Source organism: Rutidosis leptorrhynchoides, chromosome 1 (assembly GCF_046630445.1).
Source record: "Rutidosis leptorrhynchoides isolate AG116_Rl617_1_P2 chromosome 1, CSIRO_AGI_Rlap_v1, whole genome shotgun sequence".
Classification (NCBI taxonomy): domain Eukaryota; kingdom Viridiplantae; phylum Streptophyta; class Magnoliopsida; order Asterales; family Asteraceae; genus Rutidosis; species Rutidosis leptorrhynchoides.
The window spans coordinates 664,267,136-664,339,224 of record NC_092333.1 but is presented as its reverse complement, the minus strand read 5'-3'; the positions used below and the strand labels follow the sequence as shown (position 1 = coordinate 664,339,224).

At 33.9% G+C, this 72,089-nt stretch overlaps 1 protein-coding gene and 5 non-coding genes across 6 annotated transcripts; 5 read left to right on the top strand and 1 right to left on the bottom strand.

Moving 5' to 3' along the window:
* The first annotated feature begins 31,937 nt into the window (after positions 1-31,937).
* On the top strand, positions 31,938-32,009 carry TRNAH-GUG (transfer RNA histidin (anticodon GUG)). The gene has a single exon. It is a non-coding gene; the product is annotated as a tRNA-His (tRNA).
* Positions 32,010-32,357: 348 nt separating this feature from the next.
* LOC139887461 (small nucleolar RNA U31b) lies at positions 32,358-32,446 on the top strand. Its single transcript, XR_011773293.1, has one exon. It is a non-coding gene; the product is annotated as a small nucleolar RNA U31b (small nucleolar RNA).
* A 213-nt stretch (positions 32,447-32,659) lies between these two features.
* LOC139887428 (small nucleolar RNA Z195/SNORD33/SNORD32 family) lies at positions 32,660-32,744 on the top strand. The gene has a single exon (XR_011773260.1). It is a non-coding gene; the product is annotated as a small nucleolar RNA Z195/SNORD33/SNORD32 family (small nucleolar RNA).
* Positions 32,745-33,044: 300 nt separating this feature from the next.
* Positions 33,045-33,136, top strand: LOC139887437 (small nucleolar RNA Z221/R21b). The gene has a single exon (XR_011773269.1). It is a non-coding gene; the product is annotated as a small nucleolar RNA Z221/R21b (small nucleolar RNA).
* Positions 33,137-34,920: 1,784 nt separating this feature from the next.
* On the top strand, positions 34,921-35,012 carry LOC139887438 (small nucleolar RNA Z221/R21b). The gene has a single exon (XR_011773270.1). It is a non-coding gene; the product is annotated as a small nucleolar RNA Z221/R21b (small nucleolar RNA).
* Positions 35,013-45,363: 10,351 nt separating this feature from the next.
* On the bottom strand, positions 45,364-47,638 carry LOC139885889 (photosystem II 10 kDa polypeptide, chloroplastic-like). The gene is made up of 5 exons (XM_071869644.1): positions 47,432-47,638; positions 47,289-47,347; positions 46,510-46,565; positions 46,354-46,406; positions 45,364-45,587 (listed from the first exon to the last, which is right to left on the bottom strand). The coding sequence occupies exons 1-5, from the start codon at positions 47,583-47,585 to the stop codon at positions 45,493-45,495; spliced, it is 417 nt and encodes a 138-aa protein (XP_071725745.1). The 5' UTR covers positions 47,586-47,638; the 3' UTR covers positions 45,364-45,492.
* Between the last annotated feature and the right edge of the window lie 24,451 nt (positions 47,639-72,089).

Below are 72,089 nucleotides of genomic sequence, written 5' to 3'. Positions count from 1 at the left end.
TGTATATTAGCTACTAAGTATGAACTTAACGGGTAGGTACTACCCGAATTTAAACTTATAAAATGCTAATATGAAGAAAAAGCTTTTATAAATGAGTTCATATTATGCTACGAAATACTATTAACTACTCTTAATATTCTGTATGATTAACTTGTTCCATTTAACTATTTTGAAGGAAATGGCACCGACTACTCGACACACCGTGAATATGAATGAAGAGGAATTCCGTACTTTTCTAGCTTCAAACATAGCCGTAGTACAGGCTGCGCTACATACCAACAATAACCTTGGATCGAGCAGTACAGGAAATCGTGTAGGATCCACCTACAAAGAATTCACTGCCTGCAAACCTTTGGAATTTGATGGAACTGAAGGACCGATCGGATTAAAACGGTGGACCGAGAAGGTCGAATCGGTGTTTGCCATAAGTAAGTGTACTGAAGAGGACAAAGTGAAGTACGCTACGCATACCTTCACAGGTTCTGCGTTAACATGGTGGAATACCTATCTAGAGCAAGTGGGACAAGACGATGCGTACGCACTACCGTGGTCAGCATTCAAGCACTTGATGAACGAGAAGTACCGTCCCAGAACCGAGGTCAATAAGCTCAAGACAGAACTTAGAGGGTTACGAACCCAAGGATTTGATATTACCACGTACGAAAGACGATTCACAGAATTGTGCCTATTGTGTCCGGGAGCATTCGAAGATGAGGAAGAGAAGATCGACGCATTTGTGAAAGGATTACCGGAAAGAATCCAAAAAGATATAAGTTCACACGAGCCCGCCTCTATACAAAAGGCATGTAGAATGGCTCACAAACTAGTGATCCAGATTGAAGAAAGAATTAAAGAACAGACTGCTGAAGAGGCCAATGTGAAGCAAGTCAAAAGAAAGTGGGAAGAAAACGGTGATAAGAATCACCAATACAACAACAACAGCAATTACAACAATAATCGCAACAATTATCCCAACAATCGCAACATCAATCGCAACTACAACAAATGGCCCAACAACAACAACAACAACAACAACAACAACAACAACAACAACAACTACAACAATCATCCCAACAACAATAATAACCGCAACAACAACAACAATCAGAAGCAGCTATGCCAAAGGTGTGAAAAGTATCACTCGGGATTCTGCACCAAATTTTGCAACAAGTGTAAAAGAAATGGTCATAGCGCGGCGAAGTGTGAGGTCTACAGACCAGGGGTTAATAGAACGAAAGGAACAAATGGTGTCGGAACGAGTAATGGCGGAGCAAGTAGTGTCGGAGCAAGTTATGCCAATGTAGTTTGTTATAAATGTGGAAAACCGGGCCACATTATTAGAAATTGCCCGAACCAGGAGAACACGAATGGACAAGGCCGCGGAAGAGTTTTCAATATTAATGCGGCAGAGGCACAGGAAGACCCGAAGCTTGTTACGGGTACGTTTCATATTGACAATAAATCTGCTTACGTTTTATTTGATTCGGGTGCGGATAGAAGCTATATGAGTAGAGATTTTTGTGCTAAATTAAGTTGTCCATTAACACCTTTGGATAGTAAATTTTTACTCGAATTAGCAAATGGTAAATTAATTTCAGCAGATAATATATGTCGGAATCGAGAAATTAAACTGGTTAGCGAAACATTTAAGATTGATTTGATACCAGTAGAGTTAGGGAGTTTTGATGTGATAATCGGTATGGACTGGTTGAAAGAAGTGAAAGCAGAGATCGTTTGTTACAAAAATGCAATTCGCATTATACGAGAAAAAGGAAAACCCTTAATGGTGTACGGAGAAAAGGGCAACACGAAATTACATCTTATTAGTAATTTGAAGGCACAAAAACTAATAAGAAAAGGTTGATATGCTGTTCTAGCACACGTCGAGAAAGTACAAACTGAAGAAAAGAGCATCAATGATGTTCCCATTGCAAAAGAATTTCCCGATGTATTTCCGAAAGAATTACCGGGATTACCCCCACATCGATCCGTTGAATTTCAAATAGATCTTGTACCAGGAGCTGCACCAATAGCTCGTGCTCCTTACAGACTCGCACCCAGTGAGATGAAAGAACTGCAAAGCCAATTACAAGAACTTTTAGAGCGTGGTTTCATTCGACCAAGCACATCACCGTGGGGAGCTCCTGTTTTGTTTGTCAAGAAGAAAGATGGTACATTCAGGTTGTGTATCGACTACCGAGAGTTGAACAAACTTACCATCAAGAACCGCTACCCACTACCGAGAATCGACGACTTATTTGATCAACTACAAGGCTCGTCTGTTTATTCAAAGATTGACTTACGTTCCGGGTATCATCAAATGCGGGTGAAAGAAGATGATATTCCAAAAACTGCTTTTAGGACGCGTTATGGTCATTACGAGTTTTATGGTTATGCCGTTTGGATTGATTAACGCACCAGCTGTGTTCATGGACCTTATGAACCGAGTGTGTGGACCATACCTTGACAAGTTTGTCATTGTTTTCATTGATGACATACTTATTTACTCAAAGAATGACCAAGAACACGGTGAACATTTGAGAAAGGTGTTAGAAGTATTGAGGAAGGAAGAATTGTACGCTAAGTTTTCAAAGTGTGCATTTTGGTTGGAAGAAGTTCAATTCCTCGGTCACATAGTGAACAAAGAAGGTATTAAGGTGGATCCGGCAAAGATAGAAACTGTTGAAAAGTGGAAAACCCCGAAAACTCCGAAACACATATGCCAGTTTTTAGGACTAGTTGGTTACTACAGAAGGTTCATCCAAGACTTTTCCAGAATAGCAAAACCCTTGACTGCATTAACGCATAAAGGGAAGAAATTTGAATGGAATGATGAATAAGAGAAAGCGTTTCAGTTATTGAAGAAAAAGCTAACTACGGCACCTATATTGTCATTGCCTGAAGGGAATGATGATTTTGTGATTTATTTTGACGCATCAAAGCAAGGTCTCGGTTGTGTATTAATGCAACGAACGAAGGTGATTGCTTATGCGTCTAGACAATTGAAGATTCACGAACAAAATTATACGACGCATGATTTGGAATTAGGCGCGGTTGTTTTTGCATTAAAGACTTGGAGGCACTACTTATATGGGGTCAAAAGTATTATATATACCGACCACAAAAGTCTTCAACACATATTTAATCAGAAACAACTGAATATGAGGCAGCGTAGGTGGATTGAATTGTTGAATGATTACGACTTTGAGATTCGTTACCACCCGGGGAAGGCAAATGTGGTAGCCGATGCCTTGAGCAGGAAGGACAGAGAACCCATTCGAGTAAAATCTATGAATATAATGATTCATAATAACCTTACTACTCAAATAAAGGAGGCGCAACAAGGAGTTTTAAAAGAAGGAAATTTAAAGGATGAAATACCCAAAGGATCGGAGAAGCATCTTAATATTCGGGAAGACGGAACCCGGTATAGGGCTGAAAGGATTTGGGTACCAAAATTTGGAGATATGAGAGAAATGGTACTTAGAGAAGCTCATAAAACCAGATACTCAATACATCCTGGAACGGGGAAGATGTACAAGGATCTCAAGAAACATTTTTGGTGGCCGGGTATGAAAGCCGATGTTGCTAAATACGTAGGAGAATGTTTGACGTGTTCTAAGGTCAAAGCTGAGCATCAGAAACCATCAGGTCTACTTCAACAACCCGAAATCCCGGAATGGAAATGGGAAAACATTACCATGGATTTCATCACTAAATTGCCAAGGACTGCAAGTGGTTTTGATACTATTTGGGTAATAGTTGATCGTCTCACCAAATCAGCACACTTCCTACCAATAAGAGAAGATGACAAGATGGAGAAGTTAGCACAACTGTATTTGAAGGAAGTCGTCTCCAGACATGGAATACCAATCTCTATTATCTCTGATAGGGATGGCAGATTTATTTCAAGATTCTGGCAGACATTACAGCAAGCATTAGGAACTCGTCTAGACATGAGTACTGCCTATCATCCACAAACTGATGGGCAGAGCGAAAGGACGATACAAACGCTTGAAGACATGCTACGAGCATGTGTTATTGATTTCGGAAACAGTTGGGATCGACATCTACCGTTAGCAGAATTTTCCTACAACAACAGCTACCATTCAAGCATTGAGATGGCGCCGTTTGAAGCACTTTATGGTAGAAAGTGCAGGTCTCCGATTTGTTGGAGTGAAGTGGGGGATAGACAGATTACGGGTCTGGAGATTATACAAGAAACTACCGAGAAGATCATCCAAATTCAACAACGGTTGAAAACCGCCCAAAGTCGACAAAAGAGCTACGCTGACATTAAAAGAAAAGATATAGAATTTGAAATTGGAGAGATGGTCATGCTTAAAGTTGCACCTTGGAAAGGCGTTGTTCGATTTGGTAAACGAGGGAAATTAAATCCAAGGTATATTGGACCATTCAAGATTATTGATCGTGTCGGACCAGTAGCTTACCGACTTGAGTTACCTCAACAACTCGCGGCTGTATATAACACTTTCCACGTCTCGAATTTGAAGAAATGTTTTGCTAAAGAAGATCTCACTATTCCGTTAGATGAAATCCAAATCAACAAAAAACTCCAATTCATCAAAGAACCCGTCGAAATAATGGATCGTGAGGTTAAAAGACTTAAGCAAAATAAGATACCAATTGTTAAGGTTCGATGGAATGCTCGTAGAGGACCCGAGTTCACCTGGGAGCATGAAGATCAGATGAAGAAGAAATACCCGCATCTATTTCCAGAAGATTCGTCAACACCTTCAACAGCTTAAAATTTCGGGACGAAATTTATTTAACGGGTAGGTACTGTAGTGACCCGAACTTTTCCATGTTTATATATATTAATTGAGATTGATATTTACATGATTAAATGTTTCCAACATTTTAAGAAATCAAACTTGTTAAGACTTGATTAATTGAAATATGTTTCATATAGACAATTGACCACCCAAGTTGACCGGCGATTCACGAACGTTAAAACTTGTAAAAACGACATGACGATATATATATGGATATACATATGATTAACATGAGATTATGATAAGTAAGTATCTCCATAAGTATATTAACAATGAGTTATATACATATAAACAAGACTAGTAACTTAAGGATTTCGAAACGAGACATATATGTAACGATTATCGTTGTAACGACATTTAAATGTATATATATCATATTAAGATATATTAATATATAATAATATCATGATAATATAATAATTTAACATCTCATTAGATATATTAAATAATGGGTTAACAACATTAATTGAGATCGTTAACCTAAAGGTTTCAAAACAACACTTACATGTAACGACTAACGATGACTTAACGACTCAGTTAAAATGTATATACATGTAGTGTTTTAATATGTATTTATACACTTTTTAAAGACTTCAATACACTTATCAAAATACTTCTACTAAACAAAAATGCTTACAATTACATCCTCGTTCAGTTTCATCAACAATTCTACTCGTATGCACCCGTATTCGTACTCGTACAATACACAGCTTTTAGATGTATGTACTATTAGTATATACACTCCAATGATCAGCTCTTAGCAGCCCATGTGAGTCACCTAACACATGTGGGAACCATCATTTGGCAACTAGCATGAAATATCTCATAAAATTACAAAAATATGAGTAATCATTCATGACTTATTTACATGAAAACAAAATTACATATCCTTTATATCTAATCCATACACCAACGACCAAAAACACCTACAAACACTTTCATTCTTCAATTTTCTTCATCTAATTGATCTCTCTCAAGTTCTATCTTCAAGTTCTAAGTGTTCTTCATATATTCTACAAGTTCTAGTTACAAAAAAATCAAGAATACTTTCAAGTTTGCTAGCTCACTTCCAATCTTGTAAGGTGATCATCCAACCTCAAGAAATCTTTGTTTCTTACAGTAGGTTATCATTCTAATACAAGGTAATAATCATATTCAAACTTTGGTTCAATTTCTATAACTATAACAATCTTATTTCAAGTGATGATCTTACTTGAACTTGTTTTCGTGTCATGATTCTGCTTCAAGAACTTCGAGCCATCCAAGGATCCGTTGAAGCTAGATCCATTTTTATCTCTTCCAGTAGGTTTACCTACTAAACTTGAGGTAGTAATGATGTTCATAACATCAGTCAATTCATATATATAAAACTATCTTATTCGAAGGTTTAAACTCGTAATCACTAGAACATAGTTTAGTTAATTCTAAACTCGTTCGCAAATAAAAGTTAATCCTTCTAACTTGACTTTTAAAATTAACTAAATACATGTTCTATATCTATATGATATGCTAACTTAATGATTTAAAACCTGGAAACACGAAAAACACCGTAAAACCGGATTTACGCCGTCGTAGTAACACCGCGGGCTGTTTTGGGTTAGTTAATTAAAAACTATGATAAACTTTGATTTAAAAGTTGTTATTATGAGAAAATGATTTTTATTATGAACATGAAACTATATCCAAAAATTATGGTTAAACTCAAAGTGGAAGTATGTTTTCTAAAATGGTCATCTAGACGTCGTTCTTTCGACTGAAATGACTACCTTTACAAAAACGACTTGTAACTTATTTTTCCGACTATAAACCTATACTTTTTCTGTTTAGATTCATAAAATAGAGTTCAATATGAAACCATAGCAATTTGATTCACTCAAAACGGATTTAAAATGAAGAAGTTATGGGTAAAACAAGATTGGATAATTTTTCTCATTTTAGCTACGTGAAAATTGGTAACAAATCTATTCCAACCATAACTTAATCAACTTGTATTGTATATTATGTAATCTTGAGATACCATAGACACGTATACAATGTTTCGACCTATCATGTCGACACATCTATATATATTTCGGAACAACCATAGACACTCTATATGTGAATGTTGGAGTTAGCTATACAGGGTTGAGGTTGATTCCAAAATATATATAGTTTGAGTTGTGATTAATACTGAGATACGTATACACTGGGTCGTGGATTGATTCAAGATAATATTTATCGATTTATTTCTGTACATCTAACTGTGGACAACTAGTTGTAGGTTACTAACGAGGACAGCTGACTTAATAAACTTAAAACATCAAAATATATTAAAAGTGTTGTAAATATATTTTGAACATACTTTGATATATATGTATATATTGTTATAGGTTCGTGAATCAACCAGAGGCCAAGTCTTACTTCCCGACGAAGTAAAAAAACCTGTAAAAGTGAGTTATAGTCCCACTTTTAAAATCTAATATTTTTGGGATGAGAATACATGCAGGTTTTATAAATGATTTAAAAAATAGACACAAGTACGTGAAACTACATTCTATGGTTGAATTATCGAAATCGAATATGCCCCTTTTTATTATGTCTGGTAATCTAAGAATTAGGGAACAGACACCCTAATTGACGCGAATCCTAAAGATAGATCTATTGGGCCTAACAAACCCCATCCAAAGTACCGGATGCTTTAGTACTTCGAAATTTATATCATATCCGAAGGGTGTCCCGGAATGATGGGGATATTCTTATATATGTATCTTGTTAATGTCGGTTACCAGGTGTTCACCATATGAATGATTTTTATCTCTATGTATGGGATGTGTATTGAAATATGAAATCTTGTGGTCTATTATTATGATTTGATATATATAGGTTAAACCTATAACTCACCAACATTTTTGTTGACGTTTTAAGCATGTTTATTCTCAGGTGATTATTAAGAGCTTTCGCTGTCGCATACTTAAATAAGGACGAGATTTGGAGTACATGCTTGTATGATATTGTGTAAAAACTGCATTCAAGAAACTTATTTTGTTGTAACATATTTGTATTGTAAACCATTATGTAATGGTCGTGTGTAAACAGGATATTTTAGATTATCATTATTTGATAATCTACGTAAAGCTTTTTAAACCTTTATTTATGAAATAAAGGTTATGGTTTGTTTTAAAAATGAATGCAGTCTTTGAAAAACGTCTCATATAGAGGTCAAAACCTCGCAACGAAATCAATTAATATGGAACGTTTTTAATCAATAAGAACGGGACATTTCACATCATCCGCTTCTTGCAACCACAAAACAATCACCAATCAAGTATGTGCTGAACTTACTGCTAGTCTTTGTAAAAATGCAGCATATAGCACAATGCTCACCTGTAGCAATTCAACCAAAGGTACCATATGATTCACACAAATAAATGGGGGTGTACTCCATGTACTAAAAACCCCACTTCCAATTAACTAAATTATTCAAATTATAATTATCCAAAATATTATCTAGTTATTACACACCAAACTTGAAAAGAAATTGTTTTTGAAATAAACCAACATCAACCAAACCTGTCACACATCAGGAAAAATTACGTCATCTTCAGAAAAATCCCCAAAATGAGTTACTTGGGCCAGCTCCACCTTCGCTTTGATTTCCCGTGTCGTCGTCCTGAAATATTGAGGGGTTGTACCCCTGATAAGTTCCTTGAGCAGGGACGACCGCAGTGTCTTCAGTAGGCGGGTTAGGAGGAGGAGGATAAGGCGCAGGATATGGATCACCCATTCGAACCCAAGGATCGTATGCAGGCCAAGGAGAGGGGGTATAGTTAGCGGGATCTGCAGCGTATGACACTGTCTGTTCATGTATCCAATTAAGCTGATTTTGCTGCCCCGCTTGAGTATACCATGTTCGATCATTCCCAACATCAATGTAATGTTGCATCTCCCTGTTACCTGCATCATAGTGATCAATTACCTTTTGGGTGTTTTGATCACTATGGAGTCGCATATCTGAAAACTGGTGCGCCATGTAAGCCTCCCAATCATTTTCCGGACCCGAACTACTTCCAACATTCGGCTGTGGATCTGGTTGCTGTTGGGGTTGTTCTAGTTGCCTGTTCACGGGATCCTCATACCTAGTTAGAAGGCCGTTCGACCCCCTCATCAAAATGTTTGCCCTTATATAACTCACTCTATCAAAGGCAATCATATGTTTCTCCTCTAACCCACTTATGTTGATTCGAAAATGTTCGGCAATCCTGGTTAAAAAATGGCCGCCCATGATTGGTGTAATCTTTTTCCTTTCTTCGAGGAGGAAAGTGAGAATCATTCGTGGAATATGAACATGGGAGTGATCCATTATCGCGTGAATGCACCATATATCCAAGTTGGTGAGTTTTTCACTACTGTCTTTTCGACAGTTTATGGTACTTGAAATGAATCGTTGGACGCATCGGTGCTCGTAGGTACGTAGCTTGCTACAAGTCTGCTTGCTTGTACTATATGCTGTATTGCTCATGTCCACCCATGCTGCTGAATGATTAAAAGAAGAAACATAGTATATACATTGATTAAAGTAATTTTGCATCAGTTGATGTGGCAACCCTTCATAAATATCCAACGCCTTCACAAATTACATCAGCGTTAATGTCCTGTCTTGCCCTCCAAGACGAAATCTCATAAATGTACCCGATGTCGGTGATGTGTAATCAACCCTAAGTGAACCAACGAATTCTTTGACTAAAAGTGGATACACTCTTTCTTGCATTCTGAACAGGTTTTCCCAAGCATATATTCGATGGCCGTGATACGTTACTCGGAAAAGGTTGAGAAAATTTTGATATTCGCCGGCTTCCTCTAATGGTGTCCAATCAATATATTTCCCCGGATATACGTCTTTGTGTAGAAGTGCCTTCATCCGTTCATGGTATTCCGAATGCCTCAAAACTGCATTGATCCATGGATCCGGAGTGGTTAATCCATGGACATTTAACTGCCGGTTGTCAATATCCATTTCTTCCTCTTCAGCAGCATGTTCTTCTTCACTTGTATCCTCATCTACAATTGCTGGGGCTTTTTGCTTCTTTGATTTTGGGTTTGATGATGATGCTCTAGTCTACAAAAACACAACAAAACCAAACAAACAAAATAACAAACCAAGTTGATTAGCGTTAAAGAATTTCAAAACATCGTTCATATTGTACCTAGCGAAAACCATGTGGATATGTTAAGTTCCAATTAAATCTCAATGTTTATGTTAACCAATATCTTAACATGGTATGAACTATTTTCACTCTTAACAAACATGAACTAGTATGCCAATTGATTCAAATCACTTTACAAGTATAATCATACATAGCATGCTTCATTTCACCAAACACTTGCAATGTCATAACATATGGAACCATAGGCATTCATCAAAAAGCATGTTAAACAATATTCAATCAATGGTTTTCATACATTTAGAACATTAAATTCATCTCAAGTCAACAACTTCATCAAAATGCTTAAGCATATAATCCTTAACTTATATAATAATTACTTTCAAATCGAAATAACACCAAGTTAAGGTTCACATGTGTTTACCATAAGTAATGATTTACATAACTTCAACTTAGAACATTTACTAGTTAACAAAAGTTAAAATCCCTAATTCAAGAACCCTAAAATTCAATAATTTGTGTAATCGTGTAATTTAACAAAGGTTCATGCGATTTTGTTAATGTATACTAGTAATCAAACTTCAGAATATCTCAATTGAATAAATTAATGGCCAAAATTCCGAAACCCCAAAATTCATGAAGAACCCTAATTTCCAAAGTAAAGATTGAAGCAAATAATCATGAAATTAGAGCATGAATAAGGATTAGTAGCAACAATTTAAGCATATAATGACCAAAACATGAACATTCAAACATCCTCACACTAAGAACAAGCTATATCTGATTTTTAGATTGAAGAACACAAGAATCATGAAGTGTTTAGGATTAATCTTACCTTTCTCATGTTGGTATTCGGATTTGATGCTCAAAGATGGGATTAATCGGTTCAATTAGTGAGTAGAGATTGAAATTTTGAGAGAGAATGAGATGGGATTCGGAGTACTAGGTGAAAAAATGAGAAAAAATGATAAACTCCCGTATTTGTGCAAAAAAAATTAGGCAGAATCCAACATACAGACACAGATGCGGCGCATCTGCAGCAGATGCGGCGCATCTGGCTCAGATGCGGCGCATCTGAAAATTCACGGGATTTTTCTTGTCTGCAGATGCGGCGCATCCATCACAGATGCGGCGCATCTGCCCCTGTTGCACCAGCTTTTGACGTTTTTTCGCGTTTTAAACATTTCGGAAGGTCCCTAAACAACTTGGTTCGTATAATAACTTAGAAATCACTCAAAACACTCAAATTTATTAAAATACGTACACGAGTGAGACTATATACATGTTGTGAAGTTTAACGAGTCGTTCACGCGACTCCGTCCCAAGCTAATTAGCGTTGGGGAATAGGGTGATGTCATCTCGAACCGTGGTGTCCACTCCATCGAAATAGAGTTTCAAGCAATGACCATTCACCTTGAAGGTATTTCGGTTTCCAAACAACTCAACATATCCCGATGGGAATGCTTGTTTCACCAAATAAGGTCCCGTCCATCGGGACTTCAACTTTCTGGGAGAAAATTTAAACCGTGAGTTAAAAACCAAAACCTTATCACCGGTTTTAAACTCTTTCACTTCTTTCAATCGGGCATCATGCCACCTTTTCGTTTTCTCCTTATACGAGCTCGAATTCTCGTACGCTTCTAACCTCAACTCTTCCAATTCATGCAATTGCATGAATCGGTTTTCACCAGCCTTTTCCATGTCTAAATTACAAAGTTTTAATGCCCAGTACGCTCTATGTTCCACTTCAACCAGAAGATGGCATGCTTTACTGTATACAAGTCTAAATGGTGTGGTACCGATTGGTGTTTTAAAAGCAGTCCTAAAGGCCCACAACGCATCGTCTAACTTACGTTGCCAAATCTTAGGGTTGTTATCAACCGTCTTCTAAAGTATGCGTTTCAAGGCACGATTTATGTTCTCCACTTGACCACTCGTTTGCGGGTGGTACGGAGTAGAGAAACGATGAGTTACGCCATACTTCTTCAACACCTTTTCAAGAAGGTTGTTGGCAAAATGAGTTCCTCGATCGGATATGAGCGCTTTTGGGATTCCAAAGCGCGAGAAGAGATTTTTCAAGAAGTTCACCACCACCCTAGCATCATTCGTAGGTAAAGCTTTTGCTTCAGCCCACTTAGATACATAGTCAATGGCTACTAGGATGTATTTGCACTTATGGGAACTTGGAAATGATCCCATGAAATCGATTCCCCAAATATCAAAGATTTCACAAACTTGGATGCCGGTTTGAGGCATCTCATCCTTTTTCGTGATGTTACCCGTTCGTTGGCATGCATTGCAAGTCCGAACAAAATTATGGGCATCTTTAAAGATCGTGGGCCAATAAAAGCCCGAGTCAAGGATTTTTCTTGCGGTGTGGTTTGGTCCGAAATGACCGCCGGTGGGCCCTTGATGGCAATGCTCGAGAATTTGTTGAGCCTCTTTTCCGTACACACAACGGCGAATCATTTGATCTGCACCAACACGGAATAGGTCGGGATGTTCCCAGAAATAGGACTTCAAATCCGCAAAGAATTTCTTCTTTTGTTGATAAGAAAGTCCTTTTTGAAGAATGCTTGAAGCAAGATAGTTTGCAAAATGGGCAAACCATGGGATTTCAGATTCCTTGTCAACCCTCATTAGAGATTCATCAGGAAATGTGTCCTTGATGATTGTATCATCAAGTTGTTCTAATTCGGGGTTTTCAAGTCAGGATAAATGATCGGCGGCTAGATTCTCAGCTCCTTTCTTATCACGTATCTCAATGTCAAATTCTTGAAGTAGAAGAACCCAACGTATGAGACGATGTTTTGCATCTAGTTTCGAGAATAAGTACCTAAGAGCCGAATGATCCGTGTAAACAATGGTTTTGGACCACACCAAATATGACCAAAATTTATCAAACGCATCAACAACCGCTAGGAGCTCTTTTTCCTTGGTGGTGTAATTAATTTGAGCTCCCGTTAGCGTTTTGCTCGCATAATAAATTGGACGAAAATGATTATCGGGTCGTTGTCCTAAGACAGCTCCTAAGGCATAGTCGCTCGCGTCACACATTAACTCAAAAGGCATACTCCAATCTGGAGACACAATAATGGGAGCTTGTGTGAGTTTTGACTTTAGAATGGAGAATGCATTCTCACAATTGGAATCGAAGTCAAATGGAGCATCCTTTTCAAGAAGTTTGGTCATTGGACGGGCAATTTTAGAGAAATCTTTGATAAATCGCCTATAAAATCCCGCGTGACCAAGAAAGCTTCTAATTGCCTTGACATTCGTCGGTATAGGTAGCTTAGAGATAACTTCAATTTTAGCTTTATCTACCTCTATTCCTGCACGAGATATTTTGTGACCAAGTACAATGCCCTCCTTCACCATGAAGTGGCATTTTTCCCAATTTAGGACCAAATTTGCTTTCTCACATCGGATAAGCATACGTTCAAGGTTAAAAAGACACGATTCAAAGGAGTCTCCAAACACGGAAAAGTCATCCATGAAGACTTCCATACAATCCTCTACCATATCATCAAAAATTGCCATCATGCACCTTTGAAAGGTTCCGGGTGCATTGCATAAACCAAATGGCATGCGGCGATAGGCAAAGGTCCCAAAAGGACAAGTGAATGTGGTCTTTTCTTGGTCGTTGAGATCAATTGGAATTTGGAAGTAACCGGAGAAACCATCTAGAAAGCAATAGTATTCTTTCCCCACTAATCGTTCAATCATTTGATCAATAAAAGGTAACGGGAAATGATCTTTTCTAGTGGCATCATTGAGAAGCCTGTAATCAATACAGACTCTCCAGCAGGTAACCGTTCTAGTTGGAACGAGTTCGTCTTTTTCATTTACAATAACGGTTGTACCCCCCTTTTTGGGTACTACTTGTACTGGACTAACCCAAGGACTATCGGAGATGGGGTAGATAAACCCGGCGTCAAGAAGCTTGACTACCTCCTTTTTAACAACCTCTTTCATGTTGGGATTTAGCCTGCATTGTATTTGTACTACTGGTTTGAAGTCATTTTCAAGGAGAATTTTATGTGTACAATAAGACAGGTTTATCCCTGGAATGTCGGTCGTTTTCCAGGCTATAGCCTTTTTATGGGTTTTCAAAACAGAGATTAACCTTTTCTTCTCGTTACTGGAAAGATGTGAAGCAATAATTACTGGCAATTGAGATGTACCTTCGAGGTAAGCATACTCCAAGTGTTTGGGTAGCTCCTTAAGCTCTAGTACGGGTGGTTCTTCCAAGGAATTCTTTATTCGGAATCTATCTTTATTTCCGATATCTTCAAATGATTCTTCTTCCTTAGGAAATTCTTCTTTCATGGTCTCATCATCCGTGACCACTTTCATCAACTCATCAAAATCCTCATCAATATTGAAATATTCACTTTCACTCACCGGGGCAAACCCCGAGGTATTAATTTCAAGTAGCTCCTGTAATTCATTCTCAACACAAAAGTTTATAACATCAATTTGAAAACAAGAGTCATCGGTGGAAGTGGGTCTTTTCATGGCTTTGTCAATATTACAAACTATTCTCTCGTCTCCCACACCTAGACTTAATTGTTCTTTTTGGACATTAATGATAGCATCTGCAGTGTTAAGGAAAGGACGTCCTAAAATGATAGGAACTTTTGTGTCCTCTTGCATTTCTAGAATAACAAAGTCGACGGGAAAGATAAGTGAGCCAACTTTTACAAGAATATCCTCAGCTATACCTATGGGAGTATCAAATGATTGGTTTGCTAATCGAATACCCATCCGGGTTGGTTTCAAATCTCCTAAGTCAAGTTTCAAATATAACGAGTAAGGCATTAGGTTAACACTTGCACCTAGGTCGGCTAGCGCATCATACACTACCGAATCACCCATCATACATGGTATGATAAAACTACCCGGATCTCCCAATTTTTGAGGTACATTTTGCTTTTTCAAGATGGTCGAACACTCCTCATGGAGGAATGTGGCAGATACTTCTTGGTATTTTCCTTTCGAGGATATGAGATCTTTCAAAAACTTCCCGTAATGGGGCATACCCTTAAGAACCTCCGCGAGTGGCATGTTAATGCTGATTTGCTTGATCATATCCGCAAATTTCTGATATTGGCTCGCGAGTTTGTCTTTCTTCAACGCTTTTGGGTATGGAATAGGTGCCTTGTACACCTTCACTGGTGGTTCTTCACTTTTCTTCGATATGACCTCCGGTGGATCACCTTTCTCTTGCTCTTTTTCAACATGCTCATCTACATCAACAGGCACCTACAAAACAGAAGGAGACAAGGGAACTTCAGGGGACTTAAGGGTCTCCGGGTTAGTAGTTAAACCGCTTCTAGTGGTTATAGCATTTACATGCTCATTCCTTGTTTGATTGTTACTAGGATTCACTTGAGTATTTGAGGAGAGAGCACCAGGTGGTCTCTCTGCTAGTAACTGTGAGATCCTTCCAATATCCTTTTCTAAGTTTTGAATCGTAGCTTGTTGATTGCGAATTTACTGAGTTTGAATTTCTGCATTTTGTTCGTGTTTAACCATAAAATCTCTCAACGGATCTTCTAAACTGGATTTCTTCTCAGGTTGTGGTTGTATAAGTGCTTGTGGTTGTGCTTGTGGTTGATTGTGTTGGAAATTATTTTGGTAATTTCGTGGGGGTTGATTACGATTGTTTAGATGATTGTAACCCGGTGGTGTATTTCTTTGATTTTGATTCTGGAAATTTTGGTTATTTTGGTAACCTGCATTTCCTCCGTGGTAGTTATTGTTTGAACTTGAAGGTCCTCCTATTTGATAACTGTTGACAGGAGGATATTTCCGGTTATTTGCTTCAACCGCCGGAAAGTCGTCAAAATTTATCTCACCTTTTCGCATGTAACCTAGGAAATTTGCTTGCTCTTCCATTGTCGTTTGGTCGTAATCTCGCGTGAGATGGGGACCTTGGCATAACTCGCACCCTACCCTGATAGCGTGCATTTCTTTGGTTACCTTCTCGATTTGCCTTGCTTGATTTGCCAATTGAACTTTTAATGCAGCGATTTCATCGTTGCTTTCGACATTAGCAACTGTTGACGATCTAGAGAATTCCATCTCCTGATGCCAATTATGAGAATGGGCTGCTATATCGGCAATTATCGTGTGAGCGTCTTCGGGCTTTTTTTCATGATTGATCCTCCTGCTGCAACATCTATATCCTTCCGGGTAGCCACATTGACTCCTTTATAGAAAATTTGGATGTTTTGGAATGTATTCAACCCGTGTTGAGGACATACCCTAAGCATTTTATTAAATCGGGTCCAAGCTTCATAAAGAGTCTCGTTAGACTTTTGCTTGAAGTGATTTATGTCACTTTGCAATTTTGCTGCTTTCGAAGCGGGGAAGAATTCTGACAAAAATTTGTCCATCATATCATTCCAGTTTTCAATATAACCTTCCGGTAATGAGTCTAGCCAATCTCTTGCATCATCCTTTAGGGACCATGGAAAGATATTTAGACATGCAACTTCATCGGAGACATCTTTGATTTTGAAAAGCTTGCAAATGCTTACAAACTTACGAAGATGCTCGTTAGCATCTTCATTTAGGGCCCCACCGAATTGGCATGTATTAGTCACCATGTGGAGAAATTGCCCCTTTATTTCAAAACCATCAGTCATCGTAGGTTGAACAATTGCGTGGCCTTGTCCTGTCCTTGTTGCCTTCATCAGAGCATCCATCGTTTGATTTGTAGCAGTCATCTCTTCCTCTTCTTTAATGACTGGCTCGATGATTGGTTGAACAATTGGTTCAGAGTTAGAATCTAACGAAAGTGACTCTAAACCTTGAGCAAGAGATTCTACTTCTTGAGCTCTTAAGCGTTCGTGAATTTCTCTTTCAGGTTCAGGATATGAAGGAATTAAATTAGAGTTGGAAGAACGTAGATTCATGCACTAATACCTATCCTGCAATCACAACACCACAAACAAACCAATTGCAAAAATACAAGCTTACAATAAAAAGTAACTTTTCTAGGGATTGAATTCCTATAAAAGGATCGAATAATTCAAAGTTTATTAAAATCTTTTAACAAAACCGGTCCCCGGCAGCGGCGCCAAAAAGTTGATGTGTCAAGACCTAACCTTTAAAATGTAGACAATATGCTTAATAATTAACACATAATACAGGCAACTAAAACCCGATCATGTAGTAACTAGCAAGTAAATTGACCAGTTCGATCCACAGGGAGAAGTTTGTTTAAATGATTTTACTACGATTAATTATTCTAAAAAGGGGGTTTGTATTTGAAGTTGTATTTTTGTTTAACAAAACAGTAAATAAAAATAATAATTAACAAGAATGAGAATGCGGTGTTTACTTCTTTGCTTGACAAATGACAGGGATTGTTCTTTTATAATTAAAACCGTTATGCGATAGTTACAATAGAGTAGTTTATATCAATTTCACAATATCTATAAACTTAAGAACTATGTTTAATCAACAAGATTCTTTCTTGGTTAAATTCACATAAAACCTAGTTTACTAAGATCACTCTAAGTAAACTACATGATTGTAAAACCTAAATATCATCCAATTACCATCCTATATTCACATATAGGTGTGTAGATCACTAGGTGTTGAAGTACAAATTATAGCCTTTGATAAATTCACATAAATCAAGTCATAACTCGTATAATTGAACTAGAATATAAAGATAGTTACAACAATGGATTTCTTGAAAGAACATGGTGATTTAGATTGATTAACTAACTAGATTCAACCCGGTTAAACTCACGTGAAACCTTAATTACAACAATCACTTGAGGTAATTTCATAACTATGTTGCTTTGGAACTTATTCAATTACCGAATTAAACACATAACAAAATCACTTAAGTGTATGTATCTAATCGTCTAGATTACTAGATGTATTGAAGTATAGATTGTTTTCCTAGTTAACTCACATTAATAGGTTGCAATCTATATAATTGAAGTAATGATCTAAACATGCATAACAATGGTTCTTACGGTTGAACTAGATAATTAAATCAATCAAACATATGTATAACTAGCATAACATCAAAGTATAGAACAATCCCAAGCCATAAATCTTACATTGAAGCAAACACACAAGGCTTTTAGCCTAACATAATCATAGTAGAACTAATGAAATAGTAAATACAAGTTGAATTCATGTTAAAAAGATATAGAACAATAGTACCAATTGCGATAAACGATCCTAGCTTAATATTGATGTTGAAAGAGTGGAGATTAACTTGCAGCCTTCCTTGGACCTTGAAAATCATCTTAAAACTGGGGGAGAACGTAGTAGTGAAGGTCTCTCAAGTAAGTAACCATTTGCTTCATTAAATAGCCTTAAAAGTTAGGTATTTTGGCCAGAAAGTGACCAGATGCGCCGCATCTCTTTGGGATGCGCCGCATCTCTTTACGTTTAGTAGATTTCAGCTCGATTCTGCACTCAGGACTGTCGGCAGGGGGTTAGATACGCCGCATCTGGGACAGATGCCCCGCATCTGGCTTGGATGCGCCGCATCTATCTCAGATGCGCCGCATCTATTGCTATTTTGGCCCAGAAGTCTTCATGCTCCGCATCTGAAACTGTCGGGAGTTATTTGGTGCAAAGATGCACCACATCTAAGAGAGATGCACCGCATTTGGACCTGTTTTAGTGGTTTCGGGCTGTTTTACCATTCGATCTTTGTTTTAACTCTATTTTCGCTGTTGGTCTTCATTTATTCATTCACAATGGACTTTTTACAAATGTACATGAATTACAATACATACGTATAACAATTACATACAAATGGAACAACATTGGATTGAAATAACGACAATAAACATGTATAATTTTGGCATTATTAGGGATATTCTATATGCATCCTGTTAGTTCAGTTATCAAGCGTTCACCATATGAATGATTTTTATCTCTATGCAGTTTGCGAAATGCCTGATATGAGATGATGTTTATGAGAAATGAAATGAAAATCTTGTGGTCTATTAAAATAATGGAAATGATTGTTTATGATAAACTAATGAACTCACCAACCTTTTGGTTGACACTTGAAAGCATGTTTATTCTCAGATATGAAAGAAATCTTCCGCTGTACATTTGCTCATATTAGAGATATTACTTGGAGTCATTCATGTCATATTTCAAAAGACGTTGCATTCGAGTCATCGAGTTCATCAAGATTATTATTAAGTCAATTATAGTTGGATATATTATGAAATGGTATGCATGCCGTCAACTTTCGATGTAATGAAAGTTTGTCTTTTAAAAAACGAATGCAATGTTTGTAAAATGTATCATATAGAGGTCAAGTACCTCGCGATGTAACCAAATGTAATGTATTCGTCCAGATGAATTAGGACGGGTCCTTTCATTTTGAGTGAGATGGTGTAGTGAGTTTTGTATCATAATCTACTCAATTTAAAGGGAAAAAGATGAACCTTCATTTAATCTTTCATTCCCTTTTGGAGTAATTGAATCTTTTGAGAATTTTGATCATATTCAAGTATGCTAATTTGTGAATGATACTTTGAAACCAGATCCAATTAGTTTTGAGAGTTTCAATGTGTATTTATTTTTCCATGAGAGAGAAAAAGAGACACATACACGGTCGATGCTACGGTCGACCGTGTAGTTGACCGTATGAGAACTGTTAGAAGCATAAATTAACTAACTTAAATTAAACAGATTCTAACCAATAAATATTCAAATAGTCACACATTCAATTATTACAAACAAGTTATTCAACCAACATTTTAACCTCTCTCACTTTCTTCACCTTCCAATTCTCACATCACTACTACTTCGACATGAAAACGCCTTTTTCGCTTTCTTTAGTAGCCGGGTGATCTTGGATTGATACTTCTTTATCTTAGCTTGATTTAAGTAGATTCGTTCAGCTTTTGAATCACGATCCAAGCCATAAAAAGGATCATTAGCTTCATCCGGAAACTGTTCTTCATCACTACCGGATATATCTTCCAAGTTGATTTGAGAGTCGGTCATGGTTTCATAAACCCTTTCAATCTCATCAGAGTCATCTTCATCATCCCACCCCATCAATGTTAATGTATGATGATTAAATATTTGATAGGTTGGATTTGTGCGAATGTCATCTGTTGCCTTTAATTTGACAAATAACTTCGCAAGATGCATTCCATAAGGAAGAGCTCTTGTTGAGTCCTTTGGTACATTGCTCATTCGTAGGGCCATAAAGTATGCCATGTTTACTGGAATTTGCATTTCTAGGTACCAAAGAAGAGCCATCTGAACAGCATGAATATGTGAGCGATTTCCCATTCTACAGTACACATTGTAGTCGATCACTGTGTTCCATATTCGGAACTTCTTTCGCAGGTGTTTGCTCAACACTCCTTGATTGAGAATTTCTCCTCTTGGAGCATTGTCTTCACACAGTGTTCGAATAGCATCATCTTTATTGATGAAATCAGGAAGATAGGTCAGACTGTGTCCTGTGTTGAAGAACCTTTCTCCATTTGCTGGAACATCTAGAAGTTTTCCAAAATCTTGCAGTGTTACTGTAGTTCTTGAAGCTTTTAGCCTAAAGGTAACTGAACCGTTGGTATAGACGAAGCTAGAGTAAAAGTCTCGAACGAGTGATGGATAAATTGGTCCATCTAGATCAAGAAATACATTCCAGTTTAAATCTAAGAAAGCTGCCACCATTTCAGGAAAATCTTTTGCTTCAATTCTCCTTCCTTCTGCTATTGTTCGATCTTTCACTCTTTCTCTGTTAAGTGTTGATTGGTGTGGGTGAAAGTTAGATGAGCTTTCTCCTCGATTTGCCATTTTCTGCACATTGACACTTTTAATTAATTCAAAGTGCATAATTCAATTGTAGACAACAAGTTTTGCAAACTTTAATTATCATTAATACTTAGACGTTTTGATGTTAATGTTCTTCACATTTTCACTCTTCATTAGTGTCAATGAGTTTGCAACTAGATTAAGATTTTCACAAAGTTCATATGTGTTCTAGACTTTTGAAATCATCATCAACACATGTTTTGACATTTAACATTATTACACTCAATTAGCAACAATGTCATTTATATCATATGAACAATGCTACTATGAAAATCTAACCTAGATGTATAATGAACCCTAGAATTATCCAAAGCTAAATCAATGCATACAATAATCATTACTACAATCGTTTCTAAATTGTTCTTCAAGAACAATTTCAATTGTTTGCATCAATTTAGGTTTTGATTCATTCTAGTTAGGGTTTCTTCATAACCCTAATTCATCATACAAATACAATTGAATGTTAGGAAAGCAAGGATTAATCATACCGAAAGTAGGAATTGAAATTGAGGGAATGAGCGTTCTTCTCCGTGAGGTCGATCTCCTCAGCCGTGTGTATGTGTGTGTGTTTTGAAGTGGGTTAAAAGAAATAAAAGTGAGGGTTTAATTTAATTTAAAATAGAATCAGACCACACACGGTCGAAGCACGGTCAACCGTGGTGTTAGCCGTGTAGATATTTTTCCACGCACAAGACAGGAGTCTGCGGTCGAGTATACGGTCAGCCGTGGTGCTGCCGTGGATCCTTCTGATCACTAGTTTCTTCACTTCTTCTTTCTTCGAACGCGTTTTGACGATTCTTAGGTTCTATAGAATACTTGAGGACAAGTTTTCTTTTCCTAACATTGAATGATTACATCATCCTGATGTTTAATCATCAATGACACGTAATATACTATATCTATATGTATATTTATATTCAATCACACATAGTATACACACAACGCATCAATCTAGTATTTAGCATGCAATACATGTTTTCACATAAACACACAATCCTAAGGCAATTAAGCTTCCTACACTTGATCTTTTAAAATCATTTTTCAAAAACAATTTTCATTTGTAAGAAAAACCTTTCATTTATACAAAGTCTTGTGACAAGGTTATTTTTATTAGCATTTTGATCATTGATTTTGATTGATTTTAAGATTACTCAATCCTTGACTTATCCCTACCATGGAATTGCTAGCTTGATCCATTTTTCCCATGTTTTCAATTTTTCTAATAATAGACAATGGACTTTGATTACAAGATTTGTGTTTGCTAGAGTCGTGACATACATTCATTTTATGTTTACCTCTTGATGAATCACAAATAGTTATCCTTTCAAGTTTTCTTTTCAAAGAGTTATTTTCATCAATTAAAACTTTGACAAAGTTGTATATATATATATATATATATATATATATATATATATATATATATATATATATATATATATATATATATATATATATATTACTTTGTCACGACTACTATCATACACAAATTTAATGGACTTGTAATCATCTAGCAATTCTTCATAATTAGAAAGATAGAGTATATGTACCTCATTGCAATCCATGCTTGAGACATCATCTTATTTGAATGGAGATTCAACCTCTTCTTTACTTTGACCATCTTGATCCACATCATTCCAAGAACTCATGAGGCAAAAGTCTTCATCTTCATTCAACCCTTTTGCTTGAAAATCACCAACCTTTTTTAAACCCTTCTCTATTCCTCTACCCTTTAAACTCCTAAAGTTTAAATCTTCTTGAGAACATAGTGAGTCCCAACATTCTTTTGCACTTTCACATGAGATTATCTTTAATCTTTCTTCACTAGTAAGAATTCCATGAAGTAGTAAAATTGCATCAAATTGTTTCAAAACATCATTATTTTGAAAAGTTGACTTCACTAGTCTTGAACTAGCTTGTGGTACAAAGTCTCCTACTTTGATTATTCTCCACAAGTAGTAATCCTTAGATTTAAGATAAGACTCAAATCCTGATTTCCACACATCAATATTCATCTTATCAAAGATTGGTGCTTCTTTCACCAATTCTTCCAAATATCCCATAGTTTGAGTTGATCCGAGAATCGTTGACTTAAGTTTTTGCACAAAACAAATTTTGACGCTTTCGTGATCGTTTGTAGCACAATAATTTGAGCAACCTCTTTGATACCAATTGTAAGTAACTAGAGGGGTGGTGAATAGTTACTTTATACGTTTTTACCAATTTTTCGATTGATAGCCAAATTTGATTTTACTTTGATCAACCAACTCAACTCAAACTTGATGTGTGTAGTGTATATGTTTAAATGATAAATGAAGTAATGTAAAGAACATAGACACAAGGATTTATAGTGGTTCAGGTGGATGTTAACTAATCCACCTTAATCCACTCTCCGATTACACTAATCGGGATTTGTTGCTTCACTAAGCACTTTTTTCCAAACCTGATGGAGATCCGATTTATAAGTCTTCAATCTTCTTTAGTAGACAACAAACCTAATCTTTCTATCCCTTTGAAAGATCAACTCCAACCTAGATCAACTTGTCTTCACCTTGGACAAGTATTAATCTCCAAATAAGATTAATCAACTTCCTAAGTCCCTTTAAGGAAGTAGATCACTAAGCTAGCCTATGCTTCCACTAATTAAAGTTACAAGACTTATATACTCTGCAATGATGATCCTAACACAATACTAGGACACACATTACATTAAGTAAACTCACAAGATAAATGATTTTGATTAGTAAGTTTACAACAACCCAATTCTATATATATAAGATCATAGAATCTTCTCTTGCTTGATCACATTTGAGTAGTAGTTGATGCACTTGTGATCACTGGAGATAAGCCTTTGAAATATGCAAGAGGGCCAGCTTCAAACGCTTTTAAATGTTTGCCTTTTATAGTGGGATTCAAAAAATAGACGTTGACACACGGTTGCCTGCACGGTCGACCATGGTGCGACCGTGCATGCTCCAGTTCAAAATTTGTATCCGTTGTATAGCCGTTTGACTCAAATTTGAACACCACATTTTGGCACCTTTACTCCTTCTAGCACCTGCAAAAGAAACTAAACATCCTATACAAGTACTATATGCATTAAGTGTGTGAGATTTGGTCTTATTGCATGAAAGTGACTAATCATTCCAAAAGTGACAAACCCAACATTCTTGGAGAAGTGTCTTGATTGATAGTTAGGGAAATTTCAGTTTGGTCAAGACTTAGTTAGTCACATTAATGCTCTTGGTTCAATTCTAAAGGCTAGTCACTATATCATTAACTTCCTAGTTTCAATTAATCACAAGTCATTTGAGTTTAGTTAGGGATTAATTGAATAATGTCTCTATAAGATAATCATGAAGTATGTAGAGACATTAAGGTCAAGTTATTCTTGAACAAGCAATCACACTTAGTTACTTAGACTAGACCAAATAGACAATTGACTATAGTTTCATTGTGAACCATTTTACACTTATTCTATTGGAGTAGGTTAGTTACTTGAATCCTAACTAATGAGCACATGGCAAACATATTAATCAAGTTGAAAAGTTTATGAGTATTAAGCATTATTAGCAAGTAGAAAGTAATACTCACATAGCAAGAGATAGTTATTCTAGGATCAATCATATAGATACTTGCACAACTTATAATTCAAGCACTTAATAAGTTTAATGTGCAATATAACACATTACATGATTAATGTATAAGCACATATTAATGTCCAAAACATGCACAAGGGAAGAGCAATCTCTAGTTGGGACTTGGTGACCATCCTAAATGTATCTAAGTGTGTTTTAGGATTACAAGTCATTTCTAGTTTAATCTTGAGAGCATGGTTTTTCATTTAGCCTTAATTAATCACTAAGTCATTTCTAATACTCCCTCCGTCTCATTCCAATAGTCCACAGACAAAAAACACGCAGTTTTAGGAAATTCCACTAACTTCATTTCTCCACCAATGAAATATCTTCTCTCTCCTGATCCACCAATGAAATATCTTCTTTCCTTTCTATTTATGGAAGTGGACTATTAGAATGGGACAGCCCAAAATGGAATACTGCCCTATTGGAATGAGACGGAGGTAGTAGCAATTATTGTTCTAGTGATATTGGCTTAAGTGTGTTGGTACTTGATGATAATACTAAGGATATCTAGATAAGAATTAAGATCACAAGTTGTTGATTAACACTTATGTGTTATGCCTAATCTTGGTTAATTTGTCATTAAGATGTCATTAGGCGTAATTAATCACAATTAGTGTTTTTATGACCAAAACTCAATTGAGTATGGAGAAGGCATCTATTCTAAGCATGTTGAGAAAGGTTTCATGAATTATAGATGTCGGGAACTAGTCAAACTTTATTTGGTCAAAAATGGTGACAGAAGAAACTGCGGTCGCACAGCGGTTGACCGTGGTGGCGACCGTGCAACTTGTTTTCACAAAACTGCGTTGCAATTCAGTTTGGAGTTTCACGGTTGACTATGCGATCGACCGTAACTCGACCGTGTATTTTCCTGAACTTTTAATTTCATTCTTAATCCTATGTTTGACTTGGTCGTTTGCAAGATAAAGTATGGATCAGTGACCTTGCGTGTTTTATGTTAAGATGTCAGTCATCACTTATGCATATGTATGTGTCATCATCAAAACATATTCTTTGGTTAATTACACTTTGATTAATCATACTTAAGTTTATTGTTTAGTGTATTAACCCACATTCAACCAACACGTTTCTTTTAGTTGGATTGTAATTGCAATGTTTATGTGTTTGCATGGTTTGCTGATTTGCACTGTTTGTGTTTGATTTAGGGATCTAAAATAATTTTTGATTTGTAGTTGGGTTTCTTGCAGGTTCTTAATCAAAGGCTACACGGAGTTCTACTTTCTCTTAATCTATGGTAATTTATATGTTCTTGCTATTTGTGTTTGGTTTGTTGTTTTCTTACCATCCGATTTAGTCCCTCCTTTATGTCTGGACTGGAAAAGCCATTGCTTCCTCTCCTATGTTTTTTTAACAGAAATAGTGTCAGTAGGTTTTTCGTTTTTCATTTCGTGACCTTACTTTTGGGCGATATTTGCAGTAACTATGGATGTGGATTCTCAGGTGCCTTATTTACTGAGTCATTATACCCATCATCTTCCAGCATAGATGAGGGACTTTCGTCGTTTTGCATGTCCAGTCCTCCACCCGCCTTAATCCTCAAGGTACTCTTTTATAATTGTAGTTACTTATGCTTATTACAGCTGCGTTCATTATGTTATTGGGTATTATGTTTAATCATGTCTGATATGAATTAACAGCTTATCTTTTCATTGTATGTGATGCAGTCATTAAATTAGGCTAAATCTATAATGACCAAGACCATCATACTAACCTTCAATTCGAACATCACTCTTCTCACCTATGATAAGGTCATATAAATGATACCAAACTTGGTAAGTCAAATCCTACAACCCCATTTTACTAACCTTCAAATGCAATTGACTTACATTTGACCGAAATTTTCATTTGAGTTCTATCCATCATTTTAAAATCTACTGTCTTGAATATTGAATAATGAAGTTGATAATTGTAGGTTAGTGAAATTTTAAACTTGATTTACATTCATAAAATCTAGAGAATAACTTGTAAAATGTGGTTGAAGGTGAACATGAGACACTGACAATAGAAGGGTGAACTAATTTCTAATGGTGTATTACAATAATTATTTATGTCACTTATCCTAGGAGTGTGTACTAAAATTTGATGAATATATTTCGAATAAATACTTCTTAAAGTAAAGCGTGTTTCATTCTAGGTTGGAGGTCGTCGACCATGATAGAAGTGTAAATAGGTAGGTGTGAGTATTTTCTAAAAAATGCCGATTTCTATAAGTAAATTCATTAGGCTGAGTAAAAGGTTTATATAAAGGTGATTCTTATTTTACAATATGAGTTATGTATGTGTGATTTTTTCCTTGACTTTATATTACAAATTATTTATATACGCTATGTTTGTTCCTTTGAAAGAAATCAATCTTATCGCAATGTCTGTTTGTGTTATTTACCCTTAAGTTTTGACTATTGTGGGACAAATTCCTTTAACTATGAATAGTTCATACAAAAGCAGCATATCAGCTTATACCAATCTTGCCACTACTAATTTTTTTTTTTGTTTTTTAATGATTGCTATGCATTAATAAAAATGGCAATCGGCAAATGAGGGTGAAAAATTCCACGTTGCTATTAGATTGGAATTAAAGTAATACTGTGACATGAGTTAGATTCGTGGGACGGGTCGAGGTCAGAATGACTTCGAGCCAATATATGTCTATGTAACAAAAAGAATTGGGTGATCACTATTCTCTGTGAATATATGTTGTAATGGAAACATCTGTTTTAGTGGATTCCAATGGATTTGTGCCTTATTACAAGCTTAATGCTTAATGAGTTTGAAGAATGTTATTCCAATGGATATATGCTCTCTCAGTATGTTAATCCGTTCTTATTGTTTTGTCTCAATTTTAGATCAAACAGGTCATGGATTTCAATGTCAAGCATCCTTCTCTTATTGCCGTGAAATGGGCAATATTTCAAAGTTTGGAAGAAATGATTATCATAAATATATGAAGATGGATGGGCTGCCGATGACACGAATGTTGATTTGGTGTGTTAGTACTTGTAGTTGATATTGGATACGGAAAATAAACATTTTTGCTAATGATATGGATTGCAAAAAGATGGATATCAATGACAATGGAATTTGAAGGGATGTTATTGTGAGCTACAAATTAAGAAATTTGTTTATAAATGATTAGATAATTAGTGTGCATGTTTGATTTTCTTTGGTTAAACTAGCATTGTTTAAACTTAGGATATCTTTTATGTTTGTCTATTTTCTTGATTGTAAAATTACAGATAATTCTTATCGGAATACCATATTTGAATTGACCCATAAAGTAAACCCGCAAATTTTGCGGGTCTTAAACTAGTCTACTATTATGATATAAAGGAAATATTAGACTCTTATGTAAAAACTTCAATAGTTCTTGAAATGAATCATGTATTGGCTAATATTTATTACTTCTATTAAAATAATGTAAATAGTTGAATTTGATTACACTTTAATAGTTGAATTTGATCACAAGTGAAATTGAGCTAAGGGTTTCAACCCGATGATACACCCATGTTTACTGTCTAAAATTTTATTGACTTGTCACGAGACAAAGTCAACAAGAGGTTAGCAGTGGATAACAGGAGTGGAAAAGACACGTTTGACATGAAGATCCTTGACAACAATAGAATCAGGTTGCGATGCTGCAATCTGATGCAACATTAATGAATGATCCGACCACAAAGGCGTTAGTGGAATCGTATGTGGCTGGAGGATCACCATTTGAAGCAAAATCTATAAGCGTGAAGCTGAAAATGGGAAGAATCGGGACAAAGATTGTTGCGATGGAAATGTTAGAAGCATGTGTACGAAATTTATCTAACCTAAACAAAAGCAATAGTGGTTTAGTTTGATAACAAAGTTAATTTACGTTTAATTTAAATATATATAAGAATAAGATATAAGATATGACAAGTGTTTAGTAATCTAGTTGATGTGGTGATGCCACATTTAACATTTAACATTTGAAAATCTCTAATCTATGTAAAAACTAATGTTAAATAATAAAAGGTTATTATCGATATTTTTTCCTTTTTTATTTACAAAATAAAGGAAGGAAATTAAAGGAAAAATAATTTTAGTGTCATGCCATTTGTTTCCTTTCCTTTCATATCATTTCCTTTTAAAAAAGACTTGATAATTTTGATTAATAAACACAATTTTACGGATAAATTTTTTTTTTTTGTTAAAGTTTAATGATTTTAGTATTTCTCGAAATAGGGTGTTAAGCTTCTGAGCCATATGTGCAACCACACCATTTTCTTATTCATCTCAGTAATCAATATTTCTTAATAAATAATAATGGTACCCATTATTAATAACTTGGATAGATCTGACATAGTAATATAGGAGACATAAAGGTAAATAATAAAGCATTGATAGTGGGAGAATATATAGAGTATGCACTTGCCGTATATAATGGGAAAACTGTTATAAGGATTCTTGCCAGCTCCCCATTTCTGGGAGTACGTCAGATATTCTGTAACATTAAAAGGTTTCTTCTCTTTGAGAATCAAATCAGCACTTTCGGCAAGATCCACAACTTTCCACTCATTATATGGTGGATATGTGTGGTGCCTAAGGTGCACATCACCATTCGATCCTAACATTCATCCATAATATTCTTCATAACATTAGACACGGTTTTGATGTGCTACAATATGATGCATCGCTAATGGACGACCAGAGAACGAAAGAATTATTGAAATCATATTCGGTGAGAGGATTATCATTTGAGGCGGACTTTATACAATCGATGGTGCGAATGAGTAGAATCGGAAGCAAGAATAGTTCAAATGAAAATATTAGACGCATATGATAAGTTTAATACGGAGTAATTAACTTAAAATTAAGGAATTAAGTTAGCTTATTTAAGTTATATATATTACGAATGTATCAATTTGGATTATATCTTATCTCAAATAAATAGTACATAGAAACTTAGTTAAAGGTGAACATAATATAAACTTTATTGTACTTGAAAGTTGTTTTTAGTACCTATAAAGTATAAAAGTTACACATTACCCTTTTATTTAAATTCAAATATTTAGAATAATTTTTTTTGTAATCATAATTTGTTGAAATGTTAGAACAAAGCTCAAAAATCAAAAGCCTAAGGAAAGAAAAGGACGTTCACCAACATTGACTTTGACCGTATTTGATTGACTCTCACCGATTTTTACCGAATAAATTTGATTTTGACCGACAACACACTTCTTCGGTCAGCACATATGTAGCATATGTATTATTATAAGTTTAATATAACAATTCCAACTTCATATACTATTGTTACGACTTCATGCTTCTTCATGGCAGCCCGACTCTATAACCTTCAATCACGTGGAGGTCCATACCCGAGTATAAACCTTACTTTTCTACCCGAACTGTCATCGACATGACCTAAAAGCGGAGATTTCTGCATCAGGTTACCAATGGATCGTGAAGCAGAGACACTGTTAATGTTAAAATTCTTGATACCATCAAACAGGGTTTTGCAGTGCTGCAATCCGATGCAGCATTAATAGATGACCCAACAACGAAGACGTTACTCGATTCATATATGGTGGTAGATTATTCATTTGAGTCGGACTTCACTCAATCCATGGGGAGAATGGGAAGAATTGAAACCAAAAGTGATTGTGATGAAGATATTAGACGAGTATGCAAAGAGTTTAATAGTTAACCTTGCTTAAGGAAATTAAGCCATATACTATTATGATGTAAAAGAAATATTAGACTCTTATGTAAAGACTTTAATAATTCTTTAAATGAATAATGTATTGGCTAAAAAATTTTAATGCAATTAAATTAAAGTGAATAGTGGAATTTGATTACAGTTTAATATTTGAATTTGATTATACTTTAATGGTTTAATTTGATCATAATTGAATTTAAGTAAAGAAAGGGTCTTGACCCGATGATACATCCATATTTACTGCCTAAAATTTTATTGAATTGTCTACAAGACGAAGTCAACATGAGGTTAGCACTGGATAACAGGAGTGGAGAAGACACGTTTTACATGAAGATCCTTGACTACAATAGAATCGGGTTGCGGTGCTGCAATCTGATGCATCATTAATGGATGATCCGACTACAAAGGCGTTAGTGGAATCTTCTAATCATACTCATGAATTGATAGCTAACAATTTCGTGACTTAATCCTTGAATTTTTTCAAAATTCAAACGAGGTAATTCATGTGTGATTTGTTTGATGTTAGTTAAGTTTTTATTAATTTTTGTCAAGTTACGATTTCATGCTTGATTCATGATCTTAAGTGTTTGTTTTGATGATTTATAGATTGATTTAATTCCTATACTTGTTATATGACCTTTGTGCATCACGAAAATGACCAAAACAAGGAGAAATCGAAATTTGGGTATCATAACCTGAAAACAGTATGCGTGTTGTTCTTTAGCTCCCACGCGAGTGAGATGCTCACTCGCACGAGTGATGTCTCATCCATAAGTGAATATTTCAACAAGTGCACGGAAGCGCCAATCACACGAATAGAGGCCTATAAGCGTGTGTAATGACACATCTGCACCTAAAAACGAATATAACATATTTTACTAATTATATGATTGTCTTGGTACCCGTGTCGGATCCCTCACACATACCAGATATCACACGTGTGGATGACTCAGTTATGTGAATGGTTCTGGTGCAATCTTGACCCATGTGACATGTTTGATTGTTTTAAACTTGTTTAGTAATAGAATATGTTTTGGAAGAGTATGCTAACTTATTATATGATGTTCTTAGGTGATAAAGTGGAGGTGAAGACTCAGTAATGTAAGACCACTGAGTTTTACTACTAATCGATGAGTAGGATTATCCTTTCGAATATTAGTATAGAATAGCGGGTTATGCTACTATTTTCATCATTGGCGGAGCTTCTTGAGGGTAAGAGAGGGCTCTTGCACAACCCCCCTCTCCCAAGTTTGAGTTATAACTTACCTTTCATATGATTATTCAAATGCATTGATATGGTTGAGTGGTTTCATGAATACTGAAAGTCTGCAATGTGTGTAATTTTAAATTATATTTTTAATAACTAGAAGTAAACATGTACGTTTAAACATTAATTAAAAATTGAATAAATTTTATACAAAAAATATAGTTAAACATATTAGTGTATAAATTATTGATCTATAGGACTAGGAGGAATGTGTATGTCTATCATAGTATATAGTAAGATAGTTTAATAGTTTATTGCTTTTTAAGGAGTATATAGTTGTTCAAATTTTAGATTAGTTTGAGGTAAATTTTATCGAACTTATTAGAAGGTTTCATATCGTTCAATCTCGCCTCCTCAACAAAAGTTTTCAAGCCCTGTCACTGCACAAACCACAACAATACCTCCATGAATAGAGAATGGTCTCATATACCCGTTGTATTCCTTGTATATCTTTTATGTCACTCATTTTGGTTTATAGAAAAATATATCCAGTTCTAAATTCATTGCAACTTCTACATGGTCAATTTTATTAGATAATATCAAATTTACTATCACCTTGTGGCTGTAGTTTAGTGGTAAGAATTCCACGTTGTGGCCGTGGAGACCTGGGCTCGAATCCCAGCAGCCACAAACTATTATTTTTTAAGTAGTCATTTTTCCATGAATTTTAAATTTTTAATTATGCTTTATATCTGATACAAGCCCAAGTACAGCCCAAAATAAAAATTAAAATCTTCTCAAACCCTAAATCGGGCCATACGTCTATACAACAGATACAAAAACCCTACTCGATTCGCAATATATATAGCCGGTACATCGTTCATAAACCACCACTCAGTTTCAACAACTTCTTATCAGATTAAATTCACTTTTTTTTATATGCCACATCAAATCAATTCGTGAATTCGTGAGCTTTCTTTGTTTCTCTGTCTATTTTTTATTTATTGTATTTTGTGAAATTTAAAATCGTTCTTAGCTGAAAATGATGTGAATTATTGTCGCCCCAGTCTTACGAGCTCGTATTCGTACGTAGCTCTATGGTGATAGACATAATTTTAATCTGATTCGTTGATTATGTATATTTTTTATATAAGTTTTTATTTATTACCATAAAAAATAACGATAGTTATTGTCTGCCCAGTCTTATGTGTTCTGTTTAATTACAATTCTCTATGGTGAGATATAATTATTAGTTGATTTATTTGAATTTTTTATAATTTAGGGTTTTATTTATATTAATTTGATTTTTGTTATAATTGGAGATGAACTGATATGCAAATGATTGATATGATGATTTATTTTACCCATTTATGTCTGTACTATCGAATGATGATCTATAATACATGCACTACCATCTGATCTTTCATTTTTAATCAATCATCTTTGATTTTTATACAAATCCGTTTTTGTATGTATGTTTAATTATAGTAGTTTTACTTATTTAATTAAAATTGATTGATTGTCGTTTTAATGCCTGATGGTATCTGATGCCTCGACTTAATTAGTGATGTAGGCATCTCGTTTTTACAGGCAAATAGTGATGAAAACAAATTTGCGACACAGTTTGCTGTTAATTGTCCAAAGCTTACTGTTATTTATTTTTGTTCACATTCATTTAAAAAAAATTAATGTTTTTATTAAATAAATTTATAAGTTTGTTCTAAAGGGCATTGATGATAACCTAGGAAAGTCATGCACCACTCTGATTTACTTTGTGAATGATAAACTTTCTCTACCCATATTTAGTTTCTGAGCCCTTTTGATAAACTACTGTTTTTTTTTTTACAATTATTTTACTGTATCCGTTTTAAAGTGTTTTTTGATAGTTGAGAGGATGAACCGTATGATAATTCTCATTGAGAGTTCAAACCATGATGCGGACCGTTCAGCTTTATTAAAGCTTCTGGGGATGATCTTTTGGTTGCTGATGGTTTTTTTTTTAACTATTTTGGAACTATTAGGATGATGTGTTCTAATAATGTGTTATGTGCGTTTTCTTTTAGGTGTTGCCATCTTGTATTCTGTAATATTTTTTATGTTTCTGATGGTGATAGAAGAAGCTTGTACAGATTGATAAAAAGGAATGAAAAGGGGATTTTGGTGGATAAAAAAGAAAGCTCTTAGGCCATGTCCATACATGAAAAGGGTATCCGGAGGAGCAGGTGTTTGATATCCAAACTGTTTAGCAAATGTCTAATGTTGCGTTGAATCAGAATAGTTTGTGTACATATAAATCCTGCCATTACATGATTAGATTTTCATATTTTCTTGTTCAGTGGTGTTTCTTCCATTTCGATTCATCTTGTAAGATTCGATCCTAATGTATATACTGTTTTTTGATGCTTAGATTTAAATGTTTACATAGTCTATTGTTATATTGTTGCAGATTTTTATTATATATTTTGAATACTGCCAAATGTTTTCTAGCAGTTACATTTCTAGACCATTTATCAATTAACTTAATTCTTCTTGGTGTAGAACTGTAGATGGTCTAAGACCGTCCCTTACGGGTGGAAAGTCATGCCCGCCAAGCCTACGTGTCTACAAGTCATCATATGGTGTGTCATTTTTTTTGCTTGCTGTAATTTGAGCTTGTCACCACGGCTGCAAATACCATCATCTCACATTTCCTTTACCATCACATGTACCCCTATGTATTATTTACTTAATACAAATTATAGATTCTAATGCTACGTGTACAACTATGTATAACAATATGTTCCAATTGTTCCATGATGAAATATGCTTCAAATTTGTTGAGAAGCATCACTTAGTCAGAAGTTCAAACGAGAATCACAAAAAAGGACGAGAACTGCGAGAATTTTTAATTTACAAAGATTTTCACATGTGAGTAGATTGAATTATCCATAAATGTTGATGGGGAGTAAGAATGAACATAAAATAATTTGAAAAAACTTATATTTTACCTATATAATTAAATACATAGTTTCTCTTGCACGTATTGTTTGCATTTAAATGCATAAAAACTATGAAAATAAAAAGTTCTCACACAGTTCTCGCCCTTTTTATGGTTCTCTTTTGAAACTGCCCCGCATCACGTATTGCCATGACATGATATTGCCTTGTTTGGAGCCAGTGGATTCGATTGCCTCTGGCGTGGGTTACTCCTCATGGTTGTGAGAGCTCAATTATTCATCTAGTTTGTAATTTATGGAATACAATTTGATATAAAAGTGACATGGCCAACGTTTCATGCTTGATTCATGATCTTAAGTGTTTGATTTGATGATTTGTAGATTGATATAATTCCTATACTTGTTATATGACCTTTGTGCATCACGAAAATGACAGGAGAAATCGAAATTTGGGTACCATAACCTGAAAACAGTATGCGTGTTGTTCTTTAGCTCCCACGAGAGAGAGATGCTCACTCGCACGAGTGATGCCTCATCCATAAGTGAATATTTCAACACGTGCACGAAAGCGCCAATCACGCGAATAGAGGCCTATAAGCGTGTGTAGTAACTCTTCTGCACCTAAAAACGAATATAACATATTTTACTAATTATATGATAACTTAGGGCATTGATGATAACCTAGGAAAGTCATGCACCACTCTGATTTACTTTGTGAATGATAAACTTTCTCTACCCATATTTAGTTTCTGATCCCTTTTGATAAACTACTTCTGTTTTTTTTTTTTTTACAATTATTTTACTGTATCAGTTTTAAACTGTTTTTTGATAGTTGAGAGGATGAACCATATGATAATTCTCATTGAGAGTTCAAACCATGATGCGGACCGTATGGCTTTAATAAAGCTTTTGGGGATGATCTTTTGGTTGCTGATGGTTCTCAACTGTTTTGTAACTATTAGATGATGTGTTCTATAATGTGTTTAGTGCGTTTATTTTTAGGTGTTGCCATCTTGTTTTTATGTTTCTGATGTGGTGATAAGATCGTACTTGCATGGATTTGGAAGAAGCTTGTACAGATTGATAAAAAAGAATGAAAAGGGGATTTTGGTGGATAAAAAAAGAAAGCTCTTAGGCATGGTCAATGGTCATACATGACATAGAAATCACATTTTGAAAGGGTATTCGGAGGAGGTAGTAAAACTGACTGCAAAACGGGGACCTCCGTTTGATATACAAACTGCTTAGCAAAAATCTAATGTTGCGTTGTATCAGAATAGTTTATGTGGATTTAAATCTTGGCCATTACATGATTAGTTTTTCATATTCCTGTTCAATGGTGTTTCTTCCAATATCAATTCACTTTGTAAGCTCTGATCCCAATGTATATACTGTATTTTGTTGCTTAGATTTATATGTTAACATGGTCTATTGTCTTATTGTTGCAGATTTGTGTTATATATTTTGAATACCGCCAAATGTTTCATTCAATTTTAGTATCAAAGTCATGAGTTCTATTCACTTGAATCCAATAATTTGCTTGAAATCCAACGGACCAATCAGAGTACGACATGTGGCGCGATAATCACATGTGATTGGAAAAAAAATTCAAAATTTTTTATTTTTTTACTTTTTTTTAAAAAAAAAATTAATTTTCTTTTTTTTTAAGAATTTTTTTTTTAATTTATCATTTCAAATCGAATCACATGTGATTGTAAAACCCAATTACATGTGATTGTAAAACACAATCACATGTGATTCTGCATATCAAATCCAATTACATATGATTGAAAAAATAAATTCAAACTTTTTTTATAAAAAAAAAATTTCAACTGAAAATAAACTTTAATTGGGTGATTTAATCAAGTTTGTTAGCGTTTCGTGATCATATATTTAAAATTTCAGACTTTAATTCGGTGATTTTATCAAGTTTTGATCAAAAACTTGGTGTTTAAAGGTTTTAGCACAAATTTACTGAAATTCGTTATTTTATTAAAAAAAAAATTTCAATCACATGTGATTGGATTTGACATGCAGAATCATATGTGATTGAGTTTTACAATCACATGTGATTGGCATTCAGAATCACATGTGATTTACTGCATGTTCGAAAAAAAAAAATTTCGAAAATTTTTTTTTTAAACAAATTTAGTTGTAAAAAATGCTTTTTTTATTTTTTTTTCAATCACATGTGATTATCGCGCCACGTGTCGCACTCTAATTGGTTCCTTGGATCTCAACTTAAAAGTTGGTTTCATTTGAATATTCCTCTCAAGGTCATATATAATTCGAGTCACATTTTGTAATAAAAATTTCCAAAAGAATGGATGTTTATACTTGCATAAAACCATTACTTTTAAGATATTTTGGGATGTTTACACTTGCATAAAACCATTACTTTTAAGAATATATTGGGATGTTTATACAATTTAGCGTTATAAAATTTAAGTAACTTAATTATTAAAAAAAATAATAATAATTCAAACTAGTGAGGTCCAACCCCAGTAGCCCACACCCTTACACCTACATTCGCCAGTGATTACATTGCATAGCTGTTTATCAATTAACTTAATTCTTCTTTCCCCGTGTAGATGGTCTTAGACCGTCCCTATGCCCACCAAGCCTACATGTCTACATGTCATCAAATGGAGAGTTAAATTTTTGCTTGTTGAGATTTAAGCCGCTCTCCACGGCCACAACATTGTACTTTTATCACTAAGACAATATATATTTGAGAATCGTCACAGACATTTCTTCAAATTAACGCATTATGACCTTGACACTTATCGCTCATTACATTTTACTGTCATTAATCACACATTTCCCTTTCCATCGCATGGACTCACCATGTTAAAATTACTTAATACAAATTATAGATTTTAATGCTTTGTGTACAACTATACATAACAATATGTTCCATGATGAAACATGCTTCAAATTTGGCGAGAAACATTACGTATTGCCCTAACATGAGATTGCCTTCTTTGGAGACAATGGATTGGCATGCCTTTGGCGTGGTTTACTTGCCAAGTTGGGAGAGGCCGGAGAGCTCTAAACTCTAAATTAATCATCTAGTTTGTAATTAATGTAATACAATTTGATATAAATCACCGAAGTTTGACTTGAGTGGTATGTGGTGGAATTCAACTTTAGGGTACTGTCAAGTGTCAACCTAGGTGATTCCCACTTCAAGCAGGGAGTTTCCAACCTTTAATGGTACTGTCAACATCAATGTGATTTGGGAAAGTCTTTGAGGGTTTTCCCAACTTTCGATGGTACTGCCAACATCGTCGCGAATTGGGTTTCACTACTACAAAAAAACAGCAAAGGAACCTCTTTTTTACCCCTTAGAAACCGGTTTTACAAGAGGTTCCTTTAGGTGGGGTTCCAAAAGTGTGAAACCGGTTAAGAAACCGGTTCCTTTGGTGAAGAAAAGGAACCTCTTTTTAACAAAAAACCGGTTTCTTTCCTGAATATAAGATACCTCTTTTTATTACAAACCGGTTTCGATACCAGTTATTTGGAACCCTTTTTTACTTAAAAACCGGTTCCAAAGCTTCTGTTTAAAAAAAAAAATCAAATGCGTTTGATTAATAAAACCTGATATATATTCATATACATTGAAACCTGCTATTTAATAATATAAAACAAACTGTTAACAGATTAATATTCTAGCTTCATAAACATACAAAATACTTCAAAAGGTACACATATCTTAGTTTTGTTGAAACATCAACAACCAAAACAACTTACACAAGTTCTAGTTTTGTTGAAACTTCAACAACCAAAATGTTCAACAATCAAAAATAAGATAACTAAGGACCACTAAAAACTTAACTAATCAAGGCTTCAAATATTCGAAGATCCAAGTACTAACGATACTTTCCAACTCGGTCGCGCTAAACTGTTGTGTAGTAATCCACGGTATCTATAAAAAGAACAAAAAAGAGCATGTTAGTCAAAACGCAGGGTAGGTAAAGTGCAGGTTTGTGTGGGTTTGAATGTTAATTAAGTAAACACAATATCCAAGAAAGTTATGATTACACACCAGATGACGAACCGACATTGTAACACGCCCATTTTCCCCGATTCTATATAAAAGAGCCCAATGCATATAGACTACTTTAAACTTCAACACTAATAGTACAAAATGGAAATCTGTAAATGGACCTCACGTTTGATTAGGTGTATAAGTTATTACTTTGTAGAAAGCTATAATGAAGAATTTTGCAAGAAACTTACATCTATGCACCTCATCATGGTACCAAGACAATTCACATCATGGAATCAGAACCCAATATAACTCATGTTCTATGATTCAAACAATGAAAAAACATGATTGATTCAGGAAAAGTTATTATCTTAAGATTATTGGTTCCTGAACATACTAATTGATGGCAAGTCTTTTGCACTTTCAAAAAGCTTAAACCTTCCATCTTTCATTGTCATCCCAGATCTGCAGTAAAATATACCCATACTTTTATCCTTCCATTAGTGACTAACCCAACCCAACCCAACATGTTTCTAACTCTTAACAAATGAACCGTTTAATCCCATAAATATGTACCAAATTATTTTTTTTAATCATTTGCTACCTATACTTGGACAACATGCGGTGGGAGAGAGAGCAAGTGCATACCCCTCAACTATTTACATCTATTGTAAGCAAAGTAGACAATGATCAGCTTCTGTTCATACAAGGTTCAGTATATACAGTTGCTCCTGGGATCCATCATTTGTGTCTTTCAATTGATACTTGAAGCTTGGACATATTATTATTCTTCTCACATATGGGATCTTCACAAGTTAATACAAAAATTTTCCACACAAAAGCAGAGTTGTTAGCACATGATATTAATAACATATAAGTTGAAGTGTCAATTTCAATCCTTTTATTTTTAGCTTATAGTTTTTCGTTAAACAGGTAAACAATAAGACGCTTCTATAACTTATGTCGTAAAGTCAATGTAAGAGGTACATGCATATCCAAAATAAACATATAACATATAACAATAAATCAACATATACAGCTTAAATCGAAACACGACTTGAAATCCATATTTCATCTAATAATCATTTAATCCCTTAACAATATTAATAACAAGAGCAATTAGCGAAAAATTACATCATTATCAATCTAATTGGTCAATTTGGTTACAAAAAGATGCAAGGTTAAGGGTGTGGCCAATTTTGTTTATCTGCAACATATTATATTAACAAAATAAGCCACTAGTGCCAAACCGTAACACTAACACTGTTTTAACAAAATTACAAAACCTAACTCTACTTTTAACAATCCCTAACAATAACACTACTTTTAACTACCCTGATACTAACTACTGATTTTAACAAACCCTGTCACTAAATTAACAACCCTAACAATAATTTTAACAAATAGAAAAAAAAAATTACCATGATATTTGGAGAGCTTGTGGTCTTGTTCTGCTCTAATTGAAATAAGGAGGTGGAGGATGAAGTACAATTCACAGGTGATGGCGCTAGTGACGATGAAGGGTAATTTGAATGAACGGAAGTTAGAGGGATCGGAAGTCGGATCGGTGAGAGCGAGAACGAACAAATGAAGGGTTCAATTAGGGTTTGATGGAGTTTTTGTTCGATCCCGCAAAAAAAGAATCAACTTTTCATTTTCCTGCTGTAAAAATAAGTATTCTTTGTTACAAATATTGTTCCAGGTAATATTATAAACAAGAAATTGGTTTTTAATTAAAAAGAGGTTTCAAAAATGTTAGAACCGGTCTTTAATTGAAACAGGTTCCTAAACTTAAAGGAAAGAGACCTCTTTTTAAATAAAAAAAGGTTCCAAAAGGTTAGAACCGGTTTTTTCTAAAAAAGAGGTTTCTTAAGTTAATTAAAGAGACCGGTTTTGTTTTCGAGATACAAAAACCGGTTCCTTTTAGTTTTTGGAACCTCTTTTCTTTGACTTCTGTAAAAAGAGGTTCCTATTTGGGGTTCCTTTTGTTATTTTTGTAGTAGTGTTTTCTCGTAACGCATGTGTGGGTGACAAATGAGAGCATCCGATGTCGATATCGTCGTTAAAAAAAATACAATTTGATATAAAGGTGAAATGGCCAACATATTGCCTGCATGTCGTTAAATGAAAGATAACAATTCCATTTTAGCTGCTGATGTATTTGATATTTGGTGAAATTGGAATGGAAAATCAATTCTGTTTCGTTTTGTTTTAAATTTTAATTTTTCTTCATAAACATTCGACGAATCAAATGCCGCATAAGTGTATTTTGTATTTGTGAATTAGGTTATCAATCCTACTCATCATATCAAAAGTAACCAAATGACGAAAATGAGTTACGTAAATGTATGCATTAAATAATAGTAGTACTAAATACTAATTGGTAGCATAACCGTATAACTCGTACATACATGATTTTTAGAAGCCATTACCCAAAAAATAAACAAAAATCAAATCGAATGAAACTATATTAAACTTAATATTATTAGACCATTTCCAACCGTGACTGTGACGTCACGAGCAGTTAGTGCACTTTTTAGCCAAAAAGTGCAATCTGGCTAAGACATGGCAATGTCAGTTTCTGACATTTTTTAACCGTTGTGTCAGTTTTTTGTGTTAAATATTGAGTTATGATGATGTGGTAAAATCTGATTGGAAAATGAGTGAGGAAAAATCGATTAATAATAAAATATGTATTTTAGTTAAATCTCAAAATTATGTGATTGGCCAAAGAAAACTCACAGATGAATATGAGATTCGTCATGTTGGTGACTGACGGATGAAGATGAAACTAAATGACGTCCCGTTAAGGGCCGTCAGTTTTTGTCATTTGTGTACAAGTCTCATCTGATGGAGGAAAACTAACGATGGGTTAGAATTGGTCCTTTTATAGGAGGAATCAGGGTTAGTACATATATTCTTAGTTGACATTTACAAGGCACTTGCTAGTTTATCTTCTTTGATGACATTTGAAGCGTGAATTTAGATGTGAAACAACATATAATAAGCCTTTGACAAAATGCAATATACTATTTCTGGGTTACCTAAGCTTACCCACTGTGTGCTTCATTACTGTATACTGTTATTAATATTTCTTTAGAAGCCGACTTTTGATTTTAAAAAACACCAGTTTATAACCCGCGCATTCGCGGGTATTTTATCATACAAGATTTAAAAAAATATTAGTATTAATAAGTAAAGACATCACAAAGCTCGATTCTAAGAATATTCGGAATCATAATTGATAAAGTATACACATGGAAATTGTTGATAAATAGACATACATACCCCTTTGGCTATTTCGAGTAAACAATATTCTATTGATGATTGAAGTGAAGTATTCAACCTAAACTCATGTTCTCCAACTGATTCAACGATTGCATGAAGGCTTTTTCTCAAATGCCGACACAGATCAATTTAGGACCAAACTTGCCGAGCCAAAAAAAATAGTAGTCTGTATAACATCCGACTTCAATTCAGGATCATGTGAAACATTTTTGTGGTCCAAGTGGTGAACAACTGAAACTAATATCAACTGCTTGTTTTCTGAATCAAAACCGAAACAAATTTAGTATTGATATATACTGAATAAAATATAGAAGATACATATAAAAATTTAAGTACCTAGATGCTCAAGATAACACAAACAACCCTAACCCACGAGGAGCAATCCATTGTCGGTTAATCTCGAAAAAGATAAACATCAGGTCTAACACTCTACCCATCGTCGTACGAGCCTTAGCGAGCTCTACCATTCTTCGAATACAAATTTGAGCCCATATTTTGAGTGTTTCAACCTCTTCTCTGTACCATTTGCAAAATAAATAAAGAGTTAAATAAATAAATAAATAAATAAAAATTTTAACTTTAAAATATAAATTACAGCGGATACACACACATTATGGAAGAGGGTACAATAGTTGATAACCTAGTCAAAAGGGAAGGATCTTTTTTTCGGCCCGTGGTTTAACAGTCTAGTAGTTAGAATTGGCTTCATTTTAAGCCCCCCTTCCTTCACATCTAACTACTTCATCCACCCAAAAATGATGTGCTTCCCCCTATTCATCGTCTTGTTCAGTGGTTGAGGTCGAAACATAGTTACTCAAAATCACATGTATAATCTGCATTGTTAGAGTTCAGACACAACGATTTGAATAGTCACAATTGTACGTCATAATATTTGCAACAAAAAATATAGTTTAACTGACGAACCACGTTAAATTCATCAAACATATGCGAGAACTCCATCATAAACCAAATCAGCATTTGTAATGTGTTATCTAAAGACAAAAAGAAAGGATATCATTTTCACAATTCATAATGTTAGAAGTGTACAATGGCTGAAAGGCATTGTAAGCTTGCTACCATTAATCGCTTTTTCTCATCTTCTTCTTCAGGTTTACGTGCAACCATACAAATCTTTGGAACTAAATTTTCAATATTGTATGTGTAAGTTCCATCCACCTGCAGAGGATCAGTTGGAAAACTGGTCTAAAAGGGGTTTTGCTCAAAATAGGCATCCTTTCATTGCAGGTCAAAATGGGTCACGCTGAGTGACCTCGCATGGAATACTTTTTGTCCACATAAAAGTACATTCATTAAACTAATTCATGTGTCAAGAATGACTATGGTAGTAATATCAATGCTAGAAAATTAAAGCAACCAGACTTATTTCACAACAGATGTCACCCCCTTCTGATAATTAAATAAATATTTGAGAAAAAGTGCAAAACTTGTGCATGCACTCTCACATTTTTATTTGCAAAGAGACTCCTATTTTTTTACACACATACTTACTTACAAGTGTCGGAGAGATTTTGTGTGTTGTTTTGATCCACTTCAACATCAGCTAATAAATTCGAAGAATATGAGGGACCAGCCGCCATCTCCTTGGTCCTTTCAATGGGTTGATTCTCCTCCAAAATCAAGTGATCACCATCATATTTACAATGAAATCCTGTATTAACAACACGTCAAACCACTCTATCTAATAAGATAATGTTATTAGAACAGGAAATCACAACAAAGGGAACACAAACTTGATACATGTATTATTGTTTATTTTTTCACTAAATAATGGTACAACGTATTACAATATCCATTTTACACTAAGTCTATTAGAACTAAACAATATTTTAAATCTTATGATAACTAACTATCCCGAAACAACTGCCAACGTTGATAAGCACAATAGAGTAAGATAAATTGAAGTGTTGAATGTTTATATAAATATAAAAGCCGAGGCTGATGTACTTGACTTTGCCTACTGTCATAAATTCTAAACTGATTTTTAGCCCAATTTCAATCAAATTAACCCTAATTCAGTAGGAAGTTGGAAGGTTACTAAAGCCGTGCCACCAATTAAATAAACTATCCCTTCAGCCTACCCATTTTGCCACCTATATTCTTTTCTCAAGGAATGCATTAGTTCTCGTATATTAGGTTCACACCGCTTGATAACCGTTCATACACATGGTGTGGAAGCAATTAGCCTAATTAATCTTTGGGTAAGGTTCTAAGCAAATCTCACATTCATCATCTATTTTTAGTTCAAGATGTGTGAGATCAACATAGTTTCCCAGTTTCTTTTGATCTGATATCTCCATCCACAAGCTACCTCATTTAAAACCACACTAATTCACCAACTTATAAGGTAGCCAAAAGATGAAAGTATCACAAGTACAATACATTGATATGGTCTTGATCAGAACAACCAAACAAAAAAATCTATTATTCCATCAATAATATCCCAATTAACTGTGTTATTAAAACCATATTTGTATAACTTTAAATGTATAAGCTTTATAAAAGTAAGATATCAAGTTTAATAGGGAAACATGTTAAAAAGAGAGTAAAAATTCATAATTAATCTAAGAATGATACCCTTTTCTGATATAGCAACACCAACTGCTTTGTCCAAACCTTCTTTAATACCAATACATTTGTGCACCTAGTGATTCCATCAATGAGAACATGAGATGGCCTGAGTTATAATGGTTCTCCATGAAATAAAAGCTTCATAACGTTCTTCCTTCAATTACACAGTATGGTAGCCAGCAAAAATTCAGATTTGACTAAACAAGAAAAAAAGCTAGCAAGAAATTCAAATTTGACAATTTCACAACATTACCTACCCATTAGCAAAAAAAGAAAAAAAAACATCATTTGAACTTTATTAGCAGACTCATTACCTCACTTGTTTTTCTTATTCTTTTTATCCTTTCAACTTTCAGTCATGTTCTTACAATTTCAGTTCCCACTTTTATCAACCATATCTTCACAGACAAAAAAAAGTCAGATATTAGCCTAACACATATTAATATATAAGTATTAAAAACAATTCAAAATGAATATAAAAAACAATAAAAATCAAACCTGATATGGCTGGACGTATATCAATTGATCACTATGATATGGATCTCATTGTGATATGGATGTCGCCGATTAACATCAAAATGTATTCATATCTGATAACAGCAATTGATTTTTCCCATCAAATCAAATTAGCAGGAATGGAATGAGAATAAAGGGGATTTTAAATGCGGTTAATGGATATGACGGTTTTAAGTTTTTAAGATGAAATCGAACGATGAATGAGGATTACGGTTTCTTGTTTTTAAATTAGGGGAAAAAATTAGTAATAAAGGTAATGGGGTAATTAGGTTATATAACCACCGATTAGAATCCTAAATGACGACATTAGCTATTTAAACGGATAAGATTAAAATAAGAAAACAGATCCAAGGGTTGAGCTGTTTACACGTTTGTTCCTAATGATGCCATAATTACTTTCTTATTATAGATAAGAGAGATAGTCCTTATTTGTTACATGGGTATGGCTAATTGATCTCGACAAAAATAACAATCATTAAATGTACGCAAATTTATATGCCAAAAAATTCATTTATTTCGTGTTATTAATCTTTTGCTTCAGAAGACCAAATAAGCCGAACTTGGTTCATTTTAGTCCATGTCCATGTATAAGAAACTTGGGATTGTAAGTTATTTTGAACAAGTTTCAATCATCTGTACAACGAATCATTTCTAGTGCAACGAATAAGAAATGCAAGAAAAGAAACAAGAACATATAACGTAATTATGTTGTAGAATTAGCATATGACAAACAAGAACGAAGTTATATGTATATTGTACATGTTTGCTTAAAAGATCCTATTTGATGGGACCAAATTACAGGAAAGAGTAGATACATGAACAATGATAATAGTAAAAATAATCGGGAATGATTTTACTGTGCCAAAGCACTTGTGCTGTAAACTAGAAGAGCACCTCCTCCTAGAATTCCAGCCAAAGTAACAGCCCATATCAATAGCCCTGTTACACCTGCATTCATATTCAAGATATATCTTTTAAAAATAAAGAAAAAAATATCGACTGTGTATCTGGTCAATTCAGCTCTTATAAATAACTAATAGATCATTTTTTCACATTAGGTACATTTCTCAACAACATAACAACAATAACAATACACAATCCCACATGTGCTAGGTACTGGTAGCACTGGTAGGTATGTTGTAGACAATCATTCCTTCGCACCCGATGAGGAAGACAAGCTTCTCTAGCCCAAGGTAAAGAAAATTCATCCCTCAACCCAAAGTTAAAGATCGGTGGCGAATTCAGGATGAAAATCCAAATGAGGTCTCAAAAATTATTTTCAATGCTAATTATATTTGAAGGGTTTAGTGGCTCTTTAATTCTAAAAAACCATTAATTTTAAAAATATATGGGTCACATAGTTAAGTTTGGTGATGTCATATACAATTTGAAGAATAGTTTGTATAAAAATTTCCAAAGTACCCCACACCAATACACATAAACTTGCCACAGGTAAAGAAATTGCTTTCGGAAAAACCTTCCGCGAGTATGATCATCCTAGCACTAAACATGGATGGATACTTTAAGCAGCATACATGCTAACCCCTTTGTTAATTAACATTAAAAGAATTGTGACATCATTTTAATGATTCTTCATAATATTCACAACAAGAAACGTATGTTGGATTCTAGTCATGATAACTAATTGTGCCGTTCTTGCAAGAAATATGTATATTGTAACGAACTAATCGACAAAGATGAGCTTGGTTCTTACCTCCAGCATAGACATCACCGGTTGGGGACCATTCTTCTTCGTTGTAGATGGGACTGTATTTACAGATTACATAGTAAATTTTATTAATTTTAGTTCCATTTTCATGTAACTTAGAACAAAAAAGTGAAAGAATACATTTAATTTGAAATTTTATACCTGTATCCATCAACGTTAGCACCGTACTTGTCAACGAATTGGTAAACACCCTTCCCCTGAATAATGTTTACAAGTAACAATTTGATTACAATATTACTAAATCGTCCATCCATTTCCTTTTCTCTTTTTTACAAAATACTCCGTAACATAATTTTTTTTTTACTTTGTTTTCATTTTTCTAACTACTTATTATTATATTATAGCTATACCTAAATGATAAAGTGGAAATGAATAGCACTATTCATTTTTTCCACTTTATCCCAACTTAACCCCTTAACTTCTTTCACTTTATCTAAACTTAACCCTTTAACTTTCATTAACATACAAATCGAACCCTCCACTTTTTACGCATATTTTTCCCAAAATTTCACAAGCTTAACCCCCTTACTTTTATTACAATACAAATCGAACCCCCACTTTACTAACTTTTTTTTTGTTTTTTACTAATATTCAGTTTTCACAAACTTAACCCCCTAACTTTTATTAAAATACAAATCGAACCCCCACTTTATACGTACAGTTTTTTCAAATTTCACAAACTTAACCCACTACCTTTTATTAAAATACAAATCGAACCCCCACTTTACTAATTTTTTTTTTAAATAAAAACCCGAACGCTAAAAGCAGCAACTTTCACAAAAGGAACAACCCTTTAATGTTATGTCGAAATTTTTTTTTTTTACAAAATAGATGAAGACTTTTTTTTTTACTCGCATTCAAAACGGAGCCCCGGCGCGAAACGAGGGCTCCACAACTAGTTATAACTAAAACATACGTACTGTTGGCTTTCGTCCAGAGGCATCTACACCATTTCTGAGCTCCATGCCACCTCCAATTCCTATATCAACAAAAACATTTTTACTTGTTTGCATAATTATATACAATTATGTATGGATTTAGATATATAGAGAGATTAAGTAACCAAGAGGCTTGTCAACTTTGATCTTCTTGACACCACTGGCTTGAATCTTGAATGAGGTTTTGGCTAGTGAAGGAAGACCTTTAGCAGATGGATTCTGAAGGTTGAATGCACATGGCTTTAGGGATAATGAGGACGACATCATTGTGGCTGCCATTTCTTGATTCTAAGCAAATTTTCGAGATGGGAGATGAAGTTGTTGTGGTACTCACTCTATTTAATCAGCCAAAGATAACAAAACATGTATTGGTGATTCCCATCTTGACACGTGTCACTTTTTATGTGGTCTATTTGTGGATTTGATTTGTTGCAGCATTATCACCTTTCCTTCGATGTTTCTTTACTTGGAAAAAATAACCACACTAGTGTTCACTTGTGTTCTGGTGTAGAGCGCAATGATACAAGTTGTTGATTGGACACGTGGAAGAAAGTCATTGGATCTAGTAGAAGTAATGGTTATCACTCATATTTGATTTGAAGTTTAATTATAATTGGTTATGGTTATCGTTATGGGGATGATTCTCACACACACTTTTTTGATCCTCACACACCTATTTTAACCTTTTACTTCTCTAATAATACTCAATTGGTGTGTGAGGATCAAAAAAGTGTGTGTGAGAATCATCCCCCATATATTATGCCTATATATCTAAATATCTAAATGACATAGTAAAAGTGAATAGTATCCAGGGGTATTTCTGACTTTTCATCTTTTTTTTATTACTATTTAACTTCATTTCACCAACAAAGACCCTCAGACTTTTCCCAAAAAATTAAATTGACCCCCCAAACAGGGGGATAAAGTGTCAAATGACCAATTTCATTAAAAATCTTAAATAAACTTTCCCCAAATCTTCAACGGGTCATATCTTCTCGCTCGCAACGAGTTAAATTTTTCCGACACCATTGTTAAACTCGAAATAATTTTAGGAACACAATGTCACTAACTATACGCGAAACGGACGCTTTTTAAAAAACGCTAAATATTTGGGGTACTTTTCATACGCGTTGATTTTGCGTTAAATTTTTAAAAGTCGACAATTCTATAGTGAAACGTGGAGATGTACACATATTGTTAATTTATCATAACATTAAAATCTTTCAACGACATCATCGTTGGTCACGAAATAATTTTACAAACTAAACGCAATAAAATACATTGAAAACCGAACCCCCATCGCGAAGCGAGGGTTCGAAACCTAGTATATATCTATTTGACATAGTTGAAGTGAATAGTACCAAGGGGTATTTTCGACTTTTCATCTTTTTAATATTATTAATTAACTTTCATTTCACCAACAAAGACCCCCAGACTTTCTCTAAAAATTCAAATCGACCCCCCAAACAGGGGGTAAAGTGTCAAATGACCATTTTTATAAAAAAAATTTAAATAAACTCCCCCAAATCTTCAACGGGTCATATCTTCTCGCTCGCAACGAGTTAAATTTTTCCGACACCATCGTTAAACTCGAAATAATTTTAGGAACACAATGTCACTAACTATACGCAAAACGGCCGTTTTTTAAAAAACACTAAATATTTGGGGTACTTTTCATACACGTTGATTTTGCGTTAAATTTTTAAAAGTCTAAAATTCCATAGCGAAACGCGTAGATGTACACATATTGTTAATTTAACATAACATCTAAATCTTTCACTAGCTATACCTTTTAGTTCGTCTCGAGTTGCGCTTCAACGACATCATCGTTAGCCACGGAATAATTTTACAAACTAAATGCAATAAAATACATTGAAAACCGAACCTCTGCCACGAAGCGAGGGTTCGAAACCTAGTTACCTCTATACACTAAAGGATGATAGTGATCCTAGCCACCTGATTCGTTTGATCACTATTCATTAATAGTTAACTTTTTTTGGTATTTACAAACATATAGACTGGGTCACTATTCATCAACGGTAACCTTTTTTTTTTTTTTTTTAGTGTTTACAAATAGATACACTTATAAAAAAATAGCAGCGAAGCGGGATCTAACCTTTATCTTGCTTAACACATTGCACATATTCATGCTTAACTAAATTTTGAAGCATAAATTGGATAAGCAAATGTGGATTACAAATAATCATTCATTAGTGATGAATTAATCATTCATCATCGTCTGATGAATGATAAATTATCATTCATCACTGGATGATAAATGATCATTTGTACTCCACATTTACTTATCCTGTTTGTACTCTTTTAAAGCTTAGTCATGGATCTGTCCCCTATTTAACACATATCTTATGTGAACATTGTAAAACTTAAAACTTATGACTAAGAGCACCGGGTGTAGCTTCGCCGTTTTTAACATTCGACGTCGGGATGGGATAACCAACGACATCGCACCGGCGCCCTTGACCGACGTCATTAGACCATCGTCGGGAATGAAACGTTGGTTTAGAGCTGTTTAACTTTTTTTTAAGTATTATAGCCGTTGAAACAAAGCTTTTCAACATTTAAATTATTTATTTGATATTTTAGTTAAACTCCTGTATATATATTATTGTTATATGTATCCCATTTATCTTAAACAAAATCAATAACTCATAATATTTTACATTTTATACTTAATTAATTTTATTAAATAATGTCGTCACCTTCTTCTTCCGATGATGAATATGAATTAATGACGTTCGATTTGATAGATAGTATCGACGAGTCTGAATATGATGAGTTAAATTCAACTGCTACATCACATATTTGTCCTTACGCACGTCATGAATATCAAAATGCTCATGACCTATTGATGGGTGATTACGGAGAATTTTATAAAAAATTGCAAGTATACTGCTTTCAATTTCAAACGAAATATTTCGAATGAGAAAACGTGTTTGTCTCATAAATATGAATGACAATCTAAGTTACGCCGCAAATTTGTTACCTTATTATTTTAGATGGTTTCATCGAAGATTCGATGCAAAAGGCGAATAAAGTATTAGAACCGATTTAATAATTACATCGACTTTATGTCAGCTGGCTTACGGTAGTACACTGGATGCGTTCAATGAGTATTTACAAATTTTGAAACGAGTGTCACGGGACACCCTACATAATTTATGTAGGTGCCTAATTGACTTGTATGCAAATGTGTACATGAGAGAGCCTACACATCATGACATTGTACGTTTGTACGCGCTCATGAAAGACGTCATGAATTTCTTGAAATGATGGGGAACATTGATTGTATGCATTAGGCATGGGCAAAATGTCACGTGGAGAGGCCATTATACTCGAGGTAATAATTGCTACCTAACTATGATTCTTGAACTATTTGACATGCTTACTTTGGTGTAGCGGCTCAAACAACGACATATATGTTATAAACAATACTGATTTGTTCGACTCAATGCTTCACGAGGATATTTCAGACATTTATATTCTAAACTCCGTAGAGTATAAAAGAGGGTACTAGTAAGATGGAGGAATTTACCCAACGTGGTCAGCATTCGTAAAGTCGTATTTAAGTGTAGTTGATCTAAAACGTGCTTACTTTTCAAGGAAACAAGGTGGTGCTCTAAAGGATGTCGAGAGGACTTTCGGAATTCTACAAGGTCGATGGCATATTCTTCTACAATAAGCAAGAACGTACGAAGTGGTTATTATAAGACGACTAATGTATACGATTATTGAAGACGACGGTTATAACATAGCGAGGAATGAGTTAATGTATGAACCAGTTCAAAATATGCAGCACACTTGGATTGATAGGTGTTCAACTCACGATCGAAGTAATAAGGAACTACGTGTTCGAGAAGCACGCGAAGAATTACGACATGATTTGGTTGAACATTTGTGGTCTCTTCGAGAATAAATGTTATTTTTATGAATTTTAGTCTATTTATGAATTGTATTTTTATATATTAATGTAATGTTTTTTAAAGTTTAAAGTGTTTAATTTAAATATTTTATTTAAATAAAATGAAATAATAAAAATAAAAGTATTAAAATAAATAAATAATAAAGATGGATATTGAACGACACCTCTCGTTTCTCTTTCTTTAGTCAATTTCGATGTTCAGATGAACACTGAGCGACACCTCTTATTTTAACTCAGCATTACATTAGTAATTTTAAAGTCAAATTTACTAAAGGGCATAATATTATTACGGATAGGAACTGAATAACTAAACATCTAGATCTTGTATTTATCAGTAAGACATATATTAGAGTAGGGGTGTTCATCGATTCGATTTTTGGTTTTCGGATTATTCGGTTCGGTTTATTTGGTTTTGAAACTTTTAAAATCAAAACTGAAAACCAAACCGAAAATGAATTCAAATATCAAAACCAAAAGCGAAACCAAACCAACCGAATTCGAATTCAGTTTGGTTTCGGTTAAAACCGAATTCAACTTTTAAAATTAATTGTTACTTTTTCCTACAAGATGAACAAATATTATCGTATTAACTTTGTAATATATCATACTAATCTAATATATATAATCGAACGTATATATACAAATTTACAAAATACAATAAGCTTATAAAATATCACAATACAATACATATGATATCAAGAAAATGTGTCGGTTTAGATCCTTAAAATGCCTCGATTTTTTATAGGCTAAATGGGGCAGAGTCGATTACTTTGTTGCTATAATTTTCAGAGCTGTAACTCGTCTCTATCCCAACTTGTTTTTCAAGTACATCTCTTCCGAGGTTGTTTTGAGTGACGAAATCTTTTTCCTACTACCTCCATATTTTCGGGTTATTTTTCGAGTTATGTAGTTTCCGTTTTCTTTTAATATTGTAATCTTGGGCCTCTTAGTGTGTTCCCATATTTTGTAATGATTTTTTCAGTGTTAATAAAAAATTTTGACTTTTAAAAAAAAATGTCAAGAAAATAAACAAAATCAACATTGAGTTGTAGCTCAGCTGGTAGCGGTCTGCCTCTTAGCGAGAGGTCAGAAGTTCGACTCCGCTGGATTGCAACAGTGGATGAATATAAATTATAAAAAATGATATGAGTTAATAATTAAATTATGATTTCAAATCTGAGTAAACATACTTTGACTTGAAAAATTAAAATTATCTACTCAAATTCTATATCTACACATATATACAATAATATTAATAACTTAATATATTTATTTAATAACGTCCTATTTTAATTCGGTTTTATATTCAGTTTTCGGTTAATCAAGTTTAGAAATTTTAAAACCAAAAACCGAACCGAAAACTGAATTTGAATTCGGTTTTCGGTTTTGCTCGACCCGAAAACCATTTTACAAATTTGGTTTGAATTTTTTCGGTTTGGTTTTGATTCGGTATTCGGTTTAAACGATTTCAATCAAACTGATGAACACCATTATACTAAAGGGTTGTTTGGCTTAGCAAATATAGAAGTATATTTAGTTATTACGTTTTTAATTTATAAATAATTAATTAATAATGTTTGAAAAATTTAATTTTAAAATTATTTAGTTGTGATTTAAAAGGCCCAAAATGTAAAAACAAGTCACTACTTACCACTATCACAAGAAAATCTGATTATTAAAGTGCTAATTAATAAGTGTGTTTTTGTCGTCATAAATGGGAGGTAAAAGCCCGATTTTTGATGTTGAATTACCAGAAAAAGCATCGTTCTTTCACGCAGCTCGCTTCTCACATGAAAAACAAGATGTACACATGTGCCCTACAATCGAATATGTACAAAAAGAATGCGGCAAAAACCAATGGGCTGGCAACAAAGATTGTCTCTGTTGCTCAACATCGAGGCTCTAATAAATCAAACAAAAAGAAAAAAGATAAATCACGGGAGTTATCGGAAGAGGTACAGGCTGGTTTAGAAGACACTATTATAGCCTTATAGGAGATGATAGTGATCACGAGTATGAAGAAGAAACTTCTGATTTCCCAAAGAAACCAATTAAAGTTATTGGTAAAGTATTAAGTCCTAAGAAACAAAACGATAAGAAGGAGTTCGGTAACTTTTTAGCGAGCATGTTCGATATTAACGAACACCCTCTCAAATCTAAAGCATGAAAATCTCCGTATGGTACACTAGGGGGTTTAATAATCAACAAGGTAAGGTGGTGGATATGGGTTACTCTAATGATGATGGAGTGTTTTTTTAGAATTTGAAGTTCTCTGTTATTCTTTTCTTATTGTGTATGAATGCAATCAATTAGAAACTTTATTTACATTGCTAAATCATATAGAGTTTGATTCCTCCAAAGAAGATGAAATTCAATGGGTTCATGCGGTTGTTAAGGTTTATTCGGTTGCGGAAGGGGTTCGAGTTATGAGGTCGTATAATTTCGATTGGATGAATGTGGTGTGAAATAAGAATGTGCCTTCAAAGATAGTCGTTTTCCATTGGTTAGCAATCCAAGACGGGATTCCGGTAAAAGAAGTGTTGATCTATAGGCATTGTTTAAGAGATGGGACAGATGATAAATGCGGATGATGCTTGGAACACATTGAGTCGATTGATCATTTATTGATTCATTGTACATGGTTGCATAATATTTGGATGTCGTTATTTAAATGGTGGAATATGGTTTGGGTTATGCCCTCATTCGTTTTAGAATTCTCTAATGATTAGTGCCATGGAGTTAGTTTTAAAGTGAATTTTTTCAATGGTTGGTAAATGTAAAGTTATGTGAAGCTCATCAATTTTATATATTGAGTGCTTCCCCTTCACTGCTACTGTGACATTGAGATGATGAGATAAAACTTCAAGTATCAATTTAATGTTATAATTGTTATATCACAGTATATATTTTTGCTCTTCCTAATGGTTTTTGCATTTGGGCAGATTTAATGTGAGCCCATTTTGCATCACTGTGTAACTCATATTTTCACAATTTCGTGAAAATCTATTTTTATATATTTCTGTTTTTTGCCAAAAAAAAAAAAATATATATATATAATAATAAACTCATGGTATATTGATCATTACCATTACTCATTTACTCTTTGAGAACATATCATTAACCTTACCAAAACCACCAAAACCAATTATAGACCAACCTATTATCATTGAACATGGATTTTTGATAAATTTACTTGTTTAATTTTTAATTTAAAAAAATTACGTTGTTGATACATGTGATTTCTTTACATTTTAATGACAACACTTAAACTTTATTTTTGCATAGTTGGTATCTATACTTTGCTTAACTTTCGTGATTCCATAAGGTTTTTATGGTTAACCCCTCACATGTACCACGCATGTGAGGGTAAATTCGTCCCTTTAATTAATATACTCCATATAAAAACAATTAGCGTGCTTATACTGACATGTTAAAGTGACGTTTGGTTTATCTTCATCAGCAGTTCTCATACATCAACCCTAGAGTTCATAAGTTTACAAGTTATTGTCAACAATGGATACAAGATTATATAAAATGTGAAACGTCTTAAACGCCTTTGATGTCGACGAAATTTATGGTATGATTTGTAGTTTGTTTTTTCCCCTGCTACTGTTACATTGATCTAATGTTAGTGTTACATTCATATTTTTTGATCAAATTTTGTATCTTGTTATAGAATTTGCAGAAGAATATCCTGAACTATTTATTATCAAATTACATCACGGTGGTCATTTCACTTCTCCTCCATGTAGGGATTATGTAAATGGTAAGATTACTTATTTCGACTTAGTAGAAGGTGATACATTTTCTATTAATGAGGTCAATAGAATGGTGAAGGATCTTGGTTATGATTGCAATAATAGGATGTATTACCACATATGTATACCTTATACAAATTTTGATTGTGGATTAGAACCATTAGGGACTGAAACTGATGTTAACATTTTAAAGCAACATGTTGATTTAAATGAGGAAATAAGTTTGTTCATTGTACTTGAAGAAACGAAGGTTAACAATACTTTGCTTCGTGTTCAGTCTGGAATGGTAGTTATAAATGACCTTGATGATATGGTGACAATTGTGGTTGAGAATAACATAGGAAAAGAATAAAGTGGGGATGATAGTGACTTTTATGTTGATGAAGATGATCACCTAGAAGATTTTGATGTTGATATGAATGACTTTCGTTATAGCATTGTTAAAGATACTAATTAATGAGAAATGTTTCTAAAACAGGGGATGTAAGTACCACTGGTCAAGAAATAGTTAATATAAAAATGTTGAATCATGATGAATTTGATAGTGAACATGAGTATGAAGATGATATTGAAGGGAACAGAAAGAAGAAGTTAAGAGAACGAGAACACAACGGTGGATCAAACCAAGCAACAAATGCGCAATTCGACTACTGACAAAAAAAAAACCATTTTATTATTACCAATCGATAAAAGTTATCGAGAACAAAAAGGTTGAATAATAACTTTGTAGGGCAACCATAGTAGTGTTTACCGGGATTGCGATTTGTCCATGAGGTTCGAATTACAACAACTCTTCCACAATAGCAATTAACCATTACGAGCTGAGCTTCAGAATTGAAATATAAGCTCAAGTCAAATTTGGGAAGCAATTAGGGTTTATAATGAAACGATAAAGATCAATTGGTGCAATTCAGATGGTTTTTAAATGATATAAAGTATTGGAGGGACAAATTATCTTCACATATGTGGCACATGTGAAGGGTTAACCTTAAAAACCTAACTGATGTTAGATTAGGTACCAACTACAAAATTTAATCAAAGCATAAGTACCAATGTTGCAAAAAAAGTAGTTTTGTCATCATAATGTAAACAAACCACAGATACTAATAGCGTGATTTTTTCTCTTATTTTTAACAACAATAATAAAACTCAATATCATATGTATGGGATATGACGTTTTCATTTCAACTTAAATTTAATTAATTAAATGGGACATGTGTGATTGGCTACGGCTCTATTGAGTCGACAACAATCGTCGATTTATTGGCGACTTGACTGACTCTTAGAGCCTAAATTAAATTCTAGGCAGGATTTAAAACCCATGGAAATTTGATTCTACCATTTTCATGGCGCCTATTATTATTATTATTATTATTATTATTATTATTATTATTATTATTATTATTATTATTATTATTATTATTATTATTATTATTATTATTATTATTAGTTTTTTTGTTTTTTTATTTTTAAAACTTTTTCGGCCGGAGGTCCTCTCGGAAGCAATCTCTTTATCCGTCGAATAAAGAGAGAGATGACTTTCTCTACTCTTGAGAGTGTTTCACTCTGGGTGGAGAAATGACTTGTCTTTATTCTCGGTTAGGGGAAGGATTGTCTACATCTCACCTCCCCATACACCACTTATGTAGTATTGGGTTTTGTTGTTGTTGTTGTATATGTGATTGGCCACCCATAATTTAAACATTGGGAATATTAGTGCATTTTTTAATAGGAAAGAAGAAACGAGGAAGTCCAAAATCTGATACTCAGTACTGTCAACATTCTTTGTTTTTCATAATCACCTTTTCGACCTTTCAACAAACATTACGTATTAAAGTTAATTAATTGACTTGAAAACAATAAATCGATTTAAAACAAAAGGTTCTGTTTAGTAGTATTTCATCATAAGTTATAAGTTATTTAATTTATTTATAAAAAAAAAACAGTAAATCACAATTATTATTTTCTACCTTCGTAAGACAACAATTTATCCAAACTCTTTACTCATATATTTTTTTGGATTAACGAGGAAACTCTATATGAACGAGTACATTGACTCATTCATAGAGGGTAAACATCGGGTAATCAAGTCTCTCAATCAGTCAAGCGTGAGACCTAGTATCAGGTGAATTGCGCATTACACGCACCCTCTTGTCACACTCCTTTTCTGAATAATTTGGCATAGCCAGGAATCGAACCCGAGTAATGTGCTTCATTAGACAATTCGATGAGCATTCAAGCATGCGTGATTAAAATGCTTTTATCAATTTTTTTTATTTATTTTTTAATCAATAATAGAGGCAAACCACTAGACCACACTAATTAATTGTTTTAAATAGATTAAGGTTAACTCTCTTTACTCATATTTTTATATCACAAATCCTATATTAAAACACCCAAAATTAAAAATATGAACTTTAGATTTATCAATGTTTTAATAAGCTTTGTCTACTTTTTTTTTTTTTTTTTTTTTTAAAGGCAAGTTGTTGAATTAACAAAATTATTTGGTACAGTGACAATATGGGTGAGTTGGATCTACTCAAATATTATTAGATTTTTTAATATGTATAAAATTACAAATAGAATCAACCAATAATGCTCTCATAAACATTAACAAATTAACATTAACATGAATTGATTCATACACCACCTCAAATTTGTCATACACCATCAAATAAATTATATGGATATTTATACCCTTCATTTGGTGGTGTATGACAAATTTGATAGTGTAAAAGAAAGGGTAAAAATGTCTAAATAATTAATTTGGTGGTGTATGACAAATTTAAAGTGGTGTACGGATCAACCCCTTTAACATAAACTTAACATATATTAGAGCAATGGGAGTGGAGGTCAGTCTCCTCCCCGTCTCACCCTTGCGTCTCCAATTTCCCACTCCCCACATCCGTCGCACACCTCCATTTCACTTGAGTCAGTCCCCCACGCGACGCATGTTACCCATTTTTTTTTTTTTTTGCTTTTTTTTTTTCCAAAGGGATAATTTATTAAATATAATAAAATATTATTTTAACACACTAACTAACACACTAACTGACATAGGTCACCACTCCCCACTTTTTCTGACTCATCAAGTCACGCCTGACATGTCAAGTGACCTCAGTCACCACTCCCAGTGCTCTAAGGAGAGACATTACAAGAGTGAACATATACTAATAAGATGCTAGTGTTCACATGCATGTTGACCAGACAAACAGAATTGACTTCTGAATTTGCACAGTGGGGCCCATGTCATCTACGTGTGTCCGCGTCATGACGACAACACCTCAAGTTTTCAAGTGAATTGAAGGAACTATTAATATTGTAACTCACTTCGACCAAACTGGTTCAATGAATCAAAGTTTGATTTTCAGTTAATTAGTTTTTTTTGGAACGGCCAACATTTTATTAAAACACTAGCAATGAGCTACAAAACAAATTATAAAGGATTTAGAAGTCATAAGTTTCAATTTGAAACTAATGAACTTCTATTTTTTAGTCAATTAAAAGAATACAATTTAACTAAATTAAACAAATTGCTCCTCTTGATGGAAGTGTCATTAAAGACAACACCGTTACGATACCGCCATACGATCCAAAGCAGCGCGATCACGATAACCGTCAACTTAGACTTGATATTAGCGTTTGCATTCCATCCATCGAACCATGAGAAATAATCGCCCCAACAAACAAAACTCGGCATACTACAACTCATCCATATCCGCACCAATCGCCATAGATCATTCGATGTAGGGCACTCAAAAAAACATATTCTAAATCTTCCAATTCATCATTGCAATTGTGACACGATACCGAGTCAAGAGCTATACCTTTTAGTGATAAGTTGAACCGATGAACATACTTGTCCAATCTAAAACGTCACAAAAAAATGTTAACTTTTCGAGGTAAAGCTTTAAACCACAAAGATGCAATAGTAGCCGAAGGTAAAAGCTTTTTATCAATATGTTCTCTAGCTGAGGAAACCGAAAAAACTCTATCCGATGCCAAGAACCAATGCCAACAGTCTTCACGATCAAGTAAATGCACATGTTGAATTTCAAATAACAGACTATTCAAAGACCCAACATTTCTTCCATTCGGTACCCTTGTCCATTCCCACTTCCATACATCATTAACTAGTCTATCAATCACCAATACCTCCTTGTTAAAATCAAGATGGAATAGTCTATTGTATCGAGAAGCTAAGGGCGCATCCCCGATCCAATGGTCCAACCAAAACCGAATCTTATCTCCTTTACCCAACACGAATTGCATAGCATTAGGACGAATTAATCCCTCTATTGATGTCGATGTACACGTATTTAATATATCACTCCATGTTCCAGTTGAGTAACAATTTTCAAACTGTGATGACCCGTTCAAATCCACCTGGACGAATACATCAATCATTGATTTCATAGTGAGGTTTTGACCTCTATATGATACGTTTTGTAAACATTGCATTCTTTTGAAAAGGCACACCATAAATGAATATATAAATCTAAGGTTTTCGACGTCTAATGATTTCTACGTATAGACAATCACCGTATATAATAGTTTACAATACTACATCCGTTGACAATGCAGTCAAAATAAGATACATGGTGATGATTTTGTGAATGCGAAGTTTTTTTTGAATAAAGCATGTTTGACTCCATGCACATAGCTTGTATAACGTATAAGCAAACAGCGGAAGACTTCTAGTAACCTGAGAATAAACATGCTTAAAAGTGTCAACACAAAGGTTGGTGAGTTCATAGTTTTAATATTGCACATATTCTGTATATAAAGGTGGATCACAAGATTTCAGTTGTTTCATTCGAAACGTTTATCAAAAGATTCTACATAACAGAGCACCCTGGTAACTAAACTTAACGTTATAATGATAATTACCCTATTCGTTTTAATACACGCAAACCAACGTGTCATAAACTCAAATAACATACGTCCGTTAAAAGGCTAGCGCTCTAGCTCGGACGGGGATGTCAAGCCCTATGGATCCATATACTATTATTCGCGCCCACCAGTCCACATCCTATGTACTGGCAGCTACTAGTTACCAAAGTTAAGGGATTTTCAGTTTAACTCAGTGTAGAATTAAGTATGTACTTGTATCCATTGCGTTTAAAATAAATTGCATGTATTCTCAGCCAAAAATATTTAAAGCATTTAAAAAGGGATCTATAAACTCACCTTAGCATCACATAAGGTCATTCACCGAAATGTGACCGAAACTCAGAATGCAAAATAATCGTAGATCTCAACCTAGAGAACATATGTTGGTCAATAAATGTCTAACAAGCTAAGTCGGGTCATAGTGTATCACAATCATAATGCTCGAGACCGACATGCAAAAGTTAACAAAAGTCATCTCGAAAGTCAACCTGACCCAATATGATCTTTAAATCTATACATGTTCATTAACATAGTATAAGTCTTGATAATTGAACGAATTTATAGTTTATCAAACTCAAAATATTATTTATTTCAGGAGCTATATCATATTTGAATTATCATGGAAATCGAAAATATTTTATTATTTCACATAGTTTTTCAATACTTGTAAAATCAGATTATAGTGTTTATAAAGCTTTAAAATATGATAAGACAGTCAACTTTAACAATTGTTCAACAAACCGAGACGTGCCTTATATAGAAATTCATTTACTCGATTAGTAATATCTAAAAATCCAATTTATCAATCTCATAGACAAGTTGTTTAAATATTAATTTACAGTTTCAAACACAATTTCAATTAACGTCAAACATAATTCAGTTGACCATATCTTTTAATCCGTTCATCGAAATCACGCGATTTCTAAATGAAAAGTTAATAATTTTTCGCCAGCTTTTCAAAAACATGCATATCATATACCTTATCTCAGTAGCATATGTATCAAATTCATAATTCATTAAAACTATCTAATGACAAAAATTAAAACATACAAGCATGCATAAACATATATACTCGAGCACTAGACATGGATACACTATTAATATATAAAAGATAAGATGTGAATGCTCACGTATCAATATTGTGATTCAATATTGTAGGAAAGTACGTAGATGCAACGGAGATGATAAACACTAAGTTTGACTTGCGAACAATACCCACGAACATTACTCATAACCTCCATAGCTATAACTCATAGTTTCCTTAGCTCTATCCAGCTCGAAAAACCCATTTGAAATAACTCGCTCATGACCTCGTCGTAATATTTTATGTATAATACTAATTATAATAATACTAGTACTTCTAATAATAATAAGATTAATAATAATAATAATAATAATAATAATAATAATAATAATAATAATAATAATAATAATAATAATAATAATAATAATAATAATAATAATAATAATAAACATATATGGAGTATCAGTGGATAGATGGATGAAAAAAAATGAATCACAAAACTGAATTCATTCGCCTTTTAAAGAACTTGGCCTCACCTACCCCCTCATGCGATCGCATGAGAGTTGTGAGGAGGAATCATGCGATCGCATGAGACCTTCATACAGCTAATCATTCCTAAATTCACGCTGTCGACATAATATGTATGTAATATTATATATATTATTTAATAAATAATATATTTAATCTTTAGAATTAATTAAATATTATATTATATTCTCGTGCATAGTTGATTTGTAATTTTTACACCGATGTGTTGTACGTTGACCCTCGACTTAAGTACCGGTTCCGGTTTTTCGAACGCATTTTCATACGCTTCAAAAACTTGTACTTTACGTTTCACGACACGTACCTTTATCAATAATTAGATTTATTTCACCAATAATTATACTCCATGAAATGTAACTTATACATTTGAATGTTTTGGTCATTTGCTTCTATAAATCGACATCTTGTTATATTTACATATGATAATTTAAATCAAAACGTTTTGTATCTAGTTATTATTATATTCAATCACTTTGCAAATATATATATATATATATATATATATATATATATATATATATATATATATATATATATATATATATATATATATTCTCAAAGAAAAATATAATTTTGTACATATTATATAGGATTGAAATATTTATTTAATAATATTATATTTTAGTTTTTCAAAAATAATTATATTTCAACATTACAGACTTTGCTTATCGTGTCGGACACATTAAATCATTTAAAGATAAAGTTTAAATTTGGTCAAAAATTTTCGGGTTGTCACATTACCTACCCGTTAAAAAAATTTAGTCCCGAAATTTGGTTGGGATGGTCATGGATGACAATAAGTATGTTTTCATGACGCTTACAAGTTGAAAATTAGAGTTTTATCATCAGCGAGTAATTTGGATAAAACAATTCATTTATGTGAAGAGTACGAGTGAAGCTATCAATAAAGAGTGAAATGGGTAAGTGTAAATTCGTCATATCTTTTGACGTAGATAGTATTGATTTCCAGAGCTCAAGGGATTTGGAGAAAATCCTTGTAATAAGATTTGATTCATCGGTAATCAAGGAAATTAGGATCCGCTTTAAATGCGATCAGCTGTTTTGATTGCTCTGTCGGATATTTTACTATAAATTCACCTTCTTTGTTTCCGTATTTCCATAGCTCATACCTTCTATTCTTTCTCCCTCAATACATATTTTAAAATATGCTCCATCCGATTCTAATTCTTGATATACTCCTAACTTTCATATCTGTCATCCTTCTTTTTCATCTGCCGCCGGAAGAATCTATTTACTTCTACTATACTCTTGGTTTTATAGTGTTTTTAGTTCTCCCGTGTCTTTATATTGCTATATGCATCGATATATATGGTTTATAATTTCTGGATTGTCGTTGGGCTTTATATCTTCCTTTATATTTCGAAATCCCTGCTTCTGTCATCTATAATCATTGTCGTCCGTAGTTAATGCTCTCTTCTATTTGCTGCGATTTATACTCTCATTTCCATTTCGGAGCTTCATGCTTTTGTTTTCTTCTTCCTGACTTCAAGTTAAGCGAATAATGGTCCAAAATACGTAGATATTAATTTCGGAATGAACATAATTAATGTTCTAAGAAGAAAATTGTAATGACACGATCTTGACTTGTCAAATTACCAGAATATCCGAAAAAATAGAACTATCAAGAAGATATGTTCTTAATATATTTGGAGATGAGGTAGAATGTAAGAGTCGTGTAACATGGCACATGATGACGATATGGTCTGTGAACCATCACGTTCCATTTAGAAACTCAGCATGACTTACTGTAATATAATCACGTTGATCAAGTGTCATTATATTATACTAACTCATGCTTCAGTTCCCAACACTTCTTCAAAACATTCATATTTTAAACTCAAAGGTTTTCAGAAATATCTTCAGAAATATCGAAGATATTTATAATGAAAGATATGATGATATCTTAGAAATTCTAATATCGAAAGATGATAAAGAAGATTTGTCCGTAAAAGTTTAGAGTTAGGAGCAAGGTATTCGTTAATGACTTCAGCAGATACTGAATCATTTGGATTCTTTGAAGGCAGGTTTAGTCTTTGTGATTTGTCCACAGCCTCCTTCAAGGTTTGCTCAATCCGTTTTTCAGTTCCAAACCTTCTCTTTTTCTGAGATTTGCCAACACACTATTCTTTGTCATCAAACTTTTGGCTGTTAAGGTCGTTTACAGTTTTTGCTGCTTCATCAGCATTCAAAGTTATCATAACCAAATCGTCAATTATCAATCCGAGGTGTTTTCAAAAGTTTGAAGGGTTTGCATGAAGATTATAATTGTCAAGATACATATGATGTTCTAGAATTTTGAATGATACAAATATTTTTCTGGGTTTTATGAATAAAAGTGGTGTTCTAGCATAGTTTCGAAGTCAAAGTATAACTTTGAAAGATGTAGGAATCTAAGAATGATGATATCGATTATATCTCGACTTGGATTCTGATATGTTAAAATCAGAATATGTAATTGAATTTGAATGAGTATGGTTGTTTTGATTTCTATGAAAGAATATATCTCGTTGTGAAAGTAGTGAGTATAGTTGATGATTTGTTGAATCAGAATCGAAGAATGTAACATATTAATTGTGAATTTATATATCTCTCGAGTATTACCTACCCGTTAAAATATTCTCACCATTAACAATTTGTACAAAAGAATTTTTAATTACAATCTTTATGAAAATATACCTACATATATATTTTCTTTAGATGTAATCATAGATTTAATGAGTTAACATAATATTAATCTCATATGGTTTTCGATTTGGACTAGAATATATAATCTCTAAAACTTTAGATATTACATAATAGTCGTAGAATATTTCTTCGATGAAGTTATGAATTAATACTTCATCGTTTGTTGTTGGTACTCCTTGTTATCTACGGTGCGTATGACGCTGATGTTCGAGGTATAGATTGTGGTGTTGAGGTGTGGGATGCGGATGTTGTTGTTGGTGGTGGTAATGGTACTGTTGGTGTAGATGATGTTGGTACTGTTGATGCCGGTGATGCTGCTGGTGCTTGTAACCTTTGCACCATATCCTCCAAAGCCACTACTCGAGCGCGAAGCTCGTTGACTTCTTCTATTACACCGGGGTGATTGTCGGTTCGGACGAGCGGATGAATAAGATCTAGAATTTGAGATAGTATATAATCGTGACGAGATATTCTGAAAATGAGAGAGAAAATGGTATTACGAACAGGTTCCCCGGTAAGTGCTTCAGGTTCTTCGCCAAGAGGTGAATGTGGTGGATGGAAGGGATCACCTTCTTCTTGTCTCCAATGATTAAGTAGATTACGAACCCATCCCCAATTCATCCAGAATAGGTGATGGCTAATTGGTTGATCCATTCCGGTTACGCTGCTTCCGGAGCTCAGGTCGAATTCCATATCGAAATACCTGTCGGAATCTGAGGAATTCGAACTAGATGCGGGATCCATCTTGTATAATCAGGGTATTAATTTTTGATATGAAATAGATTATAGGACTTAGATTGGTATTCTTCAACACAGAATTTACATATGTATATATAATACCAAAATCCCGTAAATTACGGAGAAATTTTCGGAAGATGTCAGGAAAAGTTTACAATAACAGATATGCTAATATATTAATTTTGTCGATACACTATCTATGCAGTAAATGCAGTAAGACGTGTCTAGACTTAGGAATGATAAGCAGGTATTTTCTGACAAGAAATGATAAGCAAAACTCAGTAAAAACAGATACGGTCATAGTCCAGACTCACTAATGCATCCTAACTATTACCAGTTAAACACACTAATGTAAATTCTGGTTCCCTATGACCTCAAGCTCTGATGCCAACTGTGATGACCCGTCCAAATCCACTTGGACGAATACATCAATCATTGATTTCATAGTGAGGTTTTGACCTCTATATGATACGTTTTGTAAACATTGCATTCTTTTGAAAAGGCACGCCATAAATTAATATATAAATCTAAGGTTTTCGACGTCTGATGATTTCTACGTATAGATAATCACCGTATATAATAGTTTACAATACTGCATCCGTTGACAATACAGTCAAAATAAGATACATGGTGATGAATTTGTGAATGCAAAGTTTTTTTTTTAATAAAGCATGTTTGACTCCATGCACATAGCTTGTATAACGTATAAGCAAACAGCGGAAGACTTCTAGTAACCTGAGAATAAACATGCTTAAAAGTGTCAACACAAAGGTTGGTGAGTTCGTAGTTTTAATATTGCACATATTCTGTATATAAAAGTGGATCACAAGATTTCAGTTGTTTCATCCGAAACGTTTATCAAAAGATTCTACATAACAGAACACCCTGGTAACTAAACTTAACGTTATAATGATAATTACCCTATTCGTTTTAATACACGCAAACCAACGTGTCATAAACACAAATAACATACGTTCGTTAAAAGGCTAGCGCTCTAGCTCGGACGGGGATGTCAAGCCCTATGGATCCATATACTATTATTCGCACCCACTAGTCCACATCCTATGTACTGGCAGCTACTAGTTACCAAAGTTAAGGGATTTTCGGTTTAACTCAGTGTAGAATTAAGTATGTACTTGTATCCATTACGTTTAAAATAAATTGCATGTATTCTCAGCCCAAAATATTTAAAGCATTTAAAAGGGGATCTATAAACTCACCTTAGCAGCACATAAGGTCATTCACCGAAATATGACCGAAACTCGAAATGCAAAATAACCGTAGATCTCAACCTAGAGAACATATGTTGGTCAATAAATGTCTAACAAGCTAAGTCAGGTCATCGTGTATCACAATCCTAATGCTCGAGACCGACATGCAAAAGTTAACAAAAGTCATCCCAAAAGTCAACCTGACCCAATATGATCTTTAAATCTATACATCTTCATTAACATAGTATAAGTCTTGATAATTGAACGAATTTATAGTTTATCAAACTCAAAATATTATTTATTTCAGGAGCTATATCATATTTGAATTATCATGTGTGACGACCCAGAAATTTCCGACCAAATTTAAACTTAATCTTTATATGATTCTGACACGATAAGCAAAGTCTGTAAGATTGAGTCTCAAAAAGTTTGAGCTGTTTCATATATTCAATTGACCTTCGACTGCTCTCAACAATTCACGAACAATTAATTGTAAATACATAAGTGTGTATGTATATATATAAATAATAATTCGAAATATAATTGGAAGTATTATATGTTGTTGTTATAAAAAAAATAAATAAAAATAGGATATTATAATAATTATTATTTAAAAATATATCTCTAAAATATTAAAATAAATATTAAATGATTGTAATACTCGTTTGACGTTTCGATTGATATTAAGCAAGTTAAATTCAAACTTATGTAATTTTAAAATAAACGGTGATACGAAAATGAGTTTTATAAATTTTAGACATACTAAAAATGTATTTAGAATCTATTTTTTAAATTTTAAAACTTTTTATATTTTACTTGGGGTTGGGAGTGAATAATTAATGTAATTTTTATTTAATAGTTAATGATCGAATCTTATACCATAATAACCAAAATAAATAAAGTTAATCTAAAAATTTGGAATTTTTCTAAAGACTTTTATCCACCACTGATTAACAACGGGCCCGAACTATCACTATTTGAAAACCGTCGGTACATAAATCCAACTAAGTGGCTGCTACATTGTTATAATCATTTAGATATTTGATTTATGTTACTGTAAACTTTTGACTCTTTCATTCTTAATCATATAAACTGAGTATACATTATTATATATACATGCCTACATATTGATACCCATTTCTATATCACCAACTATATTTTTGTGTTTCCTGTCAACGAACGTTCACACTATCAAGTACCATTTTTACGCCATCTCCAAACCACCATGCTCGATCACCACTATGTTCGATCACCATTATGCTAATAAATCACCACCTCTTACCATCAAGCATCACCCTCATCACCAATCAAACCCACTCCATCCCCATCTTAACTAACCATGACAACCACCGCAACCACCTTCATGATAAACGTTCGTGCATCCTCCATCTTTCTATTCGGTTTAACCATTCAAGTCACCACCATGGTTTACCCGTCTCATCATCTCCTTTCTGTTTCTATTTCTTTTCTTTCTTTCGTGTTCAGTTGTAATCATAATCAAACATCACCACTAAACCCACAACAAACCGATCAAGATACAGCTGATATTTTCGATTGCCAAGCCATCAACCACCAAGACAACTCTCGAAACCCATTCAAAACAACAATCAATGAATCATTGTTCATACTAATACAACCCTTAATAGTTCCTGGTACAACAACAATACTTATGTCTTCTTATGTATAAAAACCGAATAAACAACTATCACTTTTATTAATTACTTTATTGCTGCACTTGTTCACTGCTATTGCATTTTCTTTTATCCCTTTATGTTTCTATTCGGAAACCATCTAAACCGTCACCTTTAAAACTACTACAACTGCTGCAGAATTCAATCGTTTGTCCTTTCATTTTTGTTACGAAAATAATAGAGATAAGTGGGAAGTGAAACCATTTTATTATGTGTTAATATGGCACGTTCTTTTTATTTTCTATATTTTTTCTTGGCCGAAAGTTTCAATCAAGACAAACCTTAACCCCACCTCAATCACCTAACACATTAGTGTATCCTTTTGTTTTTTAATGTGGGCAACAATTATTCCCCACCACCCATCGGTTGGATTATTTTTTTTTTAAAATAAACCTTTGAATTGCTATTGAATTAGTTGCATTCCGTAATCTAAGTTAGTAATTGGGCTTAGATAAATCATTGTGCCGAGAACTAGTGTTGTTAATCAGTTGGGCTTGGAATCGATTAACGGGCCACGAGTTTGCAATTCAGCATCTCTATTTCCTGGTTTCTACTCGACAATTATATAAACACACGCACCTAAGTTGAGGTTTAAATGATTGATGATGATGATGCGCATGATCAGGATGATGAGTATGATATAAATGATGATAAGATTAGGAAACGAAAAAAAAATGGTCATGATGATGAAGCCGTGACTTTTGTAGATGATGAGGTGATGTTATGAGGATGATAATACATGATAATAATGATGACCGATGTTGGATTTTGATAAAATAGTTTTGATGAAAAAGAAGAAAAACCGAAACATAGTTTTGATAAAATAGTTTTGGGTCATGAGTTTAATATAGAACTTGGGCCGGGTAGTTATTTACTGTTGGGCTGTAAATGGATCTTGGGCTGAGATCTATTGTTGGGCCATAATTATATTGGGACGAGCAGAAAGTAGTTAAATTAATATGGGACACGGTTTATAATAGGAAAGTAGAATTAGTGGAATGGTTAAGGGAGGTATTGGGGTTTCAAGAGGTCGCGGGTTCGAGTCCCTAAGGGGGGAGTTTACTTTTTGAACCGATTTTCCTTTGAAGGTAGCTTCCTTTTTCATTATTATTATTATTATTATTATTAGTATTATTATTATTATTATTGTTATCACTTAACATATTAACTTAGTACTAACAAACAAATAATAATTATATATATAAATAAATCTAATACATATAACATAACAAAATTTAATATTTTTATATAACAAAATGAATATAAGAAAACACATATATATTATTAATATAAAAAGGATATAACTAATAAATTTATATACTCCATGTATATTAATAAATACACAAATGATATAGGTTCGTGAATCCGAGGCCAACCCTGCATTGTTCAATATAGTCATATGTATTTTTACTACAAAATACAGTATGGTGAGTTTATTTGATTCCCTTGTACTCTTTACATTTTTGGGACTGAGAATACATGCGCTACTTTTACAACTGCTTTATTAAATGCTTTTTGAAATACATTTTGAACTGTGAATACATGAAATACTTTTATAAATGTTTGACGAGATAGACACAAGTAAAACATTCCTCGAATGAATTATGTGGACGTGATAATTGCCACCATTGAATTATGTGGACGTGATAATTGCCACAATTGATATGAATATTTTTACCCTGATTATTATTGCTTGGTAACCTAAGAATCAGGGAACATCACTAATTTTGAGAATTAGTGCACGCCTAATTGACGCGAATCCTAAAGGTAGCTACCGGGTTTAACACCCTCACTCAGAATGTTCACTAGACGGAAGGGCTAGTGGGCGTGGTGTTTAGTACTTCGGAGTTTATATGATTATTATACAGACGAGATGTTCTGTTTTGGGGATATTATTATGAGCATTATATGTTAAGGACGGTTACCAAGCCAAGCTATGAAAGCAATGAAAAGTGAATGTTATGTATCGAGAGAATGATTTTATACACAGGTTATGTGTATGTTATTTTTGTGCACCAGATATGTGTACGGTTACTAAGATTTATGAAAGATGATTTCATACACGAGAAAGGTGTACTGTATTTAAAAGATATCGCATGTACATTACAGGTGGGTATAGGATTCGGGCCCATTTGTACCATGCAGGATTTAAATCTTGTGGTCTATCAAAATGATGAATTTTATTGTTTTATGATAAACCTATGGACTCACCAACCTTTTGGTTGACACTTAAAAGCATGTTTATTCTCAGGTATGAAAGAAATCTTCCGCTGTGCATTAGCTCATATTAGAGGCATTACTTGGAGTCATTCATGACATATTTCAAAATACGTTGCATTCGAGTCGTCGAGTTCATCAAGATTATTATTAAGTCAATTATAAATGGATATATTATGAAAGGGTATGCATGCCGTCAACTTTCGATGTAAATGAAAGTTTGTCTTTTAAAAACGAATGCAATGTTTGTAAAATGTATCATATAGAGGTCAAGTACCTCGCAATGAAATCAACTATTGTGAATCGTTTATAATGTATATGAACGAGTTCTTTCAGTTGGTATCAGAGCGGTGGTCTTAGCGAACCAGGTCTTGCATTAGTGTGTCTAACTGATAGATGTTTAGATGCATTAGTGAGTCTGGACTTCGACCGTGTCTGCATGTCAAAATTTTTGCTTATCCTTTAGTGTCGAAAATTGTTTGCTTATCATCCTTAAAGTCTAGACACGTCTTACTGCCTATATTGCATAGACAATATATAGATAAATTCACATATTAGCGTATCTGTTATTGTTACCTTTGCCTGACAGCTTTCGTAGATTCTTTCGTAACTTATGGGATTTTAGTATTATATATGCATATGTAAATTATGTATTACAGGGTACTAATCTACCTCCTATAATCTATTTCTTATCAAAAATCCTTCATCTGATCGTACGAGATGAATCCCTCAACCAGTTCGAGTCCTCAGATTTCTATAGCTATTCCGATAGTTATTCCAACAGCTATTACGGGATATGGAGTTTCACTCGAGCTCCGAAAGCAGCGTCACCAGAATGAATCAACCAAATCAGCCATCCCCAATTCATCTGATGGGTTTGTAGTTGACTTAATCAATGGAGACAAGAAGAAGGTGATCCCTTCTATCCACCACATTGCCCTCTTGGCGAAGAACCTGAAGCACTTACCGACGAACTTATCCGAAACACCATTTTCAGCCTCATTTCCAGGGTAGCTCGTCACGATTATATTCTATCCAAAATTCTAAACCTTATTCAGCCGCTCGTTCTGACCGACAATCATCCCGGAATAATGGAAGAAGTCAACGAGCTTCGCGCTCGAGTAATCAATTTGGAAAACGTGGTGCAAAACCTACCAGCTTCAACAACAGCACCGGCAACACCAGTACCACCAACAACAACATCCGCAACACAAGCCTCAACACTACACACCTCAAACTCACAGTCGGTACCCTAAGCATGATCTCCGTTCTACGTATCGTTCTACATCATTTATCCTAGTTCGACATGGCGATTATGTAATCTCTAAAGTTTTGGAGATTATTCACTCTAGTTTTCAACCGAAAATCAGATGAGATTAATATCATATTAACTCATAAATCCATGATTACATCTGAAGAAAATATATATGTACATATGTTTTCATAAAGATTGTAATTTTAAATATTCTTTTGTACAAAGTGTTAATGGTGAAAATATTTTAACGGGTAGGTAATACCCGAGGAATATTTAGATTTCACATTAATAAGTTACACTGTACATTCTGCCAATCTGATTCAACAGTCATTTACTATCCTACTTACATCCACAGATATACGAATCTGTTCACCGCAGAATAACCATTTTCATTCAATTTCATGTTTGGATTTTGACCTATCAGAATTCAACAAGTGGCATAATGAAGAACACATTTGACGAAATAAAAATTTGATAGAAACAAACAAATTAACTATGAAAATTTTTGTTAAGAATCCACGCTAACTATTTCCAGCTAACTGTTCCTAGCTAACTGATTACATTTTATTTATCGCAGTTTATTTATCGCAATTTAATTATCGCAATTTTATTTATCGTCATTTAATTTCTGTTATTTACTTTACGTACTTTATTTATCGTCATTTAATTTCTGTTATTTATTTTACGCACTTTAAATATCGGGACACGTATACAAGGTTTTGATATATCATATCGACGCATCTATATATATTATTTGGAATAACCATAGACACTCTATATGCAGTAATGCTGGAGTTAGCTATA

Excerpts from the sequence above, each read along its gene's own strand:
- LOC139885889 (XM_071869644.1), bottom strand. The coding sequence starts at position 47,585 with ATGGCAGCCACAATGATGTCGTCCTCATTATCCCTAAAGCCATGTGCA. Across the intron at positions 46,407-46,509 it reads GCTAACGTTGATGGATACAG|TCCCATCTACAACGAAGAAG; the intron begins GTATAAAATTTC and ends CTGTAAATACAG. Across the intron at positions 45,588-46,353 it reads CGGTGATGTCTATGCTGGAG|GTGTAACAGGGCTATTGATA; the intron begins GTAAGAACCAAG and ends ATATGAATGCAG.